General features: G+C 50.5%; 2 protein-coding genes across 3 annotated transcripts in view; both read right to left on the reverse strand.

Moving 5' to 3' along the window:
• Positions 1-39,166: 39,166 nt before the first annotated feature.
• Positions 39,167-50,985, reverse strand: LOC139366704 (pinopsin-like). Its single transcript, XM_071104392.1, has 5 exons — positions 50,619-50,985; positions 48,118-48,306; positions 47,198-47,337; positions 41,140-41,373; positions 39,167-39,535 (listed from the first exon to the last, which is right to left on the reverse strand). The coding sequence occupies exons 1-5, from the start codon at positions 50,983-50,985 to the stop codon at positions 39,167-39,169; spliced, it is 1,299 nt and encodes a 432-aa protein (XP_070960493.1).
• An 11,149-nt stretch (positions 50,986-62,134) lies between these two features.
• Positions 62,135-70,547, reverse strand: part of LOC139366955 (activated CDC42 kinase 1-like) — a 28,764-nt gene continuing 20,351 nt past the window's right edge. For both annotated transcript variants that reach the window (XM_071104752.1, XM_071104750.1), the window contains exons 15-19: positions 70,284-70,513; positions 70,003-70,203; positions 67,613-68,317; positions 64,574-64,669; positions 62,135-62,925 (exon numbers count right to left, since the gene is read on the reverse strand). In XM_071104752.1, coding sequence (XP_070960853.1) covers positions 62,800-62,925; positions 64,574-64,669; positions 67,613-68,317; positions 70,003-70,203; positions 70,284-70,513 — 1,358 coding nt within the window. In that variant the 3' untranslated portion in view covers positions 62,135-62,799. The remainder of the gene's footprint in view (positions 62,926-64,573; positions 64,670-67,612; positions 68,318-70,002; positions 70,204-70,283; positions 70,514-70,547) is intronic.

Consider the following 70,547-nt stretch of genomic DNA (forward strand, 5'->3'; position numbering starts at 1 on the left):
AGGGAGAGAGTATGAGGATGGGGAGGGAGAGAGTATGAGGATGGGGAGGGAGAGAGAGAGTGTGAGGATTGGGAGGGAGAGAGTGAGGATGGGGAGGGAGGGAGAGAGTATGAGGATGGGGAGAGAGAGAGTATGAGGATGGGGAGGGAGAGAGAGTGAGGATGGGGAGGGAGAAAGTGTGAGGATGGGGAGGGAGAGAGTATGAGGACGGGGAGGGAGAGAGTATGAGGATGGGGAGGGAGAGAGAGAGTGTGAGGATTGGGAGGGAGGGAGAGAGTATGAGGATGGGGAGGGAGAGAGAGAGTGTGAGGATTGGGAGGGAGGGAGAGAGTATGAGGATGGGGAGGGAGAGAGTGTGAGGATGGGGAGGGAGAGAGTGTGAGGATGGGGAGGGAGAGAGTGTGAGGATGGGGAGGGAGGGAGAGAGTGTGAGGATGGGGAGGGAGGGAGAGAGTGTGAGGATGGGGAGGGAGAGAGTATGAGGATGGGGAGGGAGAGAGTGTGAGGATGGGGAGGGAGGGAGAGAGTGAGGATGGGGAGGGAGGGAGAGAGTGTAAGGATGGGGAGGGAGAGAGTTTGAGGATTGGGAGGGAGAGAGTTTGAGGATTGGGAGGGAGAGAGTATGAGGATGGGGAGGGAGAGAGAGAGTATGAAGATGGGGAGGGAGAGAGTGTGAGGATGGGGAGGGAGGGAGAGAGTGAGGATGGGGAGGGAGGGAGAGTGTGAAGATGGGGAGGGAGAGAGAGTGAGGATGGGGAGGGAGGGAGAGAGTGAGGATGGGGAGGGAGTAAGTGTGAGGATGGGGAGGGAGAGAGTGTGAGGATGGGGAGGGAGGGAGGGAGTGAGGATGGGGAGGGAGAAAGTATGATGATGGGGAGGGAGAGAGTGTGAGGATGGGGAGGGAGGGAGAGAGTGAGGATGGGGAGGGAGGGAGAGAGTGTGAGGATGGGGAGGGAGGGAGAGAGTATAAGGATGGGGAGGGAGAGAGAGTGTGAGGATGGGGAGGGAGGGAGAGAGTGAGGATGGGGAGGGAGAGAGTGAGGATGGGGAGGGAGAGAGTATGAGGATGGGGAGGGAGGAGGAGAGTGTGAGGATGGGGAGGGAGAGAGTGAGGATGGGGAGGGAGGGAGGGAGTATGAAGATGTGGAGGGAGAGAGTATGAGGATGGGGAGGGAGGGAGAGAGGGAGGATGGGGAGGGAGAGAGTGAGGATGGGGAGGGAGAGAGTATGAGGATGGGGAGGGAGAGAGTGAGGATGGGGAGGGAGAGAGAGAGTATGAAGATGGGGAGGGAGAGAGTGTGAGGATGGGGAGGGAGGGAGAGAGCGAGGATGGGGAGGGAGGGAGAGAGTGTGAAGATGGGGAGGGAGGGAGAGAGCGAGGATGGGGAGGGAGGGAGAGAGTGTGAAGATGGGGAGGGAGAGAGTGTGAGGATGGGGAGGGAGAGAGTGTGAGGATGGGGAGGGAGGGAGGGAGTGAGAATGGGGAGGGAGGGAGAGAGTGTGAAGATGGGGAGGGAGAGAGTGTGAGGATGGGGAGGGAGGGAGAGAGTGTGAAGATGGGGAGGGAGAGAGTGTGAGGATGGGGAGGGAGGGAGAGAGTGAGGATGGGGATGGAGGGAGGGAGTGAGGATGGGGAGGGAGGGAGAGAGTGTGAAGATGGGGAGGGAGAGAGTGTGAGGATGGGGAGGGAGAGAGTGTGAGGATGGTGAGGGAGGGAGAGAGTGTGAAGATGGGGAGGGAGAGAGTGTGAGGATGGGGAGGGAGGGAGAGAGTATGAGGATGGGGAGGGAGAGAGTGTGAGGATGGGGAGGGAGAGAGTGTGAGGATTGGGAGGGAGGGAGAGAGTGAGGATGGGGAGGGAGAGAGTGTGAGGATTGGGAGGGAGGGAGAGAGTGAGGATGGGGAGGGAGAGAGTGAGGATGGGGAGGGAGAGAGTGAGGATGGGGAGGGAGAGAGAGAGTATGAGGATGGGGAGGGAGAGAGTGAGGATGGGGAGGGAGAGAGTGAGGATGGGGAGGGAGGGAGATAGTATGAGGATGGGGAGGGAGAGAGTATGAGGATGGGGAGGGAGAGTGTGTGAGGATGGGGAGGGAGAAAGTGTGAGGATGGGGAGGGAGAGAGTATGAGGATGGGGAGGGAGAGAGTATGAGGATGGGGAGGGAGAGAGAGAGTGTGAGGATTGGGAGGGAGAGAGTGAGGATGGGGAGGGAGGGAGAGAGTATGAGGATGGGGAGAGAGAGAGTATGAGGATGGGGAGGGAGAGAGTGTGAGGATGGGGAGGGAGAAAGTGTGAGGATGGGGAGGGAGAGAGTATGAGGACGGGGAGGGAGAGAGTATGAGGATGGGGAGGGAGAGAGAGAGTGTGAGGATTGGGAGGGAGGGAGAGAGTATGAGGATGGGGAGGGAGAGAGAGAGTGTGAGGATTGGGAGGGAGGGAGAGAGTATGAGGATGGGGAGGGAGAGAGTGTGAGGATGGGGAGGGAGAGAGTGTGAGGATGGGGAGGGAGAGAGTGTGAGGATGGGGAGGGAGGGAGAGAGTGTGAGGATGGGGAGGGAGGGAGAGAGTGTGAGGATGGGGAGGGAGGGAGAGAGTGTGAGGATGGGGAGGGAGAGAGTATGAGGATGGGGAGGGAGAGAGTGTGAGGATGGGGAGGGAGGGAGAGAGTGAGGATGGGGAGGGAGGGAGAGAGTGTAAGGATGGGGAGGGAGAGAGTTTGAGGATTGGGAGGGAGAGAGTTTGAGGATTGGGAGGGAGAGAGTATGAGGATGGGGAGGGAGAGAGAGAGTATGAAGATGGGGAGGGAGAGAGTGTGAGGATGGGGAGGGAGGGAGAGAGTGAGGATGGGGAGGGAGGGAGAGTGTGAAGATGGGGAGGGAGAGAGTGTGAGGATGGGGAGGGAGGGAGAGAGTGAGGATGGGGAGGGAGTAAGTGTGAGGATGGGGAGGGAGAGAGTGTGAGGATGGGGAGGGAGGGAGAGAGTGAGGATGGGGAGGGAGAGAGTGAGGATGGGGAGGGAGAGAGTATGAGGATGGGGAGGGAGGAGGAGAGTGTGAGGATGGGGAGGGAGAGAGTGAGGATGGGGAGGGAGAGAGTATGAGGATGGGGAGGGAGAGAGTGAGGATGGGGAGGGAGAGAGAGAGTATGAAGATGGGGAGGGAGAGAGTGTGAGGATGGGGAGGGAGGGAGAGAGTGAGGATGGGGAGGGAGGGAGAGAGTGTGAAGATGGGGAGGGAGAGAGTGTGAGGATGGGGAGGGAGGGAGAGAGTGAGGATGGGGAGGGAGAGAGTGTGAGGATGGGGAGGGAGGGAGAGAGTGAGGATGGGGAGGGAGGGAGAGAGTGTGAGGATGGGGAGGGAGGGAGAGAGTATGAGGATGGGGAGGGAGAGAGAGTGTGAGGATGGGGAGGGAGGGAGAGAGTGTGAGGATGGGGAGGGAGTGAGAGAGTGTGAAGATGGGGAGGGAGGGAGAGAGTGAGGATGGGGAGGGAGAGAGGGAGAGAGTGAGAGGATGGGGAGGGAGTGAGAGAGAGAGGATGGGGAGGGAGGGAGAGAGTGTGAAGATGGGGAGGGAGAGAGTGTGAGGATGGGGAGGGAGGGAGAGAGTGAGGATTGGGAGGGAGAGAGTGTGAGGATGGGGAGGGAGAGAGTGTGAGGATGGGGAGGGAGGGAGAGAGTGAGGATGGGGAGGGAGGGAGAGAGTGTGATGATGGGGAGGGAGAGAGTGTGAGGATGGGGAGGGAGGGAGAGAGTGTGAGAATGGGGAGGGAGAGAGTGTGAGGATGGGGAGGGAGAGAGTGTGAGGATGGGGAGGGAGGGAGAGAGTGTGAAGATGGGGAGGGAGAGAGTGTGAGGATGGGGAGGGAGGGAGAGAGTGAGGATGGGGAGGGAGGGAGGGAGTGAGGATGGGGAGGGAGGGAGAGAGTGTGAAGATGGGGAGGGAGAGAGAGAGCGAGGATGGGGAGGGAGGGAGAGAGTGTGAAGATGGGGAGGGAGGGAGAGAGCGAGGATGGGGAGGGAGGAAGAGAGTGTGAAGATGGGGAGGGAGAGAGTGTGAGGATGGGGAGGGAGAGAGTGTGAGGATGGGGAGGGAGGGAGGGAGTGAGGATGGGGAGGGAGGGAGAGAGTGTGAAGATGGGGAGGGAGAGAGTGTGAGGATGGGGAGGGAGGGAGAGAGTGTGAAGATGGGGAGGGAGAGAGTGTGAGGATGGGGAGGGAGGGAGAGAGTGAGGATGGGGATGGAGGGAGGGAGTGAGGATGGGGAGGGAGGGAGAGAGTGTGAAGATGGGGAGGGAGAGAGTGTGAGGATGGGGAGGGAGAGAGTGTGAGGATGGGGAGGGAGGGAGAGAGTATAAGGATGGGGAGGGAGAGAGAGTGTGAGGATGGGGAGGGAGGGAGAGAGTGAGGATGGGGAGGGAGAGAGTGAGGATGGGGAGGGAGAGAGTATGAGGATGGGGAGGGAGGAGGAGAGTGTGAGGATGGGGAGGGAGAGAATGAGGATGGGGAGGGAGGGAGGGAGTATGAAGATGTGGAGGGAGAGAGTATGAGGATGGGGAGGGAGGGAGAGAGTGAGGATGGGGAGGGAGAGAGTGAGGATGGGGAGGGAGAGAGTATGAGGATGGGGAGGGAGAGAGTGAGGATGGGGAGGGAGAGAGAGAGTATGAAGATGGGGAGGGAGAGAGTGTGAGGATGGGGAGGGAGGGAGAGAGTGAGGATGGGGAGGGAGGGAGAGAGTGTGAAGATGGGGAGGGAGAGAGTGTGAGGATGGGGAGGGAGGGAGAGAGTGAGGATGGGGAGGGAGAGAGTGTGAGGATGGGGAGGGAGGGAGAGAGTGAGGATGGGGAGGGAGGGAGAGAGTGTGAGGATGGGGAGGGAGAGAGTTTGAGGATGGGGAGGGAGAGAGTATGAGGATGGGGAGGGAGAGAGAGAGTGTGAGGATTGGGAGGGAGGGAGAGAGTATGAGGATGGGGAGGGAGAGAGTGTGAGGATGGGGAGGGAGAGAGTGTGAGGATGGGGAGGGAGAGAGTGTGAGGATGGGGAGGGAGAGAGTGTGAGGATGGGGAGGGAGGGAGAGAGTGTGAGGATGGGGAGGGAGAGAGTATGAGGATGGGGAGGGAGAGAGTGTGAGGATGGGGAGGGAGGGAGAGAGTGAGGATGGGGAGGGAGGGAGAGAGTGTAAGGATGGGGAGGGAGAGAGTTTGAAGATTGGGAGGGAGAGAGTATGAGGATGGGGAGGGAGAGAGAGAGTATGAAGATGGGGAGGGAGAGAGTGTGAGGATGGGGAGGGAGGGAGAGAGTGAGGATGGGGAGGGAGGGAGAGTGTGAAGATGGGGAGGGAGAGAGTGTGAGGATGGGGAGGGAGGGAGAGAGTGAGGATGGGGAGGGAGTAAGTGTGAGGATGGGGAGGGAGAGAGTGTGAGGATGGGGAGGGAGGGAGGGAGTGAGGATGGGGAGGGAGAAAGTATGATGATGGGGAGGGAGAGAGTGTGAGGATGGGGAGGGAGGGAGAGAGTGAGGATGGGGAGGGAGGGAGAGAGTGTGAGGATGGGGAGGGAGGGAGAGAGTATAAGGATGGGGAGGGAGAGAGAGTGTGAGGATGGGGAGGGAGGGAGAGAGTGAGGATGGGGAGGGAGAGAGTGAGGATGGGGAGGGAGAGAGTATGAGGATGGGGAGGGAGGAGGAGAGTGTGAGGATGGGGAGGGAGAGAATGAGGATGGGGAGGGAGGGAGGGAGTATGAAGATGTGGAGGGAGAGAGTATGAGGATGGGGAGGGAGGGAGAGAGTGAGGATGGGGAGGGAGAGAGTGAGGATGGGGAGGGAGAGAGTATGAGGATGGGGAGGGAGAGAGTGAGGATGGGGAGGGAGAGAGAGAGTATGAAGATGGGGAGGGAGAGAGTGTGAGGATGGGGAGGGAGGGAGAGAGTGAGGATGGGGAGGGAGGGAGAGAGTGTGAAGATGGGGAGGGAGAGAGTGTGAGGATGGGGAGGGAGGGAGAGAGTGAGGATGGGGAGGGAGAGAGTGTGAGGATGGGGAGGGAGGGAGAGAGTGAGGATGGGGAGGGAGGGAGAGAGTGTGAGGATGGGGAGGGAGGGAGAGAGTATGAGGATGGGGAGGGAGAGAGAGTGTGAGGATGGGGAGGGAGGGAGAGAGTGTGAGGATGGGGAGGGAGGGAGAGAGTGTGAAGATGGGGAGGGAGAGAGTGTGAGGATGGGGAGGGAGAGAGAGAGTGTGAGGATTGGGAGGGAGAGAGTGAGGATGGGGAGGGAGGGAGAGAGTATGAGGATGGGGAGGGAGAGAGTATGAGGATGGGGAGGGAGAGAGTGTGAGGATGGGGAGGGAGAAAGTGTGAGGATGGGGAGGGAGAGAGTTTGAGGATGGGGAGGGAGGGAGAGAGTATGAGGATGGGGAGGGAGAGAGTGTGAGGATGGGGAGGGAGAGAGTGTGAGGATGGGGAGGGAGAGAGTGTGAGGATGGGGAGGGAGGGAGAGAGTGTGAGGATGGGGAGGGAGAGAGTATGAGGATGGGGAGGGAGAGAGTGTGAGGATGGGGAGGGAGGGAGAGAGTGAGGATGGGGAGGGAGGGAGAGAGTGTAAGGATGGGGAGGGAGAGAGTTTGAAGATTGGGAGGGAGAGAGTATGAGGATGGGGAGGGAGGGAGAGAGTGAGGATGGGGAGGGAGAGAGTGAGGATGGGGAGGGAGAGAGTATGAGGATGGGGAGGGAGAGAGTATGAGGATGGGGAGGGAGGGAGAGAGGGAGGATGGGGAGGGAGAGAGTGAGGATGGGGAGGGAGAGAGTATGAGGATGGGGAGGTAGAGAGTATTAGGATGGGGAGGGAGAGAGAGAGTGTGAGGATTGGGAGGGAGAGAGTGAGGATGGGGAGGGAGGGAGAGAGTATGAGGATGGGGAGGGAGAGAGTATGAGGATGGGGAGGGAGAGAGTGTGAGGATGGGGAGGGAGACAGTGTGAGGATGGGGAGGGAGAGAGTTTGAGGATGGGGAGGGAGAGAGTATGAGGATGGGGAGGGAGAGAGAGAGTGTGAGGATTGGGAGGGAGGGAGAGAGTATGAGGATGGGGAGGGAGAGAGTGTGAGGATGGGGAGGGAGAGAGTGTGAGGATGGGGAGGGAGAGAGTGTGAGGATGGGGAGGGAGAGAGTGTGAGGATGGGGAGGGAGGGAGAGAGTGTGAGGATGGGGAGGGAGAGAGTATGAGGATGGGGAGGGAGAGAGTGTGAGGATGGGGAGGGAGGGAGAGAGTGAGGATGGGGAGGGAGGGAGAGAGTGTTAGGATGGGGAGGGAGAGAGTTTGAAGATTGGGAGGGAGAGAGTATGAGGATGGGGAGGGAGAGAGAGAGTATGAAGATGGGGAGGGAGAGAGTGTGAGGATGGGGAGGGAGGGAGAGAGTGAGGATGGGGAGGGAGGGAAAGTGTGAAGATGGGGAGGGAGAGAGTGTGAGGATGGGGAGGGAGGGAGAGAGTGAGGATGGGGAGGGAGGGAAAGTGTGAAGATGGGGAGGGAGAGAGTGTGAGGATGGGGAGGGAGGGAGGGAGTGAGGATGGGGAGGGAGAAAGTATGATGATGGGGAGGGAGAGAGTGTGAGGATGGGGAGGGAGGGAGAGAGTGAGGATGGGGAGGGAGGGAGAGAGTGTGAGGATGGGGAGGGAGGGAGAGAGTGTGAAGATGGGGAGGGAGAGAGTGTGAGGATGGGGAGGGAGGGAGAGAGTGTGAAGCTGGGGAGGGAGAGAGTGTGAGGATGGGGAGGGAGGGAGAGAGTGAGGATGGGGATGGAGGGAGGGAGTGAGGATGGGGAGGGAGGGAGAGAGTGTGAAGATGGGGAGGGAGAGAGTGTGAGGATGGGGAGGGAGAGAGTGTGAGGATGGGGAGGGAGGGAGAGAGTGTGAAGATGGGGAGGGAGGGAGAGAGCGAGGATGGGGAGGGAGGGAGAGAGTGTGAAGATGGGGAGGGAGAGAGTGTGAGGATGGGGAGGGAGAGAGTGTGAGGATGGGGAGGGAGGGAGGGAGTGAGGATGGGGAGGGAGGGAGAGAGTGTGAAGATGGGGAGGGAGAGAGTGTGAGGATGGGGAGGGAGGGAGAGAGTGTGAAGATGGGGAGGGAGAGAGTGTGAGGATGGGGAGGGAGGGAGAGAGTGAGGATGGGGATGGAGGGAGGGAGTGAGGATGGGGAGGGAGGGAGAGAGTGTGAAGATGGGGAGGGAGAGAGTGTGAGGATGGGGAGGGAGAGAGTGTGAGGATGGGGAGGGAGGGAGAGAGTGTGAAGATGGGGAGGGAGAGAGTGTGAGGATGGGGAGGGAGGGAGAGAGTATGAGGATGGGGAGGGAGAGAGTGTGAGGATGGGGAGGGAGAGAGTGTGAGGATTGGGAGGGAGGGAGAGAGTGAGGATGGGGAGGGAGAGAGTGTGAGGATTGGGAGGGAGGGAGAGAGTGAGGATGGGGAGGGAGAGAGTGAGGATGGGGAGGGAGAGAGTGAGGATGGGGAGGGAGAGAGAGAGTATGAGGATGGGGAGGGAGAGAGTGAGGATGGGGAGGGAGAGAGTGAGGATGGGGAGGGAGGGAGAGAGTATGAGGATGGGGAGGGAGAGAGTATGAGGATGGGGAGGGAGAGTGTGTGAGGATGGGGAGGGAGAAAGTGTGAGGATGGGGAGGGAGAGAGTATGAGGATGGGGAGGGAGAGAGTATGAGGATGGGGAGGGAGAGAGAGAGTGTGAGGATTGGGAGGGAGAGAGTGAGGATGGGGAGGGAGGGAGAGAGTATGAGGATGGGGAGAGAGAGAGTATGAGGATGGGGAGGGAGAGAGTGTGAGGATGGGGAGGGAGAAAGTGTGAGGATGGGGAGGGAGAGAGTATGAGGAAGGGGAGGGAGAGAGTATGAGGATGGGGAGGGAGAGAGAGAGTGTGAGGATTGGGAGGGAGGGAGAGAGTATGAGGATGGGGAGGGAGAGAGAGAGTGTGAGGATTGGGAGGGAGGGAGAGAGTATGAGGATGGGGAGGGAGAGAGTGTGAGGATGGGGAGGGAGAGAGTGTGAGGATGGGGAGGGAGAGAGTGTGAGGATGGTGAGGGAGGGAGAGAGTGTGAGGATGGGGAGGGAGGGAGAGAGTGTGAGGATGGGGAGGGAGAGAGTATGAGGATGGGGAGGGAGAGAGGGTGAGGATGGGGAGGGAGGGAGAGAGTGAGGATGGGGAGGGAGGGAGAGAGTGTAAGGATGGGGAGGGAGAGAGTTTGAGGATTGGGAGGGAGAGAGTTTGAGGATTGGGAGGGAGAGAGTATGAGGATGGGGAGGGAGAGAGAGAGTATGAAGATGGGGAGGGAGAGAGTGTGAGGATGGGGAGGGAGGGAGAGAGTGAGGATGGGGAGGGAGGGAGAGTGTGAAGATGGGGAGGGAGAGAGTGTGAGGATGGGGAGGGAGGGAGAGAGTGAGGATGGGGAGGGAGTAAGTGTGAGGATGGGGAGGGAGAGAGTGTGAGGATGGGGAGGGAGGGAGGGAGTGAGGATGGGGAGGGAGAAAGTATGATGATGGGGAGGGAGAGAGTGTGAGGATGGGAAGGGAGGGAGAGAGTGAGGATGGGGAGGGAGGGAGAGAGTGTGAGGATGGGGAGGGAGGGAGAGAGTATAAGGATGGGGAGGGAGAGAGAGTGTGAGGATGGGGAGGGAGGGAGAGAGTGAGGATGGGGAGGGAGAGAGTGAGGATGGGGAGGGAGAGAGTATGAGGATGGGGAGGGAGGAGGAGAGTGTGAGGATGGGGAGGGAGAGAGTGAGGATGGGGAGGGAGGGAGGGAGTATGAAGATGTGGAGGGAGAGAGTATGAGGATGGGGAGGGAGGGAGAGAGGGAGGATGGGGAGGGAGAGAGTGAGGATGGGGAGGGAGAGAGTATGAGGATGGGGAGGGAGAGAGTGAGGATGGGGAGGGAGAGAGAGAGTATGAAGATGGGGAGAGAGTGTGAGGATGGGGAGGGAGGGAGAGAGTGAGGATGGGGAGGGAGAGAGTGTGAGGATGGGGAGGGAGGGAGAGAGTGAGGATGGGGAGGGAGGGAGAGAGTGTGAGGATGGGGAGGGAGGGAGAGAGTATGAGGATGGGGAGGGAGAGAGAGTGTGAGGATGGGGAGGGAGGGAGAGAGTGTGAGGATGGGGAGGGAGGGAGAGAGTGAGGATGGGGATGGAGGGAGGGAGTGAGGATGGGGAGGGAGGGAGAGAGTGTGAAGATGGGGAGGGAGAGAGTGTGAGGATGGGGAGGGAGAGAGTGTGAGGATGGGGAGGGAGGGAGAGAGTGTGAAGATGGGGAGGGAGAGAGTGTGAGGATGGGGAGGGAGGGAGAGAGTATGAGGATGGGGAGGGAGAGAGTGTGAGGATGGGGAGGGAGAGAGTGTGAGGATTGGGAGGGAGGGAGAGAGTGAGGATGGGGAGGGAGAGAGTGTGAGGATTGGGAGGGAGGGAGAGAGTGAGGATGGGGAGGGAGAGAGTGAGGATGGGGAGGGAGAGAGTGAGGATGGGGAGGGAGAGAGAGAGTATGAGGATGGGGAGGGAGAGAGTGAGGATGGGGAGGGAGAGAGTATGAGGATGGGGAGGGAGAGAGTGTGAGGATTGGGAGGGAGGGAGAGAGTATGAGGATGGGGAGGGAGAGAGTGTGAGGATTGGGAGGGAGGGAGAGAGTGTGAGGATTGGGAGGGAGAGAGTGAGGATGGGGAGGGAGGGAGAGAGTATGAGGATGGGGAGGGAGAGAGTATGAGGATGGGGAGGGAGAGAGTGTGAGGATGGGGAGGGAGAAAGTGTGAGGATGGGGAGGGAGAGAGTATGAGGATGGGGAGGTAGAGAGTATGAGGATGGGGAGGGAGAGAGAGAGTGTGAGGATTGGGAGGGAGAGAGTGAGGATGGGGAGGGAGGGAGAGAGTATGAGGATGGGGAGGGAGAGAGTATGAGGATGGGGAGGGAGAGAGTGTGAGGATGGGGAGGGAGAAAGTGTGAGGATGGGGAGGGAGAGAGTTTGAGGATGGGGAGGGAGAGAGTATGAGGATGGGGAGGGAGAGAGAGAGTGTGAGGATTGGGAGGGAGGGAGAGAGTATGAGGATGGGGAGGGAGAGAGTGTGAGGATGGGGAGGGAGAGAGTGTGAGGATGGGGAGGGAGGGAGAGAGTGTGAGGATGGGGAGGGAGAGAGTGTGAGGATGGGGAGGGAGGGAGAGAGTGTGAGGATGGGGAGGGAGAGAGTATGAGGATGGGGAGGGAGAGAGTGTGAGGATGGGGGGGAGGGAGAGAGTGAGGATGGGGAGGGAGGGAGAGAGTGTAAGGATGGGGAGGGAGAGAGTTTGAAGATTGGGAGGGAGAGAGTATGAGGATGGGGAGGGAGAGAGAGAGTATGAAGATGGGGAGGGAGAGAGTGTGAGGATGGGGAGGGAGGGAGAGAGTGAGGATGGGGAGGGAGGGAGAGTGTGAAGATGGGGAGGGAGAGAGTGTGAGGATGGGGAGGGAGGGAGAGAGTGAGGATGGGGAGGGAGTAAGTGTGAGGATGGGGAGGGAGAGAGTGTGAGGATGGGGAGGGAGGGAGGGAGTGAGGATGGGGAGGGAGAAAGTATGATGATGGGGAGGGAGAGAGTGTGAGGATGGGGAGGGAGGGAGAGAGTGAGGATGGGGAGGGAGGGAGAGAGTGTGAGGATGGGGAGGGAGGGAGAGAGTATAAGGATGGGGAGGGAGAGAGAGTGTGAGGATGGGGAGGGAGGGAGAGAGTGAGGATGGGGAGGGAGAGAGTGAGGATGGGGAGGGAGAGAGTATGAGGATGGGGAGGGAGGAGGAGAGTGTGAGGATGGGGAGGGAGAGAATGAGGATGGGGAGGGAGGGAGGGAGTATGAAGATGTGGAGGGAGAGAGTATGAGGATGGGGAGGGAGGGAGAGAGTGAGGATGGGGAGGGAGAGAGTGAGGATGGGGAGGGAGAGAGTATGAGGATGGGGAGGGAGAGAGTGAGGATGGGGAGGGAGAGAGAGAGTATGAAGATGGGGAGGGAGAGAGTGTGAGGATGGGGAGGGAGGGAGAGAGTGAGGATGGGGAGGGAGGGAGAGAGTGTGAAGATGGGGAGGGAGAGAGTGTGAGGATGGGGAGGGAGGGAGAGAGTGAGGATGGGGAGGGAGAGAGTGTGAGGATGGGGAGGGAGGGAGAGAGTGAGGATGGGGAGGGAGGGAGAGAGTGTGAGGATGGGGAGGGAGGGAGAGAGTATGAGGATGGGGAGGGAGAGAGAGTGTGAGGATGGGGAGGGAGGGAGAGAGTGTGAGGATGGGGAGGGAGGGAGAGAGTGTGAAGATGGGGAGGGAGGGAGAGAGTATGAGGATGGGGAGGGAGAGAGTGTGAGGATGGGGAGGGAGAAAGTGTGAGGATGGGGAGGGAGAGAGTATGAGGATGGGGAGGTAGAGAGTATGAGGATGGGGAGGGAGAGAGAGAGTGTGAGGATTGGGAGGGAGAGAGTGAGGATGGGGAGGGAGGGAGAGAGTATGAGGATGGGGAGGGAGAGAGTATGAGGATGGGGAGGGAGAGAGTGTGAGGATGGGGAGTGAGAAAGTGTGAGGATGGGGAGGGAGAGAGTTTGAGGATGGGGAGGGAGAGAGTATGAGGATGGGGAGGGAGAGAGAGAGTGTGAGGATTGGGAGGGAGGGAGAGAGTATGAGGATGGGGAGGGAGAGAGTGTGAGGATGGGGAGGGAGAGAGTGTGAGGATGGGGAGGGAGAGAGTGTGAGGATGGGGAGGGAGGGAGAGAGTGTGAGGATGGGGAGGGAGAGAGTATGAGGATGGGGAGGGAGAGAGTGTGAGGATGGGGAGGGAGGGAGAGAGTGAGGATGGGGAGGGAGGGAGAGAGTGTAAGGATGGGGAGGGAGAGAGTTTGAAGATTGGGAGGGAGAGAGTATGAGGATGGGGAGGGAGAGAGAGAGTATGAAGATGGGGAGGGAGAGAGTGTGAGGATGGGGAGGGAGGGAGAGAGTGAGGATGGGGAGGGAGGGAGAGTGTGAAGATGGGGAGGGAGAGAGTGTGAGGATGGGGAGGGAGGGAGAGAGTGAGGATGGGGAGGGAGTAAGTGTGAGGATGGGGAGGGAGAGAGTGTGAGGATGGGGAGGGAGGGAGGGAGTGAGGATGGGGAGGGAGAAAGTATGATGATGGGGAGGGAGAGAGTGTGAGGATGGGGAGGGAGGGAGAGAGTGAGGATGGGGAGGGAGGGAGAGAGTGTGAGGATGGGGAGGGAGGGAGAGAGTATAAGGATGGGGAGGGAGAGAGAGTGTGAGGATGGGGAGGGAGGGAGAGAGTGAGGATGGGGAGGGAGAGAGTGAGGATGGGGAGGGAGAGAGTATGAGGATGGGGAGGGAGGAGGAGAGTGTGAGGATGGGGAGGGAGAGAATGAGGATGGGGAGGGAGGGAGGGAGTATGAAGATGTGGAGGGAGAGAGTATGAGGATGGGGAGGGAGGGAGAGAGTGAGGATGGGGAGGGAGAGAGTGAGGATGGGGAGGGAGAGAGTATGAGGATGGGGAGGGAGAGAGTGAGGATGGGGAGGGAGAGAGTATGAAGATGGGGAGGGAGAGAGTGTGAGGATGGGGAGGGAGGGAGAGAGTGAGGATGGGGAGGGAGGGAGAGAGTGAGGATGGGGAGGGAGAGAGTTTGAGGATGGGGAGGGAGAGAGAGAGTGTGAGGATTGGGAGGGAGAGAGTGAGGATGGGGAGGGAGGGAGAGAGTATGAGGATGGGGAGGGAGAGAGTATGAGGATGGGGAGGGAGAGAGTGTGAGGATGGGGAGGGAGAAAGTGTGAGGATGGGGAGGGAAAGAGTATGAGGATGGGGAGGGAGAGAGTATGAGGATGGGGAGGGAGAGAGAGAGTGTGAGGATTGGGAGGGAGGGAGAGAGTATGAGGATGGGGAGGGAGAGAGAGAGTGTGAGGATTGGGAGGGAGGGAGAGAGTATGAGGATGGGGAGGGAGAGAGTGTGAGGATGGGGAGGGAGAGAGTGTGAGGATGGGGAGGGAGAGAGTGTGAGGATGGGGAGGGAGAGAGTGTGAGGATGGGGAGGGAGGGAGAGAGTGTGAGGATGGGGAGGGAGAGAGTATGAGGATGGGGAGGGAGAGAGTGTGAGGATGGGGAGGGAGGGAGAGAGTGAGGATGGGGAGGGAGGGAGAGAGTGTAAGGATGGGGAGGGAGAGAGTTTGAGGATTGGGAGGGAGAGAGTATGAGGATGGGGAGGGAGAGAGAGAGTATTAAGATGGGGAGGGAGAGAGTGTGAGGATGGGGAGGGAGGGAGAGAGTGAGGATGGGGAGGGAGGGAGAGTGTGAAGATGGGGAGGGAGAGAGTGTGAGGATGGGGAGGGAGGGAGAGAGTGAGGATGGGGAGGGAGTAAGTGTGAGGATGGGGAGGGAGAGAGTGTGAGGATGGGGAGGGAGGGAGGGAGTTAGGATGGGGAGGGAGAAAGTATGATGATGGGGAGGGAGAGAGTGTGAGGATGGGGAGGGAGGGAGAGAGTGAGGATGGGGAGGGAGGGAGAGAGTGTGAGGATGGGGAGGGAGGGATAGAGTATAAGGATGGGGAGGGAGAGAGAGTGTGAGGATGGGGAGGGAGGGAGAGAGTGAGGATGGGGAGGGAGAGAGTGAGGATGGGGAGGGAGAGAGTATGAGGATGGGGAGGGAGGAGGAGAGTGTGAGGATGGGGAGGGAGAGAGTGAGGATGGGGAGGGAGGGAGGGAGTATGAAGATGTGGAGGGAGAGAGTATGAGGATGGGGAGGGAGGGAGAGAGTGAGGATGGGGAGGGAGAGAGTGAGGATGGGGAGGGAGAGAGTATGAGGATGGGGAGGGAGAGAGTGAGGATGGGGAGGGAGAGAGAGAGTATGAAGATGGGGAGGGAGAGAGTGTGAGGATGGGGAGGGAGGGAGAGAGTGTGAAGATGGGGAGGGAGAGAGTGTGAGGATGGGGAGGGAGGGAGAGAGTGAGGATGGGGAGGGAGAGAGTGTGAGGATGGGGAGGGTGGGAGAGAGTGAGGATGGGGAGGGAGGGAGAGAGTGTGAGGATGGGGAGGGAGGGAGAGAGTATGAGGATGGGGAGGAAGAGAGAGTGTGAGGATGGGGAGGGAGGGAGAGAGTTTGAAGATGGGGAGGGAGGGAGAGAGTGAGGATGGGGAGGGAGAGAGGGAGAGAGTGAGAGGATGGGGAGGGAGGGAGAGAGCGAGGATGGGGAGGGAGGGAGAGAGTGTGAAGATGGGGAGGGAGAGAGTGTGAGGATGGGGAGGGAGGGAGAGAGTGAGGATGGGGAGGGAGAGAGTGTGAGGATGGGGAGGGAGAGAGTGTGAGGATGGGGAGGGAGAGAGTGTGAGGATGGGGAGGGAGGGAGAGAGTGAGGATGGGGAGGGAGGGAGAGAGTGTGAGGATGGGGAGGGAGAGAGTGTGAGGATTGGGAGGGAGGGAGAGAGTGTGAGGATGGGGAGGGAGAGAGTGTGAGGATGGGGAGGGAGGGAGAGAGTGTGAGGATGGGGAGGGAGAGAGTGTGAGGATGGGGAGGGAGAGAGTGTGAGGATTGGGAGGGAGGGAGAGAGTGTGAGGATGGGGAGGGAGGGAGAGAGTGTGAGGATGGGGAGGGAGGGAGGGAGTGAGGATGGGGAGGGAGGGAGAGAGTGAGGATGGGGAGGGAGGGAGAGAGTGAAGATGGGGAGGGAGAGAGAGAGTATGAAGATGGGGAGGGAGGGAGAGAGTGAGGATGGGGAGGGAGAGAGTGAGGATGGGGAGGGAGAGAGTATGAGGATGGGGAGGGAGAGAGTATGAGGATGGGGAGGGAGGGAGAGAGGGAGGATGGGGAGGGAGAGAGTGAGGATGGGGAGGGAGAGAGTATGAGGATGGGGAGGTAGAGAGTATTAGGATGGGGAGGGAGAGAGAGAGTGTGAGGATTGGGAGGGAGAGAGTGAGGATGGGGAGGGAGGGAGAGAGTATGAGGATGGGGAGGGAGAGAGTATGAGGATGGGGAGGGAGAGAGTGTGAGGTTGGGGAGGGAGAAAGTGTGAGGATGGGGAGGGAGAGAGTTTGAGGATGGGGAGGGAGAGAGTATGAGGATGGGGAGGGAGAGAGAGAGTGTGAGGATTGGGAGGGAGGGAGAGAGTATGAGGATGGGGAGGGAGAGAGTGTGAGGATGGGGAGGGAGAGAGTGTGAGGATGGGGAGGGAGAGAGTGTGAGGATGGGGAGGGAGAGAGTGTGAGGATGGGGAGGGAGGGAGAGAGTGTGAGGATGGGGAGGGAGAGAGTATGAGGATGGGGAGGGAGAGAGTGTGAGGATGGGGAGGGAGGGAGAGAGTGAGGATGGGGAGGGAGGGAGAGAGTGTAAGGATGGGGAGGGAGAGTGTTTGAAGATTGGGAGGGAGAGAGTATGAGGATGGGGAGGGAGAGAGAGAGTATGAAGATGGGGAGGGAGAGAGTGTGAGGATGGGGAGGGAGGGAGAGAGTGAGGATGGGGAGGGAGGGAAAGTGTGAAGATGGGGAGGGAGAGAGTGTGAGGATGGGGAGGGAGGGAGAGAGTGAGGATGGGGAGGGAGTAAGTGTGAGGATGGGGAGGGAGAGAGTGTGAGGATGGGGAGGGAGGGAGGGAGTGAGGATGGGGAGGGAGAAAGTATGATGATGGGGAGGGAGAGAGTGTGAGGATGGGGAGGGAGGGAGAGAGTGAGGATGGGGAGGGAGGGAGAGAGTGTGAGGATGGGGAGGGAGGGAGAGAGTGTGAAGATGGGGAGGGAGAGAGTGTGAGGATGGGGAGGGAGGGAGAGAGTGTGAAGATGGGGAGGGAGAGAGTGTGAGGATGGGGAGGGAGGGAGAGAGTGAGGATGGGGATGGAGGGAGGGAGTGAGGATGGGGAGGGAGGGAGAGAGTGTGAAGATGGGGAGGGAGAGAGTGTGAGGATGGGGAGGGAGAGAGTGTGAGGATGGGGAGGGAGGGAGAGAGTGTGACGATGGGGAGGGAGGGAGAGAGCGAGGATGGGGAGGGAGGGAGAGAGTGTGAAGATGGGGAGGGAGAGAGTGTGAGGATGGGGAGGGAGAGAGTGTGAGGATGGGGAGGGAGGGAGGGAGTGAGGATGGGGAGGGAGGGAGAGAGTGTGAAGATGGGGAGGGAGAGAGTGTGAGGATGGGGAGGGAGGGAGAGAGTGTGAAGATGGGGAGGGAGAGAGTGTGAGGATGGGGAGGGAGGGAGAGAGTGAGGATGGGGATGGAGGGAGGGAGTGAGGATGGGGAGGGAGGGAGAGAGTGTGAAGATGGGGAGGGAGAGAGTGTGAGGATGGGGAGGGAGAGAGTGTGAGGATGGGGAGGGAGGGAGAGAGTGTGAAGATGGGGAGGGAGAGAGTGTGAGGATGGGGAGGGAGGGAGAGAGTATGAGGATGGGGAGGGAGAGAGTGTGAGGATGGGGAGGGAGAGAGTGTGAGGATTGGGAGGGAGGGAGAGAGTGAGGATGGGGAGGGAGAGAGTGTGAGGATTGGGAGGGAGGGAGAGAGTGAGGATGGGGAGGGAGAGAGTGAGGATGGGGAGGGAGAGAGTGAGGATGGGGAGGGAGAGAGAGAGTATGAGGATGGGGAGGGAGAGAGTGAGGATGGGGAGGGAGAGAGTGAGGATGGGGAGGGAGGGAGAGAGTATGAGGATGGGGAGGGAGAGAGTATGAGGATGGGGAGGGAGAGTGTGTGAGGATGGGGAGGGAGAAAGTGTGAGGATGGGGAGGGAGAGAGTATGAGGATGGGGAGGGAGAGAGTATGAGGATGGGGAGGGAGAGAGAGAGTGTGAGGATTGGGAGGGAGAGAGTGAGGATGGGGAGGGAGGGAGAGAGTATGAGGATGGGGAGAGAGAGAGTATGAGGATGGGGAGGGAGAGAGTGTGAGGATGGGGAGGGAGAAAGTGTGAGGATGGGGAGGGAGAGAGTATGAGGACGGGGAGGGAGAGAGTATGAGGATGGGGAGGGAGAGAGAGAGTGTGAGGATTGGGAGGGAGGGAGAGAGTATGAGGATGGGGAGGGAGAGAGAGAGTGTGAGGATTGGGAGGGAGGGAGAGAGTATGAGGATGGGGAGGGAGAGAGTGTGAGGATGGGGAGGGAGAGAGTGTGAGGATGGGGAGGGAGAGAGTGTGAGGATGGGGAGGGAGGGAGAGAGTGTGAGGATGGGGAGGGAGGGAGAGAGTGTGAGGATGGGGAGGGAGAGAGTATGAGGATGGGGAGGGAGAGAGTGTGAGGATGGGGAGGGAGGGAGAGAGTGAGGATGGGGAGGGAGGGAGAGAGTGTAAGGATGGGGAGGGAGAGAGTTTGAGGATTGGGAGGGAGAGAGTTTGAGGATTGGGAGGGAGAGAGTATGAGGATGGGGAGGGAGAGAGAGAGTATGAAGATGGGGAGGGAGAGAGTGTGAGGATGGGGAGGGAGGGAGAGAGTGAGGATGGGGAGGGAGGGAGAGTGTGAAGATGGGGAGGGAGAGAGTGTGAGGATGGGGAGGGAGGGAGAGAGTGAGGATGGGGAGGGAGTAAGTGTGAGGATGGGGAGGGAGAGAGTGTGAGGATGGGGAGGGAGGGAGGGAGTGAGGATGGGGAGGGAGAAAGTATGATGATGGGGAGGGAGAGAGTGTGAGGATGGGAAGGGAGGGAGAGAGTGAGGATGGGGAGGGAGGGAGAGAGTGTGAGGATGGGGAGGGAGGGAGAGAGTATAAGGATGGGGAGGGAGAGAGAGTGTGAGGATGGGGAGGGAGGGAGAGAGTGAGGATGGGGAGGGAGAGAGTGAGGATGGGGAGGGAGAGAGTATGAGGATGGGGAGGGAGGAGGAGAGTGTGAGGATGGGGAGGGAGAGAGTGAGGATGGGGAGGGAGGGAGGGAGTATGAAGATGTGGAGGGAGAGAGTATGAGGATGGGGAGGGAGGGAGAGAGGGAGGATGGGGAGGGAGAGAGTGAGGATGGGGAGGGAGAGAGTATGAGGATGGGGAGGGAGAGAGTGAGGATGGGGAGGGAGAGAGAGAGTATGAAGATGGGGAGAGAGTGTGAGGATGGGGAGGGAGGGAGAGAGTGAGGATGGGGAGGGAGAGAGTGTGAGGATGGGGAGGGAGGGAGAGAGTGAGGATGGGGAGGGAGGGAGAGAGTGTGAGGATGGGGAGGGAGGGAGAGAGTATGAGGATGGGGAGGGAGAGAGAGTGTGAGGATGGGGAGGGAGGGAGAGAGTGTGAGGATGGGGAGGGAGTGAGAGAGTGTGAAGATGGGGAGGGAGGGAGAGAGTGAGGATGGGGAGGGAGAGAGGGAGAGAGTGAGAGGATGGGGAGGGAGGGAGAGAGCGAGGATGGGGAGGGAGGGAGAGAGTGTGAAGATGGGGAGGGAGAGAGTGTGAGGATGGGGAGGGAGGGAGAGAGTGAGGATGGGGAGGGAGAGAGTGTGAGGATGGGGAGGGAGAGAGTGTGAGGATGGGGAGGGAGGGAGAGAGTGAGGATGGGGAGGGAGGGAGAGAGTGTGAAGATGGGGAGGGAGAGAGTGTGAGGATGGGGAGGGAGGGAGAGAGTGTGAGGATGGGGAGGGAGGGAGAGAGTGTGAGGATGGGGAGGGAGAGAGTGTGAGGATGGGGAGGGAGGGAGAGAGTGTGAAGATGGGGAGGGAGAGAGTGTGAGGATGGGGAGGGAGGGAGAGAGTGAGGATGGGGAGGGAGGGAGGGAGTGAGGATGGGGAGGGAGGGAGAGAGTGTGAAGATGGGGAGGGAGAGAGAGAGCGAGGATGGGGAGGGAGGGAGAGAGTGTGAAGATGGGGAGGGAGGGAGAGAGCGAGGATGGGGAGGGAGGAAGAGAGTGTGAAGATGGGGAGGGAGAGAGTGTGAGGATGGGGAGGGAGAGAGTGTGAGGATGGGGAGGGAGGGAGGGAGTGAGGATGGGGAGGGAGGGAGGGAGTGAGGATGGGGAGGGAGGGAGAGAGTGTGAAGATGGGGAGGGAGAGAGTGTGAGGATGGGGAGGGAGAGAGAGAGTGTGAAGATGGGGAGGGAGAGAGTGTGAGGATGGGGAGGGAGGGAGAGAGTGAGGATGGGGATGGAGGGAGGGAGTGAGGATGGGGAGGGAGGGAGAGAGTGTGAAGATGGGGAGGGAGAGAGTGTGAGGATGGGGAGGGAGAGAGTGTGAGGATGGGGAGGGAGGGAGAGAGTGTGAAGATGGGGAGGGAGAGAGTGTGAGGCTGGGGAGGGAGGGAGAGAGTATGAGGATGGGGAGGGAGAGAGTGTGAGGATGGGGAGGGAGAGAGTGTGAGGATTGGGAGGGAGGGAGAGAGTGAGGATGGGGAGGGAGAGAGTGTGAGGATTGGGAGGGAGGGAGAGAGTGAGGATGGGGAGGGAGAGAGTGAGGATGGGGAGGGAGAGAGTGAGGATGGGGAGGGAGAGAGAGAGTATGAGGATGGGGAGGGAGAGAGTGAGGATGGGGAGGGAGAGAGTATGGATGGGGAGGGAGAGAGTGTGAGGATTGGGAGGGAGGGAGAGAGTATGAGGATGGGGAGGGAGAGAGTGTGAGGATTGGGAGGGAGGGAGAGAGTGTGAGGATTGGGAGGGAGAGAGTGAGGATGGGGAGGGAGGGAGAGAGTATGAGGATGGGGAGGGAGAGAGTATGAGGATGGGGAGGGAGAGAGTGTGAGGATGGGGAGGGAGAAAGTGTGAGGATGGGGAGGGAGAGAGTATGAGGATGGGGAGGTAGAGAGTATGAGGATGGGGAGGGAGAGAGAGAGTGTGAGGATTGGGAGGGAGAGAGTGAGGATGGGGAGGGAGGGAGAGAGTATGAGGATGGGGAGGGAGAGAGTATGAGGATGGGGAGGGAGAGAGTGTGAGGATGGGGAGGGAGAAAGTGTGAGGATGGGGAGGGAGAGAGTTTGAGGATGGGGAGGGAGAGAGTATGAGGATGGGGAGGGAGAGAGAGAGTGTGAGGATTGGGAGGGAGGGAGAGAGTATGAGGATGGGGAGGGAGAGAGTGTGAGGATGGGGAGGGAGAGAGAGTGAGGATGGGGAGGGAGAGAGTGTGAGGATGGGGAGGGAGAGAGTGTGAGGATGGGGAGGGAGGGAGAGAGAGTGAGGATGGGGAGGGAGAGAGTATGAGGATGGGGAGGGAGAGAGTGTGAGGATGGGGGGGGAGGGAGAGAGTGAGGATGGGGAGGGAGGGAGAGAGTGTAAGGATGGGGAGGGAGAGAGTTTGAAGATTGGGAGGGAGAGAGTATGAGGATGGGGAGGGAGAGAGAGAGTATGAAGATGGGGAGGGAGAGAGTGTGAGGATGGGGAGGGAGGGAGAGAGTGAGGATGGGGAGGGAGGGAGAGTGTGAAGATGGGGAGGGAGAGAGTGTGAGGATGGGGAGGGAGGGAGAGAGTGAGGATGGGGAGGGAGTAAGTGTGAGGATGGGGAGGGAGAGAGTGTGAGGATGGGGAGGGAGGGAGGGAGTGAGGATGGGGAGGGAGAAAGTATGATGATGGGGAGGGAGAGAGTGTGAGGATGGGGAGGGAGGGAGAGAGTGAGGATGGGGAGGGAGGGAGAGAGTGTGAGGATGGGGAGGGAGGGAGAGAGTATAAGGATGGGGAGGGAGAGAGAGTGTGAGGATGGGGAGGGAGGGAGAGAGTGAGGATGGGGAGGGAGAGAGTGAGGATGGGGAGGGAGAGAGTATGAGGATGGGGAGGGAGGAGGAGAGTGTGAGGATGGGGAGGGAGAGAATGAGGATGGGGAGGGAGGGAGGGAGTATGAAGATGTGGAGGGAGAGAGTATGAGGATGGGGAGGGAGGGAGAGAGTGAGGATGGGGAGGGAGAGAGTGAGGATGGGGAGGGAGAGAGTATGAGGATGGGGAGGGAGAGAGTGAGGATGGGGAGGGAGAGAGAGAGTATGAAGATGGGGAGGGAGAGAGTGTGAGGATGGGGAGGGAGGGAGAGAGTGAGGATGGGGAGGGAGGGAGAGAGTGTGAAGATGGGGAGGGAGAGAGTGTGAGGATGGGGAGGGAGGGAGAGAGTGAGGATGGGGAGGGAGAGAGTGTGAGGATGGGGAGGGAGGGAGAGAGTGAGGATGGGGAGGGAGGGAGAGAGTGTGAGGATGGGGAGGGAGGGAGAGAGTATGAGGATGGGGAGGGAGAGAGAGTGTGAGGATGGGGAGGGAGGGAGAGAGTGTGAGGATGGGGAGGGAGGGAGAGAGTGTGAAGATGGGGAGGGAGGGAGAGAGTATGAGGATGGGGAGGGAGAGAGTGTGAGGATGGGGAGGGAGAAAGTGTGAGGATGGGGAGGGAGAGAGTATGAGGATGGGGAGGTAGAGAGTATGAGGATGGGGAGGGAGAGAGAGAGTGTGAGGATTGGGAGGGAGAGAGTGAGGATGGGGAGGGAGGGAGAGAGTATGAGGATGGGGAGGGAGAGAGTATGAGGATGGGGAGGGAGAGAGTGTGAGGATGGGGAGTGAGAAAGTGTGAGGATGGGGAGGGAGAGAGTTTGAGGATGGGGAGGGAGAGAGTATGAGGATGGGGAGGGAGAGAGAGAGTGTGAGGATTGGGAGGGAGGGAGAGAGTATGAGGATGGGGAGGGAGAGAGTGTGAGGATGGGGAGGGAGAGAGTGTGAGGATGGGGAGGGAGAGAGTGTGAGGATGGGGAGGGAGGGAGAGAGTGTGAGGATGGGGAGGGAGAGAGTATGAGGATGGGGAGGGAGAGAGTGTGAGGATGGGGAGGGAGGGAGAGAGTGAGGATGGGGAGGGAGGGAGAGAGTGTAAGGATGGGGAGGGAGAGAGTTTGAAGATTGGGAGGGAGAGAGTATGAGGATGGGGAGGGAGAGAGAGAGTATGAAGATGGGGAGGGAGAGAGTGTGAGGATGGGGAGGGAGGGAGAGAGTGAGGATGGGGAGGGAGGGAGAGTGTGAAGATGGGGAGGGAGAGAGTGTGAGGATGGGGAGGGAGGGAGAGAGTGAGGATGGGGAGGGAGTAAGTGTGAGGATGGGGAGGGAGAGAGTGTGAGGATGGGGAGGGAGGGAGGGAGTGAGGATGGGGAGGGAGAAAGGATGATGATGGGGAGGGAGAGAGTGTGAGGATGGGGAGGGAGGGAGAGAGTGAGGATGGGGAGGGAGGGAGAGAGTGTGAGGATGGGGAGGGAGGGAGAGAGTATAAGGATGGGGAGGGAGAGAGAGTGTGAGGATGGGGAGGGAGGGAGAGAGTGAGGATGGGGAGGGAGAGAGTGAGGATGGGGAGGGAGAGAGTATGAGGATGGGGAGGGAGGAGGAGAGTGTGAGGATGGGGAGGGAGAGAATGAGGATGGGGAGGGAGGGAGGGAGTATGAAGATGTGGAGGGAGAGAGTATGAGGATGGGGAGGGAGGGAGAGAGTGAGGATGGGGAGGGAGAGAGTGAGGATGGGGAGGGAGAGAGTATGAGGATGGGGAGGGAGAGAGTGAGGATGGGGAGGGAGAGAGTATGAAGATGGGGAGGGAGAGAGTGTGAGGATGGGGAGGGAGGGAGAGAGTGAGGATGGGGAGGGAGGGAGAGAGTGAGGATGGGGAGGGAGAGAGTTTGAGGATGGGGAGGGAGAGAGAGAGTGTGAGGATTGGGAGGGAGAGAGTGAGGATGGGGAGGGAGGGAGAGAGTATGAGGATGGGGAGGGAGAGAGTATGAGGATGGGGAGGGAGAGAGTGTGAGGATGGGGAGGGAGAAAGTGTGAGGATGGGGAGGGAGAGAGTATGAGGATGGGGAGGGAGAGAGTATGAGGATGGGGAGGGAGAGAGAGAGTGTGAGGATTGGGAGGGAGGGAGAGAGTATGAGGATGGGGAGGGAGAGAGAGAGTGTGAGGATTGGGAGGGAGGGAGAGAGTATGAGGATGGGGAGGGAGAGAGTGTGAGGATGGGGAGGGAGAGAGTGTGAGGATGGGGAGGGAGAGAGTGTGAGGATGGGGAGGGAGAGAGTGTGAGGATGGGGAGGGAGGGAGAGAGTGTGAGGATGGGGAGGGAGAGAGTATGAGGATGGGGAGGGAGAGAGTGTGAGGATGGGGAGGGAGGGAGAGAGTGAGGATGGGGAGGGAGGGAGAGAGTGTAAGGATGGGGAGGGAGAGAGTTTGAGGATTGGGAGGGAGAGAGTATGAGGATGGGGAGGGAGAGAGAGAGTATGAAGATGGGGAGGGAGAGAGTGTGAGGATGGGGAGGGAGGGAGAGAGTGAGGATGGGGAGGGAGGGAGAGTGTGAAGATGGGGAGGGAGAGAGTGTGAGGATGGGGAGGGAGGGAGAGAGTGAGGATGGGGAGGGAGTAAGTGTGAGGATGGGGAGGGAGAGAGTGTGAGGATGGGGAGGGAGGGAGGGAGTGAGGATGGGGAGGGAGAAAGTATGATGATGGGGAGGGAGAGAGTGTGAGGATGGGGAGGGAGGGAGAGAGTGAGGATGGGGAGGGAGGGAGAGAGTGTGAGGATGGGGAGGGAGGGATAGAGTATAAGGATGGGGAGGGAGAGAGAGTGTGAGGATGGGGAGGGAGGGAGAGAGTGAGGATGGGGAGGGAGAGAGTGAGGATGGGGAGGGAGAGAGTATGAGGATGGGGAGGGAGGAGGAGAGTGTGAGGATGGGGAGGGAGAGAGTGAGGATGGGGAGGGAGGGAGGGAGGGAGTATGAAGATGTGGAGGGAGAGAGTATGAGGATGGGGAGGGAGGGAGAGAGTGAGGATGGGGAGGGAGAGAGTGAGGATGGGGAGGGAGAGAGTATGAGGATGGGGAGGGAGAGAGTGAGGATGGGGAGGGAGAGAGAGAGTATGAAGATGGGGAGGGAGAGAGTGTGAGGATGGGGAGGGAGGGAGAGAGTGAGGATGGGGAGGGAGGGAGAGAGTGTGAAGATGGGGAGGGAGAGAGTGTGAGGATGGGGAGGGAGGGAGAGAGTGAGGATGGGGAGGGAGAGAGTGTGAGGATGGGGAGGGAGGGAGAGAGTGAGGATGGGGAGGGAGGGAGAGAGTGTGAGGATGGGGAGGGAGGGAGAGAGTATGAGGATGGGGAGGAAGAGAGAGTGTGAGGATGGGGAGGGAGGGAGAGAGTTTGAAGATGGGGAGGGAGGGAGAGAGTGAGGATGGGGAGGGAGAGAGGGAGAGAGTGAGAGGATGGGGAGGGAGGGAGAGAGCGAGGATGGGGAGGGAGGGAGAGAGTGTGAAGATGGGGAGGGAGAGAGTGTGAGGATGGGGAGGGAGGGAGAGAGTGAGGATGGGGAGGGAGAGAGTGTGAGGATGGGGAGGGAGAGAGTGTGAGGATGGGGAGGGAGAGAGTGTGAGGATGGGGAGGGAGGGAGAGAGTGAGGATGGGGAGGGAGGGAGAGAGTGTGAGGATGGGGAGGGAGAGAGTGTGAGGATTGGGAGGGAGGGAGAGAGTGTGAGGATGGGGAGGGAGAGAGTGTGAGGATGGGGAGGGAGGGAGAGAGTGTGAGGATGGGGAGGGAGAGAGTGTGAGGATGGGGAGGGAGAGAGTCTGAGGATTGGGAGGGAGGGAGAGAGTGTGAGGATGGGGAGGGAGGGAGAGAGTGTGAGGATGGGGAGGGAGGGAGGGAGTGAGGATGGGGAGGGAGGGAGAGAGTGAGGATGGGGAGGGAGGGAGAGAGTGAAGATGGGGAGGGAGAGAGAGAGTATGAAGATGGGGAGGGAGAGAGTGTGAGGATGGGAGGGAGGGAGAGAGTGAGGATGGGGAGGGAGGGAGAGAGTGTGAAGATGGGGAGGGAGAGAGTGTGAGGATGGGGAGGGAGGGAGAGTGTGATGATGGTGGAGGCAGAAAGTGTGAGGATGGGGAGGGAGAGAGTGTGAGGATGGGGAGGGAGGGAGAGTGTGAGGATGGGGAGGGAGGGAGAGAGTGTGAGGATGGGGAGGGAGGGAGGGAGTGAGGATGGGGAGGTAGAAAGTATGAGGATGGGGAGGGAGGGAGAGAGTGAGGATGGGGAGGGAGAGAGAGAGTATGAAGATGGGGAGGGAGAGAGTGTGAGGATGGGGAGGGAGGGAGAGAGTGAGGATGGGGAGGGAGGGAGAGAGTGTGAAGATGGGGAGGGAGAGAGTGTGAGGATGGGGAGGGAGGGAGAGAGTGAGGATGGGGAGGGAGAAAGTGTGAGGATGGGGAGGGAGAGAGTGTGAGGATGGGGAGGGAGAGAGAGTGTGAGGATGGGGAGGGAGGGAGAGAGTGTGAAGTTGGGGAGGGAGGGAGAGAGTGAGGATGGGGAGGGAGAGAGGGAGAGAGTGTGGATGGGGAGGGAGGGAGAGAGTGAGGATGGGGAGGGAGGGAGAGTGTGAGGATAGGGAGGGAGGGAGAGAGTTTGAAGATGGGGAGGGAGGGAGAGTGTGAGGATGGGGAGGGAGGGAGAGAGTTTGAAGATGGGGAGGGAGGGAGAGAGTGAGGATGGGGAGGGAGAGAGGGAGAGAGTGAGAGGATGGGGAGGGAGGGAGAGAGCGAGGATGGGGAGGGAGGGAGAGAGTGTGAAGATGGGGAGGGAGAGAGTGTGAGGATGGGGAGGGAGGGAGAGAGTGAGGATGGGGAGGGAGAGAGTGTGAGGATGGGGAGGGAGAGAGTGTGAGGATGGGGAGGGAGGGAGAGAGTTTGAAGATGGGGAGGGAGGGAGAGAGTGAGGATGGGGAGGGAGAGAGGGAGAGAGTGAGAGGATGGGGAGGGAGGGAGAGAGCGAGGATGGGGAGGGAGGGAGAGAGTGTGAAGATGGGGAGGGAGAGAGTGTGAGGATGGGGAGGGAGGGAGAGAGTGAGGATGGGGAGGGAGAGAGTGTGAGGATGGGGAGGGAGAGAGTGTGAGGATGGGGAGGGAGAGAGTGTGAGGATGGGGAGGGAGGGAGAGAGTGAGGATGGGGAGGGAGGGAGAGAGTGTGAGGATGGGGAGGGAGAGAGTGTGAGGATTGGGAGGGAGGGAGAGAGTGTGAGGATGGGGAGGGAGAGAGTGTGAGGATGGGGAGGGAGGGAGAGAGTGTGAGGATGGGGAGGGAGAGAGTGTGAGGATGGGGAGGGAGAGAGTGTGAGGATTGGGAGGGAGGGAGAGAGTGTGAGGATGGGGAGGGAGGGAGAGAGTGTGAGGATGGGGAGGGAGGGAGGGAGTGAGGATGGGGAGGGAGGGAGAGAGTGAGGATGGGGAGGGAGGGAGAGAGTGAAGATGGGGAGGGAGGGAGAGAGTGTGAAGATGGGGAGGGAGAGAGTGTGAGGATGGGGAGGGAGGGAGAGTGTGATGATGGTGGAGGCAGAAAGTGTGAGGATGGGGAGGGAGAGAGTGTGAGGATGGGGAGGGAGGGAGAGAGTGAGGATGGGGAGGGAGGGAGAGAGTGTGAAGATGGGGAGGGAGAGAGTGTGAGGATGGGGAGGGAGGGAGAGTGTGATGATGGTGGAGGCAGAAAGTGTGAGGATGGGGAGGGAGAGAGTGTGAGGATGGGGAGGGAGGGAGAGTGTGAGGATGGGGAGGGAGGGAGAGAGTGTGAGGATGGGGAGGGAGGGAGGGAGTGAGGATGGGGAGGTAGAAAGTATGAGGATGGGGAGGGAGGGAGAGAGTGAGGATGGGGAGGGAGAGAGAGAGTATGAAGATGGGGAGGGAGAGAGTGTGAGGATGGGGAGGGAGGGAGAGAGTGAGGATGGGGAGGGAGGGAGAGAGTGTGAAGATGGGGAGGGAGAGAGTGTGAGGATGGGGAGGGAGGGAGAGAGTGAGGATGGGGAGGGAGAAAGTGTGAGGATGGGGAGGGAGAGAGTGTGAGGATGGGGAGGGAGAGAGAGTGTGAGGATGGGGAGGGAGGGAGAGAGTGTGAAGTTGGGGAGGGAGGGAGAGAGTGAGGATGGGGAGGGAGAGAGGGAGAGAGTGAGGATGGGGAGGGAGGGAGAGAGTGAGGATGGGGAGGGAGGGAGAGTGTGAGGATAGGGAGGGAGGGAGAGAGTGAGGATGGGGAGGGAGGGAGAGTGTGAGGATGGGGAGGGAGGGAGAGTGAAGATGGGGAGGGAGAGTGTGAAGATGAGGAGGGAGGGAGAGAGTGTGAAGATGGGGAGGGAGAGAGAGAGTGTGAGGATGGGGAGGGAGAGAGAGTGTGAAGATGGGGAGGGAGGGAGAGTGTGAGGATGGGGAGGGAGAGAGAGTGTGAAGATGGGGAGGGAGAGTGTGAAGATGAGGAGGGAGGGAGAGAGTGTGAGGATGGGGAGGGAGAGAGAGTGTGAAGATGGGGAGGGAGGGAGAGTGTGATGATGGGGAGGGAGGGAGAGTGTGAGGATGGGGAGGGAGTGAGAATGTAAAAATGGGTAGGGAGAGTGTGAGGATGGGGAGGGAGAGATAGTGTGTGAGGATGGGGAGAGAGAGAGAGTGTGAGGATGGGGAGGGAGAGAGGGAGAGTGTGAGGATAGGGAGGGAGAGTGTGAGGATGGGGAGGGAGAGTGTAAGGATGGGGAGGGAGGGATAGTGTGAGGATGGGGAGGGAGGGATAGTGTGAGGATGGGGAGGGAGAGAGGGAGAGTGTGAGGATAGGGAGGGAGAGTGTGAGGATGGGGAGGGAGAGAGGGAGAGTGTGAGGATAGGGAGGGAGAGTGTGAGGATGGGGAGATAGGGAGAGAGGTGGAGGATAGGGAGAGAGGTGGAGAAAGGGACAGAGGTGGAGGATAGGGAGAGAGGTAGAGATAGGGAGAGAGGTGGAGATAGGGAGAGAGGTAGAGATAGGGAGAGAGGTGGAGATAGGGAGAGAGATGGGGATAGGGAGAGAGGTGGAGATAGGGACAGAGGTGGAGATGTGGAGATAGGGAGAGATGTGGAGATAGGGACAGAGGTGGAGATAGGGACAGAGGTAGAGATAGGGAGAGAGGTGGAGATAGGGAGAGAGGTGGAGGATAGGGAGAGAGGTGGAGGATAGGGAGAGAGGTGGAGATAGGGAGAGAGGTGGAGATAGGGACAGAGGTGGAGATAGGGAGAGAGGTGGAGGATAGGGAGAGAGGTGGAGAAAGGGACAGAGGTGGAGGATAGGGAGAGAGGTAGAGATAGGGAGAGAGGTGGAGGATAGGGAGAGAGGTGGAGGATAGGGAGAGAGGTGGAGATAGGGAGAGAGGTGGAGATAGGGACAGAGGTGGAGATAGGGAGAGAGGTGGAGGATAGGGAGAGAGGTGGAGATAGTGAGAGAGGTGGAGGTAGGGAGAGAGGAGGAGATAGGGACAGAGGTGGAGATAGGGAGAGAGGTGGAGATAGGGAGAGAGGTGGAGGATAGGGAGAGAGGTGGAAATAGGGAGAGAGGTGGAGGATAGGGAGAGAGGTGGAGATAGGGAGAGATGTGGAGATAGGGAGAGAGGTGGAGATAGGGAGAGAGGTGGATGATAGGGAGAGAGGTGGAGGATAGGGAGAGAGGTGGAGGATAGGGAGAGAGGTGGAGATAGGGAGAGAGGTGGAGATAGGGAGAGAGGTGGAGATAGGGAGAGAGGTGGAGGATAGGGAGAGAGGTGGAGATAGGGAGAGAGTTGGAGATAGGGAGAGAGGTGGAGGATAGGGAGAGAGGTGGAGATAAGGAGAGAGGTGGAGATAGGGAGAGAGGTGGAGATAGGGAGAGATGTGGAGATAGGGAGAGAGGTGGAGGATAGGGAGAGAGGTGGAGGATAGGGAGAGAGGTGGAGATAGGGAGAGAGGTGGAGATATGGAGAGAGGTGGAGGATAGGGAGAGAGGTGGAGGATAGGGAGAGAGGTGGAGGATAGGGAGAGAGGTGGAGGTATGGAGAGAGGTGGAGGATAGGGAGAGAGGTGGAGATAGGGAGAGAGGTGGAGATAGGGACAGAGGTGGAGGATAGGGACAGAGGTGGAGGATAGGGAGAGAGGTGGAGATAGGGAGAGAGGTGGAGATAGGGAGAGAGGTGGAGATAGGGAGAGATGTGGAGGATAGGGAGAGAGGTGGAGATAGGGAGAGAGGTGGAGATAGGGACAGAGGTGGAGGATAGGGAGAGAGGTGGAGATAGGGAGAGAGGTGGAGATAGGGAGAGAGGTGGAGATAGGGAGAGAGGTGGAGATAGGGACTGAATCAAGAAGCCAGTAAAAGTGATGTCATTATTGATGTCAGCGTAAATTACAACGTCTTCCTGTTCCGCTCCATGCACCTGTAGACAGAGGGATATTAGCTAATAATCAATTCATTACTTAGTGACTTGTGGTGATTTTGTCAGAGAAATATAAGATTGAATGCTAACACAAACAAACAATATTTAATAAGGGAGATACGAAATTCAGCAGCATCACTGAAGGGGACAGCAACCGACTCGGAAATGTGGAGTTCAAAAACACACATGATTGTGGACAGAGACCGTCTCAGGTGCAGCCAGTCCACCGGGTATCATCCCTGGAGAGAAATAGGAAGTAGCCTAGACGCCTGAAAGGGGAAGGTTCCACAAGTGCTCTGTTTGCAAGTCTAGTTCAGCCATACTGATTTTTTAAACAAACCAACCAACCAACCAACCAACCAACCAACCACACAGTACCTGTTCGTAGTAGAAGACCTTTGGAAAGTGAAGGGGTGGTTAGTCCCACAACGAAGGCTGAGCGATACAGGAAGGAACTCTTGCTCTTGGAGCCCTGGTCCCCATTTCTCACATGGGCACACCTAGGGGGAACAGGAGAAAGAGAGAGATGGGTAGAGAGATGGGTAGAGAGATGGGTGGAGAGATGGGTGGAGAGATGGGTAGAGAGATGGGTGGAGAGATGGGTGGAGAGATGGGTAGAGAGATGGGTGGAGAGATGGGTGGAGAGATGGGTGGAGATATGAGTGGAGAGATGGGTAGAGAGATGGGTGGAGAGATGGGTGGAGAGATGGGTGGAGATATGAGTGGAGAGATGTGGAGAGATGGGTGGAGATATGAGTGGAGAGATGGGTAGAGAGATGGGTGGAGAGATGGGTGGAGATGGGTGGAGAGATGGGTGGACATATGGGTGGAGAGATGGGTGGAGATATAGGTGGAGAGATGGGTGGAGAGATGGATGGAGAGATGGATGGAGAGATGGGTGGAGAGATCCCTCTTTCCAATCTCTCACTGATATCCCTCTCTCCCGTCTCTTCCTGCCGTCCCTCTCTCCTGTCTCTCTCTCCTGTCTCTCCCTGCAGTCCCTCTTTCCAATCTCTCACTGACATCCCTCTCTCCCGTCCCTCTCTCCTGTCTCTCCCTGCAGTCCCTCTTTCCAATCTCTCACTGACATCCCTCTCTCCCGTCCCTCTCTCCCGTCTCTCCCTGTTGTACCTCTCTCCTGTCTTTCCTTGTTGTCCCTCTCTCCCGTCTCTCCCTGTTGTCCCTCTCTCCCGTCTCTCCCTGTTGTCCCTCTCTCCCGTCTCTCCCTGTTGTCCCTCTCTCCCGTCTCTCCCTGTTGTCCCTCTCTCCCGTCTCTCCCTGCCGTCCCTCTTTCCAATCTCTCACTGACATCCCTCTCACTCGTCTCTCCCTGTTGTCCCTCTCTCCCGTCTCTCCCTGTTGTCCCTCTCACTTGTCTCTCCTTGTTGTCCCTCTCTCCCATCTCTCCCTGTTGTCCCTCTCTCCCGTCTCTCCCTGTTGTCCCTCTCACTTGTCTCTCCCTGCCGTCCCTCTCTCCCATCTCTCCCTGCCGTCCCTCTCTTCCTGCCGTCCCTCTCTCCCGTCTCTCCCTGCCGTCCCTCTCTCCCGTCTCTCCCTGTTGTCCCTCTCTCCCGTCTCTTCCTGCCGTCCCTCTCTCCTGTCTCTCCCTGCAGTCCCTCTTTCCAATCTCTCACTGACATCCCTCAGTGTCAGTGAGAGTGCATGTCTGTGTGTGTGCATGTCTGTGTGTGAGCATGTCTGTGTGTGTGCATGTCTGTGTGTGTGCATGTCTGTGTGCGTGCATGTCTGTGTGTGTGCATGTCTGTGTGTGAGCATGTCTGTGTGTGTGCATGTCTGTGTGTGTGCATGTCTGTGTATGTGCTAGTGTGATTTGCACTGCCTATTTATGTCTGACTGAGTGTGTCTCCGGCTGGTGACAAAGTCATACCCCCCAAATGACCTGCCAGAAATACCAACACACACACGCACACGCACACACACACACACACACACACACACACACACACACACACACACTATGCTATAGAAGCCTAGTACTATCCACATTAGCCCTCAAGAGAGAGAGGAAGAATGAGAGAGAGAGGGAAGAATGAAATAGAGAGGGAAGAATGAGATAGAGAGGAAGAATGAGAGAGAGAGGAAGAATGAGAGAGAGAGGAAGAATGAGATAGAGAGGAAGAATGAGATAGAGAGGAAGAATGAGAGAGAGAGGAAGAATGAGAGAGAGAGGGAAGAATGAGATAGAGAGGGAAGAATGAGATAGAGAGGAAGAATGAGAGAGAGAGGAAGAATGAGAGAGAGGAAGAATGAGAGAGAGAGGGAAGAATGAGAGAGAGAGGAAGAATGAGATAGAGAGGAAGAATGAGAGAGAGAGAGGGGGAGATATATATACAGTACCAGTCTAAAGTTTGGGCACACCTACTCATTCAAACGTTTTTCTTTAATTTTATTATTTTCTATATATAGAATAATAGTGAAGACATCAAAACTATAAAACAAATTCTTCAAAGTAGCCACCCTTTGCCTTAATGACAGCTTTGCACACGCTTGGCATTCTCTCAACCAGCTTCACCTGGAATGCATTTCAATTAACAGGTGTGCCTTTTTAAAAGTTAAGTTGTGAGATTTCTTTCCTTCTTAATGCGTTTGAGCCAATCAGTTGTGTTGCGGCAGGGTAGGGTTGGTATACAGAAGATAGCCCTATTTGGTAAAAGTCCATATTATGGGAATAACAGTTCAAATAAGCAAAGAGAAATGACAGTCCATCATTACTTAAAGATCAGTCAATGTGGGACATTTCAAGACCTTTGAAAGTTTTCAAGTGCAGTTGCAAAAAACATAAAGCACTATGATGAAACTGTCTCTCATGAGGACCGCCACAGGAAGACCCAGAGTTATCTCTGCTGCAGATGATAAGTTCATTAGAGTTACCAGCCTCAGACTTTGCAGCCCAAATAAATGCTTCACAGAGTTCAAGTAACAGACACATCTCAACATCAACTGTTCAGAGGAGACTGCGTGAATCATGGCCAAATTGCTGCAAAGAAACCACTACTAAAGGACCAATAATAAGAGACTTGCTTGGTTCAAGAAACACGAATAATGGACATTAGACCGGTGGAAATTTGTCCTTTGGTCTGATGAGTTCAAATTTGAGATTTTTGGTTCCACAGACGCAGAGGAGGTGAACGGATGATCTCCGCATGTGTGGTCCCACCGTGAAGCATGGAAGAGGAGGTGTGAGGGTGCTTTTCTGGTGACACTGTCAGTTGTTTATTTAGAATTCAAGGTACACTTAACCAGCATGGCTACCACAGCATTCTGCAGTGATACACCATCCCATCTGGTTTGTGATTAGTGGGACTATCATTTCCAGGCTGTGTAAGGGCTATTTGACCAAGAAGGAGAGTGATGGAGTACTGCATCAGATGACCTGGCCTCCACAATCACCTGACCTCAACCCAATTGAGATGGTTTGAGATGAGTTGAACCGCAGAGTGAAGGAAAAGCAGCCAACAAGTGCTCAGCATATGTGGGAACTCCTTCAAGACTGTTAGAAAAGCATTCCAGGTGAAGCTGGTTGAGAGATTGCCAAGAGTGTGCAAAGCTGTCATCAAAGAAAACTTTGGCTACTTTGAAGAATCTCAAATATGAAATATATTTGGATTTGTATAATCCTTTTCTGGTTGCTACATGATTCCATATGTGTTATTTTATAGTTTTGATGTCTTCACTATTATTATACAATGCAGAAAATAGTAAAAATACAGAAAAACCCTTGAATGAGTAGGTGTCCAAACTTTTGACTGTTACTGAATATATATAGAGAGAGAGCGTGCGAGAGAGAGACAGAGAGAGACACACAGAGAGAGAGCGAGACAGGTTGGCACTGCTGAAAGAGTCCATTCTCACTGGGTGTGACAGTGGGGCACCTGCAGTGTGACATCCGTGTGTGTGTGTGTAAAGGACAATGTTTCTCTGAGAATATTCAGGCTCACGCTGCAGATTATAAACAAAGGTTAAAAGAGATCAGGAAAGAAAACCTGTCTTTCTCCCTCTCTGCCTCACTATCTTTTCTTCTCTCTTTCTCTCTCTCTTGTTTCATATTCTATCTCTCTCTGAAAAAAAAACCATATCCCTACTGGTGATGTTGTCGTTTAACCTCCACTACACCACCGATCCCTATATTAAATATTAGGTAGCTAATAATAATTTGATTTTCCTCCTCTTCCCCCTTCCACCAACTGCTGTTCAATTATAAACCTCTCCTCTCCTCTCCTCTCCTCTCCTCTCCTCTCCTCTCCTCTCCTCTCCTCTCCTCTCCTCTCCTCTCCCCTTTTCCTCTCCTCTCCTTTCTTTTCCTCTTCTCTTCTCTCCTCTCCTCTCCTCTCCTCTCCTCTCCTCTCCTCTCCTCTCCTATCCTATCCTCTCCTCTCTACACACATTTCAGAACTTTGTTATTTCTTTTTACAGAAATTTAGATCAAACTGGTTTTCATATTCTAGTGAATGGCTACACGATTAGAGAGGAATTAGGCCTGAGGTGTGGGTGCGTGCGTGTGTGTTTGTTTGTGTGTATGTGTGTTCATGTGTATGTGAGTGACCACCTGCTGCTCCATGATAAATCTCCTCTCCTCTCCTCTCCTCTCCTCTCCTCTCCTCTCCTCCCTCCTCTCTTCCTTCCTTATTCCCCTCTCCTCCACCCTCTCTCCTCCACTCCTCCCTTATTCCAATATTTAGATTTAGAACAGATTTTCATGTTCTAGTGAGTGGCTACATGACTATTAAAAATTAGGCCTGAGGTGTGTGTTTGTGTGTGTGTGTTTGCGTATGTGTGCTCATGTGTGTGTATGTGTGTGTTTGCGTGTGCGTATGTGTGCTCATGTATGTGTTTGTGTGTGTTTACGTGTGCGTATGTTTGCTCATGTGTGTGTTTGTGTGTGTTTGCGTGTGCGTATGTGTGTTCATGTGTGTGTGAGAGAGTGAGCAGCTGCCTTAGTAGCAACAGATGGTTCAGCTACCTATTCCTGGGGCGGTGTGTGTGTGTGTGTTGACCCTCACCCACTAACATCTCTCAGAGAAAAAGATGAAAGAGCCGAGGTGAGGAGACATGGAGGGAGAAGAGAGTGATTAAAGCAATGTCACACAACTCCATACACATGCTGTGGCCTGTGTGTTTAATCTCTAATTGACACCTAAAACAACTGAGCTCAGCAGCACCGGCTGTTGGCCCACACAGAGACAGAGAGAGAGAGGGGGGGGGGTGGGGGGGGGGGGGTAGGGGGTAGGGGGCAGTGGACACAGCTCTGCATGCGTTCTCTTTCATTTCCGACTGTTGATGTTCAAATACATGTTTATAGAGTGTGCTGTTAATTGAACCATTACTCTTGTATGACTCATATCTGGTGTGCATCATCCACTATAGTGTATCTACATTTATTATCATCGCCATGGTGACACTAATAGCCTGTGCTCTTAACTGTCTGACCCATGCTCTAAGTTGTTAAAGTGAAGACCAATCAATGGTTTGTATACTATAATTAAGTCATTTATTCAAGTCGGATGTAGTGGACCGTAAACCCAACTAAACAGGGATGTAGTGGACCGTAGACCCAACTAAACAGGGATGTAGTGGACCGTAGACCCAACTAAACAGGGATGTAGTGGACCGTAAACCCAAATAAACAGGGATGTAGTGGACCGTAAACCCAACTAAACAGGGATGTAGTGGACCGTAAACCCAACTAAACAGGGATATAGTGGACCGTAAACCCAACTAAACAGTGATGTAGTGGACTGTAAACCCAACTAAACAGGGATGTAGTGGACCGTAAACCCAACTAAACAGGGATGTAGTGGACCGTAAACCCAACTAAACAGGGATGTAGTGGACCGTAAACCCAACTAAACAGTGATGTAGTGGACCGTAAACCCAACTAAACAGGGATGTAGTGGACCGTAAACCCAACTAAACAGGGATATAGTGGACCGTAAACCCAACTAAACAGTGATGTAGTGGACTGTAAACCCAACTAAACAGAGATGTAGTGGACCGTAAACCCAACTAAACAGGGATGTAGTGGACCGTAAATCCAACTAAACAGTGATGTAGTGGACCGTAGACCCAACTAAACAGTGATGTAGTGGACCGTAAACCCAACTAAACAGGGATGTAGTGGACCGTAAATCCAACTAAACAGTGATGTAGTGGACCGTAGACCCAACTAAACAGTGATGTAGTGGACCGTAAACCCAACTAAACAGGGATGTAGTGGACCGTAAACCCAACTAAACAGGGATATAGTGGACCGTAAACCCAACTAAACAGTGATGTAGTGGACTGTAAACCCAACTAAGCATTAACGTTACTGTGAGTCCGTCATCTCGAACGCCGTTCACCTCCACACTCCTGAGTTGTTAATAGAAGTCTGTGGGTTCGGCTACTGAAACTTGACAGAATTATGACATCACACTCACTTCCAAATTCAAACCAGCTTTATTGGCATGTAAAAAGTGGGATAAAACGTTGCTGAGTCAATACACAGTCAGCAGTAACAACAAATATTAACAGTCAAAGATACCAGACGACAAACACATATCTACTGTATTATCTACTATATTATCTACTATAGTATCTACTGTATTATCTACTATCTTATCTATTATAGTATGTACTATAGTAGCTACTTTATTATCTACTATATTATCTACTATAGTATCTACTATATTATCTACTTTATTATCTACTATATTATGTACTATATTATCTACTATAGTATCTACTATATTATCTCCTATATTATCTCCTATAGTATCTACTATCTTATCTATTATAGTATGCACTATAGTAGCTACTTTATTATCTACTATATTATCTACTATATTATCTACTATAGTATATACTATATTATCTACTTTATTATCTACTATATTATCTACTATAGTATCTACTATCTTATCTATTATACAGTATTATGTACTATAGTAGGTACTTTATTATCTACTATATTATCTACTGTAGTATCTACTATATTATCTACTTTATTATCTACTATATTATGTACTATATTATCTACTATAGTATCTACTACATTATCTACTATATTATGTACTATATTATCTACTATAGTATCTACTACATTATCTCCTTTATGCCCCGATGGGGCATTTCATGTATTCTCTTCCCTAAACTGTAACTCAGTTAATAATGCATGGTTTAATCTGACAGCTGTGAATTCAAATAAGAGAGGAAGCAGAAAGAAAGAGTGGAGAGGAATATATTTGAAAGAGATGAGGGGTGATAGGGAGCGAGAACATGTCCTTGTCTCTCCTCTCCTCTCCTTTTCTATTCGCCTCTCTTCTATTCTCCTTTGTCTCGTCTCTTCTCTTCTCCCCGCTTCTCTTCCCTTCTCCTCTCCCCGCTTCTCTTCCCTTCTCCTCTCCCCGCTTCTCTTCCCTTCTCCAATCCTCTGTAAGAGGCTGTACAGACAGACTTATCTTCTTCTCTCTGGGATATATATATACAGTATATATAAACATTAATAATTGCACAAAATGTTACTTCAAATGATCTTATTATGAAATGCTTAACACACTGTATCAAATCCCCTTGTGTATCAAATCTTCAATCAGTGCTTCTGTACGAAGCATGGAAACAGGGTCAGAGAACCCATCAATAATCCTAATATCAACTAAATGCACAGAATATCCTGCTCTTTAGGCAACAAAACATCATCAAATAATATGTTCTCTGCCAAAAAACAGTCTCTCTGAAATGTTCCTGCATAGCTAAAACATACTATTAATTAATGTAGCTAATAGTGAATAAAAGAACAAGCTTGCCCTATTTTTGTAGCTTGGTGTAATTTGTTGTTGTGACATAGCTAATGTGTTTTTTAATTAAATCCTCTCAGGTGCTGGTGTGCTGATTCCCCATCTCTGACTGTAAGGTCTACCCCTAGCATGCTAATCATTCATTCAAACCCAAAGCAAATTGTTATTTTTGTCATTGCTAGCATGCTATTTCTCCATTCAAATCTAATACAAACAGACTCACGCTTGTTTCATTGCTGGCATACTAATTCTCCATTCAAGCCCAATACAAACAGGCTAATGCGCTAATGCTTGTCTTGTTGCTAGCATGCTTACTCTCGAAACCAAATGCTAACATGCTAATCCTTCACTTCAGGTTTAATCTCGGAAATCTCAGACAAAGGTCAGCAACAGCACTGGGATTAATGACGGATTCTCTTGGTAAACCTCAAGAAAATTAAAAAAAGGAAAACTATCCGGGGACGGTCCTCTTCAGACAGACAACTCTCCCAACAAATCACGAGGCAGACATGCCAGAACGTCCCGATTCGAAAAACAAAGTTTGCAGGCAAAACATTTGCAGTGGTTTTAGTGAAGGTAGTTGATGCAAACTAGCCCCTTGCAAAATGCCCTCATTAAAAAAACTCCCTGAACTCCATCTTGCTAGCTACCATTTTGTGTCTGGGGGATGTTTACGGTATGGCAACAAGCGGATAAGGCAGTGACTGTGGCCATCCAGGACCTCTATACCAGGCGGTGTCAAAACTGCATTGTTGGTTAAGGGCTTGTAAGTAAGCATTTTACTGTAAGGTTTACACCTGTTGTATTCAGTGCATGTGACAAATACAATTTGATTTGATTAGATTTGTAAGAAAGCCGAATGGCCCTTTCCTCTATGTCAAACTGATGTTGTATACAAACAGGCATGTTAAGCTTGAACATTGGTACATTGTGGGAGGCAACCCGTCTGTCTAGAGAGACTACTTCAGGTTGAAGTTGCTCATCGCCACAGATCTAGGATCAGCTTACCCTGGAACAATGTTCCTGACCTGAGCCATCAGAGAAATAATTTTGTGCTCAAAATAAACATTTTCACCATCATTGATCTAATCAACAATTAATTTACAAATAATTCCACTGGTTACTGTGTATATACATGCCAGTGTGTGTGTGTGTGTGTGTGTGTGTGTGTGTGTGTGACTCCTGGGGACTTTATCCTCACCTCTAACAGATCTGATCATTCACATTGATAAGAACAAAACCACCTCCTGCACAGCTTCAAATGACTACTACTCAGAACCCTCCATCTTACCATGACATATCTCCTTCTTACTCTTAACGTACATCATGTCTTGGGAACACAAAGCCTTTCTCTCTTTATCCATTGTAGTGAGCTACGAGGGTCAGTCTTGGTTTGGGAGTGGCAGTGGGCGTGGTTTGGACCGGGGGAGGGATTTGGAGAGGGGGCGTGGTTTGGACCGGGGGAGTGATTTGGAGAGGGGGCGTGGTTTGGACCGGGGGAGGGATTTTGGGAGGTGACGGTGGCAGGTTATCCGCTACCACTAAGGAACTGTTGGCAGAGTCAGTCGGAGTGGGAGGGCCTACTGACGCCAAAACAACCGGCACGCCGTGTCCGTTTCCATTGCGAACGGTCCCGAGAGTTTTGGTCGCCGGTGACGACGCCTTCAAACTGGAGCTTCGGTCAGGAGTAGAACATCTTAGCAAAGCCTTGAAACACCTGTAGAACTACACACACACACACACACACACACACACACACACACACACACACACACACACACACACACACACACCGCATCAATGCAGTCAGCTGTGTTTCAGCCACTAAACAGTCTTCACATCTTTATCTGCAATTATTCAGCCTTTATCAAATCAAATCAAATGTATTTATATAGCCCTTCTTACATCAGCTGATATCTCAAAGTGCTGTACAGAAACCCAGCCTAAAACCCCAAACAGCAAGCAATGCAGGTGTAGAAGCACGCTGGCTAGAAACACTTCCTAGAAAGTCCAAAACATTGGAAGAAACCTAGAGAGGAATCAGGCTATGAGGGGTGGCCAGTCCTATTCTGTGTGTCCTGTGTGTGTTGTTGTCTGGTCAGATTATTCTAGATCTCAAAGGGCCATCAGTCAAATGTAATATGATTGGGTCCCATAAGTCTGTCATATGCCTGCTCATATCATCACTGCCACACTCTCTGTCTATATTAGTTTTCATTGGAGATTTCATTGTGCAACACTATACTGAGAAAGAGAGAGAGAGAGAGAGAGAGAGAGAGAGAGAGAGAGACATGGAGTGAGAGGGTGAGAGAGAGAGAGAGAGAGGAGGAAACATGAGGGGGTGAGAGAGAAATATGAGAGGGTGAGAGAGAGAGAGAGAGAGAGAGAGAGAGAGAGAGAGACAGAGAGAGAGGGAGAGAGAGAGAGAGATGGAGAGAGGGAGAGATGGAGAGATGGAGAGAGAGGAAGAGATGGAGAGAGAGGTAGAGATGGAGAGAGGGTGAGAGAGGGTGAGAGAGGGAGAGGGAGAGAGAGAGAGAGAGAGAAAGACATGGAAAGATGGAGAGAGGGGGAGAGAGAAACACACACACACCAACATCGCATGAACACAGAAATGCACACTAGTAATCACACATTGATTGCTGCATTGAGAACTGATCCGAGGGTCAAATCAAAGAGTCAGAGCACATCACAGAGTGCGTTTGGATCGGTGCAAATGATTATATTATGCTAATGTTAAGTATCAAGGGACGGGAGAATTTTCAAATCAAATCCAATCTAGCATTATTGTATCATCCAAGTACACACCCACAGCTTTCTCGCTCTCGCTCTCACCCCCCCCCCCCCCCCCCACACACACACACACGGCCACACAAAGACACATACACAGTACATAAACTAACACGCACAACATACAAGCAGGGTAATAACACCTGAATGAACATAGTGTACTTAGCATACTTTCCAGTTCCACACATATACTTGTAGTCTACTACATTTTACCCAGGACAAATCCGACCTCAACACTGAGACAACATTATGTGGTGGTTGTGTTGGGATGTAGTATCTGCTGATCTGCATCTCTACATTGATGTGAATGGGTGCGTGCGATAGGGCACGTTGTCTTTGGTCGCGGGGATGCTTTCAAAACGCAGGCACAGGTTGCAGGTTATTTTACAGACAACACACACGCTCTCTGTGGCAGTCCGCGCAGCCTTTTAAGTCTTCAGCTCCTCTCAACTAACTGTCACCATGGATACGGCTGGGAGGAACTGAAGACTGACAACGCCACACAGGAGTTCAGGGTGTGTGTGTGTGTGTGTGTGTACCTGTCTGTTCATATAGATGTATATAACAGGGTTGATGACTGTAGATGTCTTGGCCAGCAGAGAGGGGACTATGGTGACCTCAGGGGTCAAAAGGTTGCGAGGGCCAAAGGTCGACAGCAGGGCCGCTACACCGTACGGCAGCCAACACAACAGGTAACACGTTACCATGGTTACCACCATCACCAGCACACGTTGCTCACGACGACGGGTTACCGCCGTGCTCACATTGCTCACCTGGAGGGAAGACACACACACACACACACACACACACACACACACACACATAGACTTTAACTAGCTTGTTAACACATTCTCATTTTAGATAGAAACACAAGCTAGTTAAAGTCTATACATTAATGAGCCTCAGAAGTCTCCCTAACAACCTCAATCCCCAGGAATCCTCAACTTTCTTCATCCTGTACTCTTCTTAAGGAAGATTGTGCGTGCATTCAAGAAAGTCAGTTTTGGGGTTGATGATCGACGACAATGAATGATCTTTAGTTACTCTGTGACATCTGTAGCTGTATTATATAGCACTGCTGCTATTCTGCAGTTGAAATAGATTTCAGATACTCCATGTGTATGTTGTTTATATTGAGTGACAGTTTCAAATTGATTGCACAAGTATTCATGCAGAAGATAGTATCATTTAGAGATGGTTATTGTATAGAGATTTGGGATCATCAACTAGATTAAGCCATGGGCCAATTATTTATTAAGCAGATGCTCAGGGGGCCGAAACACTACAAATAATTGGCATATTGCATATTGACCGCAATAAGTCCAAACAGATACACTATTTTTTTTTTCACCCCCTTTTCCGTGGTATCCAATTACAGATGCACAATTGAGAGCATCCTGTCGGGCTGTATCACTGCCTGGTACGGCAACTCCAATGCCCGTAACCACAGGGCTCTCCAGAGGGTGGTGCGGACTGCCCAACGCATCACTGGGGGCACACTGCCTGACCTCCAGGACACCTACAGCACCCGATGTCACCGGAAGGACAAAAAGATCATCAAGGACATCAACCACCCTTGCCACGGCCTTTTCACCCTGCTATCATCCAGAAGGCGAGGTCAGTACAGGTGCATCAAAGCTGTGTCCGAGAGACTGAAAAACGGCTTCTATCTCAAGGCCATCAGACTGTTAAATAGCAATCACTAGTCGACTTCCACCCAGTTACTCAACATGATGTGCCTGCAGCACTCCAGGACCAGGGTTCCATGCCCTAGAGACATAACTAAATATTGTATGTGCATTTCCATATATCAATGACACTAACAAAAGGGTTGAATTGTTCAGCAACGTGCAGTAAATGCTAACACAGCTTTGGTGATGAAAGGTACATAATGCATTTATTGTCATCTCTCTATCAGGCTTGCTGTGACATGGGCCTGGATGGTGCCACATCTTCAAGCTGCCAGACTGAGGACTGTGGCCTTCAGTTGTACTGAACCCAAGGGTCTTACCTGGAAACAGGATGCACCTGAGCTCTATTCTGAGTCTTATAGCAAAGGGTCTAGAGTTCCTTGAGATGTTTCTACAACTTGATTGGAGTCCACTTGTGGTAAATTCAATTGATTGGACATGATTTAGAAAGGTACACACCTGTCTATATAAGGTCGCACAGTTGACAGTGCATGTCAGAGCAAAAACCAAGCCATGAGGTCGAAGGAATTGTTTGTAGAGCATCCGAGACAGGATTGTGTTGAGGCACAGATCTGGGGAAGGGTACCAAAAAATGTCTGCAGCATTGAAAGTCCCCAAGAACACAATGGCCTCCATCATTCTTAAACGGAAGAAGCTTAGAACCACCAAGACTCTTCTTAGAGCTGGCCGCCCGGTCAAACTGAGCAATCGGGGGAGAAGGTCCTTGGTCAGGAAGGTGACCAAGAACCCAATGGTCACTCTGACAGAGCTCTAGAGTTCATCTGTGGAGATGGGAAAACCTTCCAGAAGGATAACCATCTCTGCAGTACAGAAACCTGGCACCATCCCTATGGTGAAGCATGGTGGTGGCAACATCATGCTGTGGGGATGTTTTCAGTGGCAGGGACTGGGAGACTAGCCAGGATCGATGGAAAGATGAACAGAACAAAGTACAGAGAGATCCTTGATGAAAATCTGCTCCAGAGTGCTCAGGACGTCAGACTGGTCGAAGGTTCACCTTCCAACAGGACAACGACCCTAAGCACACCGCCAAGACAACGCAGGAGTGGCTTCTGGACAAGTCCTGAATGGAGGACTGAATGTCCTCTCTGAATGTCCTTGAGTGGCCCAGCCAGAGCCCAGATTTGAACCCGATCGAACATCTCTGGAGAGACCTGAAAATAGCTGTGCAGCTATGTGAAACATGGCCTTTGAACACGTTCTGTCATACTGAATGCAGCCCAGGCAAATGTAATCGATCATCACGCCATGGCATTGATCAACCAGTGGTGTGTTAGATACCACCCACATACGTTTGCTTGATCACCCCTTTATACTGGAGGAAAAATACATAAATAAAGAAATAATATAAATGAATAAAATTAAAGAAAGTGGGATAATTTTTTAAAATGTGTATTTATCTATTTTTGTGTGCAATCATTCATCCATGTATTTATTTATCTAATTACGTGTGCATGTGACATTTATTCATTTAATTCTAATTATGGCAGCTTTGGTCCTCCATATCAGAACCACAAGTTCCATTCCTAATGTAAAAGAAGATGATGTCTGTGTGATTACTACATGTGGTGGTGATGAAGATAATAAAAGTCCTGGACTGAGAAGCATCTGTACTGTCTGTAGTGATTCAGAACCTGAAATATCATCATTAAGTCCACAGTGGGTGATGGTATCCATGCTAAACGCTCAGACGGCTAGATGGGTTTTTTTTCAACTAAACTGTCACATCTTGTCACGTTCTGACCTTTATTTCTGTTTTGTATTTATGTAGTAGGGTCAGGGCGTGAGTTGGGTGGGCAGTCTATGTTTGTTTTTCTATGTTTTGGGGCAGTTCTATGTTTTCGGCCTAGTATGGTTCTCAATCAGAGGCAGGTGTCATTAGTTGTCTCTGATTGAGAATCATACTTAGGTAGCCTGGGTTGCACTGTTTGTTTGTGGGTGATTGTCTATGTTAGTGGCTTGTGTCAGCACAGGTCTCATTTTGTAGCTTCACGGTCGAATTTGGTTTATTGTTTTTGTTACTCGTTTGTATAGTGTTCAGTCTTTCTTTATTAAAGATTCACCATGGACACTTACCACGCCGCGTATTGGTCCTCAGATCCATCTCGCCTCTCCTCTTCAGACGAAGAGGAGGACGACCGTGACAGAATCACCCACCAACCAAGGACCAAGCGGCGTGGTAGAAAACAGCGACGACAGCAGCAGCAGCAGCAACAACAACAGCGGCCGGTATCACAGGACTCCTGGACATGGGAGGAGATACTGAACGGAGAGGGACCCTGGGCACAGGCTGGGGAATATCGCCGCCCCAAAGCAGAGCTGGAGGCAGCGAAAGCTGAGCGGCGGCGATATGAGGAGGCAGCACGGCAGTGCGACAGGTACGAGAGACAGCCCCAAATTTTTTTTGGGGGGGGGCACACGAGGGGTGGAGCTAAGCCAGGTAGCAGACCTGCGCTCACCCCTCGTGCTTATTATAAGCAGCGCGATACTGGGCAGGCACCGTGTTATGCGGTTAAGCGCACGGTGTCGCCAGTACGTGTCCATAGCCCGGTGCGCTATAGGACAGCCCCCCGAGAGTGTCATGCGAGTGCGGGCATCGAGCCAGGGCGTATGGTGCCTGCTCAGCAGGTCTGGTCGCCGGTACGCAGTTTTGGTCCAGGGTATCCTGCGCCGGCTCTGCGTGCTGTGTCTCCGGGGCGCTGGGAGGGTGCAGTGCGTCCTCTGCCTGCGCTCCGCTCGTGCCGGGCGAATGTGGGAATGGAGCCGAAGGGAGAGGTGCGTGTAGTAAGCACTAGATCTCCCGTGCTTACCCACAGCCCGGTTCAACCTGTGCCTGCACTCTGGACGGTCCGGGCTAGAGTGGTTATCCAGCCTGGGGAGGTGGTGCCAAGGTTGCGCACCAGAGCTCCAGTGCTCCCCCACAGTCCGGTCCTTCAGGTGCCTCCTCCTAACCCCAAGCCTCCTGAAGGGCTCCCCAGCCTGGTGGTACCTGTGGCAGCCCCACGCACCAGGCTGTCTCTCTGTCTCCTCCCTGCAGGTGGTCCCGCCTGTCCGGCGCCGCTGCCGGAGTCTCCCGCCTGTCCGGCGCCGCTGCCGGAGTCTCCCGCCTGTCCGGCGCCGCTGCCGGAGTCTCCCGCCTGTCCGGCGCCGCTGCCGGAGTCTCCCGCCTGTCCGGCGCCGCTGCCGGAGTCTCCCGCCTGTCCGGCGCCGCTGCCGGAGTCTCCCGCCTGTCCGGCGCCGCTGCCGGAGTCTCCCGCCTGTCCGGCGCCGCTGCCGGAGTCTCCCGCCTGTCCGGCGCCGCTGCCGGAGTCTCCCGCCTGTCCGGCGCCGCTGCCGGAGTCTCCCGCCTGTCCGGCGCCGCTGCCGGAGTCTCCCGCCTGTCCGGCGCCGCTGCCGGAGCCTCCCGCCTGTCCGGCGCCTCTGCCGGAGCCTCCCGCCTGTCCGGCGCCTCTGCCGGAGCCTCCCGCCTGTCCGGCGCCTCTGCCGGAGCCTCCCGCCTGTCCGGCGCCTCTGCCGGAGCCTCCCGCCTGTCCGGCGCCTCTGCCGGAGCCTCCCGCCTGTCCGGCGCCTCTGCCGGAGCCTCCCGCCTGTCCGGCGCCTCTGCCGGAGCCTCCCGCCTGTCCGGCGCCTCTGCCGGAGCCTCCCGCCTGTCCGGCGCCTCTGCCGGAGCCTCCCGCCTGTCCGGCGCCTCTGCCGGAGCCTCCCGCCTGTCCGGCGCCTCTGCCGGAGCCTCCCGCCTGTCCGGCGCCTCCCGCCTGTCCGGCGCCTCTGCCGGAGCCTCCCGCCTGTCCGGCGCCTCTGCCGGAGCCTCCCGCCTGTCCGGCGCCTCTGCCGGAGCCTCCCGCCTGTCCGGCGCCGCTGCCGGAGCCCCTCTGCCCAGAGCAGCTGTCTCTCTGTCCCGAGCAGCTGTCTCTCTGTCCCGAGCAGCTGTCTCTCTGTCCCGAGCAGCTGTCTCTCTGTCCCGAGCAGCTGTCCCTCTGTCCCGAGCAGCTGTCCCTCTGTCCCGAGCAGCTGTCCCTCTGTCCAGTGGGGTCATTGAGAGGGGTGGTCATGCTGAGAAAGCCACGGAGGCGGACAATAAGGCGGACTAAGACAATGATGAGGTGGGGTCCGCGTCCCGCGCCAGAGCCGCCACCGCGGACAGACGCCCACCCAGACCCTCCCCTATAGGTCAAGGTTTTGCGGCCGGAGTCCGCACCTTTGGGGGGGGGGTACTGTCACGTTCTGACCTTTATTTCTGTTTTGTATTTATGTAGTAGGGTCAGGGCGTGAGTTGGGTGGGCAGTCTATGTTTGTTTTTCTATGTTTTGGGGCAGTTCTATGTTTTCGGCCTAGTATGGTTCTCAATCAGAGGCAGGTGTCATTAGTTGTCTCTGATTGAGAATCATACTTAGGTAGCCTGGGTTGCACTGTTTGTTTGTGGGTGATTGTCTATGTTAGTGGCTTGTGTCAGCACAGGTCTCATTTTGTAGCTTCACGGTCGAATTTGGTTTATTGTTTTTGTTACTCGTTTGTATAGTGTTCAGTCTTTCTTTATTAAAGATTCACCATGGACACTTACCACGCCGCGTATTGGTCCTCAGATCCATCTCGCCTCTCCTCTTCAGACGAAGAGGAGGACGACCGTGACACATCTCTTAACTCTCTAAGCTCTAAACTCGTTTTATAAGCATGGGGAAATAACATTGTTGGTGAAAAGATAAGGAGAGAAGTGTGTATCAAAATAGTAGTGGGGTGAGGATTTGACATGTACATGGAGAGTATATGTTCAGCAGGTGGTGGTGCCACAGTTACATAAACCCCAGGCACTTAGCTCTAAACTCAACTCTCTAAACTGTAAACTGAGTGAAGTGTTAGAATAGGTCAGAGGTCGGGGGTTAGTTACCTGTTTGATAGCGCTGAGCAGCTTGCCGTAGCTGTACATTATGACAGAGAAAGGCAGTAACAGACAGAAGGTGAACAGACAGACGATGTAGGAGATGTTGTTGGGTGTCTGGGTCCTCCAGTCCACTGAACAGGTGGTTCCTAGAACACAGTACAACAATACACACTGTCAATATGAATACTGTTACTATGAATATGGTTGCTGTTACTATGAATACTGTTACTATGAATACTGTTACTATAAATAGTGTTACTATGAATGCTGTTACTGTTACTATGAGTACTGTTACTATGAATACTGTTTCTGTTACTATGAATATTGTTACTGTTACTATGAATACTGTTAATATTACTATGAATACTGTTAATGTTACTATGAATACTCTTACTATGACTACTGTTACTATGAATACTGTTACTGTTACTATGAATACTGTTTATGTTACTATGAATACTGTTTGTGTTACTATGGATACTGTTACTATGAATACTGTTTCTGTTACTATGCATACTGTTACTATGAATACTATTACTGTTACTATGAATACTGTTGCTATGAATACTGTTACTGTTGCTATGAATACTGTTACTATGAATACTTTAACTATAAATACTTTTACTATGAACAATGTTACTGCTACTATGAATACTGTTACTATGAAGACTGTAACTATAAATACTGTTACTGTTACTATGAATACGTTTACTATGAATACTGTTACTAGGTAATAAATACTGTAGTTCCATATGCCAACAGATTTTCTTTGAATGGAAGACTTCTTATTGCACCTTCACTCTCTCTCACACACACACACACACACACACACACACACACACACACACACACACACACACACACACACACACACACACACACACACACACACACACACACACACACACACACACACTCGCACACACCTGGTCCCTCAGGGCCATAGCTGCTCCAGCCCAGCAGCGGGGGCAGTGTCCAGGCCAGGGCGTATACCCAGGAGAAACACACTCCGGCCACCGCTGTACCGAAGTCAGTACCATCCGCCTGCATCCGACACAGCATGGTACAGCAACGCTCATAGGACAGCACTGCCAGGGAGATCAGAGACACGATACCTGGAACACACGCACAAGAGTCTGGAGAATAAGAGGGAGATTTAAACCCCAACATTAATTATTTGTATGTTTAATCACTTTAGGCTACTATTGAAGTTCATTGAGAAAATCTTACTCAAGATCCCGACAAAAGTTGTGATGCAGCTCTGCTGAACATTAAAACATTAGACCTGGCAGTGGCGATTTTAGCATGTAAATCTTGGTGGGGCAACAACAACAAAAAATGTGTAGATGCATGCCAGAAAAGCCACAACACAACAATACATTAACTGCCCACAAGCTGTTAGGGCCTACATAAAGCTGTCCCAACAGCAGAGTCCCAACAGCAGTCCCAACACCTTACCACTGCTACACCTGGCTATCAGCGGAGCTTTGTTTGGCAGCGAAACAGTTCATTCAGCCTCATTTACTGCCTTTAAAAAAAACATGGCTGACTTGCTTAAACAAATGTGGTTTCTACTGGAATTTGAGATGTACAAACTACGGCATAAGGGGATGACAACTGGATAAGAAGCCATCCATTATTTTGATTAAGACATTAATGAACGAGCTAGGACGTAATCAATATAACTACTTGTTCAGCACCTTTGAAATGTGCAGCGACAGAATTCAGAACATGGGCCGTTCTTACAGTATTCTCCCTGTACACCAAGTCAGAACCGTAGAATAAATAAAGGGGGAATATAAGCAGACATGGAAAGCTCTTACAATATTCAATGATTACATTTCTCTAAAACAGGCTATGGGCTACATGTGCACCACCAAGTCAGAACAGTAGGCAAAATTAAGAGGGGGAAAGGGACCAAATTATTAGGGTGAGGAACATTGGCTACTAACAACTTACTATTTATTTGTATTTAACCAGGCAAGTCAGTTAAGAACAAATTGTTATTTACAATGATGGTCTACACCGGCTAAACCGGGACAATGCTAGGCCAATTGTGTGCCGTCCTATGGGACTCCCAATCACAGCTGGTTGTGAAACAACCTGGATTCGAACCAGGGTGTCTGTAGTGACGCCTCAAGCACTAAGATGCAATGTCTCAGACCGCTGCGCCACTCGGGGGCCCACAACATAACATACACTTAGTATTAATTTCTTAGCTACAGTGTACATATCTCCCCGGCATATTACATTATTTTGCAGCAGTATACAAGACATTTCTGGACTCACCTTGTTGTGGTGTGCTCACTTGAACAGGAAGGTGGTGTGACGGTCTTTCGTGGACAAATTGTGTCATCAAACTTTGTTATAAAAGTCTGGCATTCTCTGGATTTATAGTGTATTCAAAACAACTGGGAACTCGTAAAAAAACAAGGTCGAATCATGATGACATCAGTGATCTTCAGGTCAAGCTCTAAAGAAAGGCCTAGTTCCCAACTTCCGATTCTGCGTTGGATGACCTTTCAAAAAAAAATTCAGAGTTCCCAGTTGTCTTGAACTTACTGAAGTCAGATTTTCAAGTCCTGTGTTTCCAATTATTTTGAGCGCTGCAGAAGTCATATTGGATTGACAGCATGGCCAATGTTGAATGTTTATCATTTTAAGCTTGGAAAAGAGACCCTTAAACCCAGACTCGGGACCACTCCACTGAATAGCAGGCTAGTGATTGCTTTGCAACGCTTGCAGTTAGCCACTGATTCCTTACAAACCACTCATTGTTGAATTTGCGATTTCCATCTTGTTTTTTAATGTTTATGTCCAATGGCCGATGAGCACAGATACATTTTATCTACAATTTCTCTTCATTATTTCTCTTCATATGACAAGGATTAAAAAGGATTTGCCAGTAGATTGTCGACTTGATTCATGATGATGACTGCTAGCTTACAAAGTAAGATTTTTAAAGTATGATGTTGACATGATCAGTCCAATCAAAGCTACTGTAGATATAACGTGGTTTGACGTTATTTTCAACTGTGGCCAATGACCTTGAGCTTTCTTGGATGGGCACTTCTAATGTAACTCTATGGCAGCACCCATGAGGCTTGAATTTGCGAGCTCTACCCTTACATTTGGCAGTGACTGTCCCCAAGAGTGACAGAACAGTGAGCCAATCACAGCGCAACTAGAGAACATTACCAACCCCTACAAACCCGTATTTCCCACAAATTTGTATGCGGCTTTATTAACTCCATTGAATTACATTGTTTGCAAACTGATATCAAACACATTTAGTGAATACTTTCAGCTGAGCTGCGTTTGTTGGCAAAAGGAAATTATTTCAATTGGTTAAGGTTAGGGTTTGGGGTTGTGGTAGGCTAAGTTTAGTCGATAAATATGACACACACACCCACACTAGGCTACTCACCCAAACAGGAGTTGATGAAGCCATACCAGACGCATCCCGCCCTACCGATCAGCCACCTGCCCTGCGTAGCAGCAGCGAAGCTGAACGGTGTCCCGAGCACGCAGACCAGCAGGTCCGAAACACACACACTCAACAGCAGGACGTTGATGGGCGAGCGCAGCGTATGGTACCGGCAGAATAACGTTAACACCAGGAGGTTGTTGAGGAAACCGAATGTACCTATGAACCCCAGACACACTGCCACCACGAGATGTCCCATAGGACTCAGAGAACCTGAGCCTCCTCCCTGCGTGACAACCGTCTTACCGTCACTGACTCCCCATGGGCAGCTCACGCCGCAGCTCAGACTAACGTTAGACACTATCATACCGGCCCGTTAGTTACTCTACAGGTGACCGGTGGAGTTTGGAGGAAAGATAATCCATTTGGTTTGGTCTCTCTGTCTCTGTCAGCCCATCACGAGAGGAGCACAAACAGCCGCGTGAAACATTGTAGTGTTTACTCACATCCAACTCTGCTCATGGGCTGGAGAGAAAAAGGACACCACTAAAAAAGTGAAAGTTCGTTCACTGTTAGCTGAAAAACAACATCCCTTCATCAGGTGAAGCAACTCCGAATTCCACTAGGTAGAAACGGCAGTCCTCTCCTGCGCCCCGCTCACCGACTGGCTGCGTAAAGTTCAGTTAACTCTCAGTGAAGGATGTGTGTGTGTTTCCCTCCCCGTGGTCCACCGTGTGTACTCGGAGGTCATCTTGCTCTGCCCGCCACCGGGAGTCTTCTCGCGCTTTTAAAGGTGTGACGTTACATATCCTGATGCAAGAGAGTGTAAGGGAAAGGATTGGTTGGAAAAGGGGGCACATGGCAGCATAAGTGGTCATTTCATAATAATAAAAATAATAATGATGTTTCATTGTCACATTCACCGAATAGGTGCAGCATAATATGTTATTTTACAGGGTCAGCCACATTAGTTGAGTAGTATGGCGCCCCTGGAGCAAATTAGGGTTGTGTCTTGCTTAAGGGCACATCGACGGCTCAGGTATTCGAACCAGCGACCTTAGTTACTGGCCCAACGCTAATAAGAGAGAAAATGATATTCATAAAACTGGTGTTTGTTGTTGATATATCCTTTCAACAAAACAGGAAACTGGAAATGCTTCTCTCCAGACCTGCCATATTCATTCTCCTCTCTAATGAATTGGGGTTCCCACCAACCTGTTGTTCTTCAAAGCAAACATACTGTACCTACATAGACGACAGATACTTGGCCGATGTGATGTAAGCCTACACATTTCAGCACATTGGACAGCACCCTTCAGGCAGGACGTTTGATGGATGTATCAAAGCCAGATTTTTGATTCGCTGAAACAGTGATTTCTGATCCGACTTCCTCTAGTTATTATTATAAGGGAAAAAATGTTGAACAAATTCGGGGGCAATAGAAAAGCAGTAGCTAGAGAGATTATTCTGATTGGGTTAGGTCAGCCAATGTAATTCACTGTCAGAGCACTGGGAAATCAATGCTATTGGGCTGGACACACAGAAAAGCACACACACACATTTATCAGGGCAGAGTGAGTTGTTATTTTGAAGACTTGTGTTAGTTCCCAAAGCTAATACTCTTTAGCTCATGCATACGGACGCTCACACACACACACACACACACACCCACACACACACACACACACACACACACACACACACACACACACACACACACGTCTTCCAGACTGTTGTCTACCCGGAACTCAGGGTCAGAGATAAAGAAGAAAGATGAAATAAAAGAGAAAGAGAGGGAGGAGACAAAGTGACAGAGAAGGAGAAATATAAAAATATCACCAGCTGTTATGTTTGTGTCTCTCTGCTAACATTGTCCTTTAGCTGTCCTGCTAATACAGCACTGTGGAAATACATGGAGGGAGAGAGGGAGGAGAGAGAGAGGGGAGGGAGGGAGAGGGGAAGGGAGAGAGAGAGGGAGGATAGAGAGAGGGGAGGGAGAGAGAGGGAGGATAGAGAGAGGGGAGGGAGGGAGAGGGGAAGGGAGAGAGAGAGAGGGAGGATAGAGAGAGGGGAGGGAGAGAGAGGGAGGATAGAGAGAGGGGAGGGAGAGAGAGAGGGAGGATAGAGAGAGGGGAGGGAGAGAGAGGGAGGATAGAGAGAGGGGAGGGAGAGAGAGGGAGGATAGAGAGAGGGGAGGGAGGGAGAGGGAGGATAGAGAGAGAGAGAGACAGGCTGGTGAAGGACCTGCATTTACTGTTAAGAGTATCTCTCTCTCTCTATCCTCCCTCTCTCTCTCAATTTCATTTCAATTTAAGGGGCTTTATTGGCATGGGAAACATATGTTAACATTGCCAAAGCAAGTGAAGTAGATAATAAACAAAAGTGAAATAAACAATAAAATGAACAGTAAACATTACACTCACAAAAGTTCCAAAATGAGAAAGACATATCAGGCATGAGAGGATCTGCAGAGAAGAATGGGAGAAACTCCCCAAATACAGGTGTGCCAAGATTCTAGTGTCATACCCAAGAAGACTGGAGGCTGGTGCTTCAACAAGGTGCTTCAACAAAGTACTGAGTAAAGGGTCTGAATACTTATGTAAATGTGATAATGAAATAAAAACGTAACAAAAGAAAAAGTCAAGGGGTCTGAATATTTTCTGAATGCACTGTATGTGTCTCTAATATGGTCCTACATTTGGCAGGAGGTTAGGAAGTGCAGCTCAGTTTCCACCTCATTTTGTGGGCAGTGTGCACATAGCCTGTCTTCTCCTAAGAGCCAGGTCTGGCTACCTTTCTCAATAGCAAGGCTAGATATAGTCAACGATTTCCTTAATTTTGGGTCAATCACTCACAGTGGTCAGGTATTCTGCCACAGTGTACTCTCTGTTGAGGGGCAAGTACCATTCTAGTTTGCTCTGTTTTTTGCTTAATTCTTTCCAATGTGTCAAGTAATTATCTTCTTGTTCTCTCTCCCCCTCTCTCCTACCCTTGTCAAGGGACTGGTTGAGCTGTGAGTGAGTGAGGGCCTGAATTCAGAGACACATCAGTATCCATTTACACACACCATTACACACATCTATCACAATCACAATCACAAACACTGACACACGTACACACACGCACACACACACACACAAACACACAAATACACACTTAGAGCTGAAACATCAGAGGACTGTCCCTACTGACAAGGCAAGGGACAAGTACAAAAAGGTGAGAAATGGAGAGATGAGAGGGATAATTTGGTGGGGAACGTAACAAAATGGGGGCTCGTCTGGGATCTTGTTTCCCATGAGTATAGTAGTCTCCATAAGTCACCTACTCTGAAGCTCTGCTGTGCCCAGATTTGGAGTGTTCAAAATCCACTTCTGTGGTAGAGTTTCTGCCACATAAAAAACATGGCGCACACCCAGAGAAAATGATTTGATGTAGAGGTGCTGACTAGCGGCGAAAAAACTATAAGCTATACAAAATAAAGACAGTCACACACCCTATATATAAACTCTCAATCATTTATTGGGTAAATCACCAATGTTTCCGCATCACTGCCTTCTTCAGGGTGACTGACATCCACCCTGAGGGGTCATCAGATTGGTGGAAGCATTTTGAAGGTTGCAAAACACACAAGCTAACAGAAAAAACATGGACTTTAAGTTGGAAGCATTTGTGGAAAACCCCTACATGGGACATGTTATATAAATGTACGAAGGCAAATCATATATGATATCAAAGTTGCACATGTTGATTTGAAAGCAGTAATATAAAATATTGTAAAATATTTAGTTTACACTGCTTTGGTGGAGGAGGAAATCCTCCCGGAGAGGAAGGATGTTGAAAAGTTCCCATGGGTGGTTGAGAACATCCCATTGACGTGCAACTGCGATTGGTAGAACTAAAGGCAAAATAGTAACGACAGAAATTAGAGCTTGAGCACAAGGAAAGTAAGAGATAGATCTGGAAGCACTCCGATTCTAGTCAGGCCATCCTGCACACAGAGTTTTATCTTGGTCGGAACAGATGACTTGTACAGCCTTTCAATAGAGAGAAGGTGGATGTTGTACTCTGAACGGATTGCCACATCCCTAAAATGGCCATGATACATTTGTGCTCCAGTGGTCTTAACACCTTCAGTTGGCGCTCCCTACTTGATTTCTAGAAAAACAATCCTTTATTTGATCTTCCCTGTTTTGCTTCCCGTCTTTAAGTTTAGTGGGCGTCAGGGTGGGTGTCTTTTAGGACCCAGTTGCTCCGGATGGGCGTCTTTTAGGACCCAGTTGCTCAGGGTGGGTGTCTTTTAGGACCCAGTTGCTCCGGATGGGCGTCTTTTAGGACCCAGTTGCTCAGGGTGGGTGTCTTTTAGGACCCAGTTGCTCAGGGTGGGTGTCTTTTAGGACCCAGTTGTTGTTGGTCAACTTTCAGTGGACTCCCCATAAGTGTCTTTCAGAACCCCACCTAAAACCCCCACCTGTTTTGTTTTGGTTGTTGTCAGTGATGCTTTGTTAGTTCCTCCTGTTTGAGCAACAATTTTTAGTTTTCTTGCTGGGAAACGTAACAAATAAAATCTGTTTATTGGTCGCGTAAACAGTTTAGCAGATAATATAGCAGGTGCAGCGAAATACTTATGTTACTAGCTCCTAACAATAGAGTCAAATGTCAAACAAGTACACAAACTATCAAGGTATTATTATTATTATTTTTTTACAAGAAATCCAATTAACAACCCAAATAGTAACATTAATCCAAATGCAATATAGACGTATATACACAGGATGAGTTTACACACACAGCAGTATATATACTAAGAATGATAGTGGGGCAAAAAAGTATTTAGTCAGCCACCAGTTGTGCAAGTTCTCCCACTTAAAAAGATGAGAGAGGCCTGTAATTTTCATCATATGTACACTTCAACTATGACAGACAAAATGAGGGAAAAAAATCCAGAAAATCACATTGTCGGATTTTTGATACATTTATTTGCAAATTATGGTGGAAAATAAGTATTTGGTCAATAACAAAAGTTTATCTCAATACTTTGTTATATACCCTTTGTTGGCAATGACAGAGGTCAAACGTTTTCTGTAAGTCTTCACAAGGTTTTCACACACTGTTGCTGGTATTTTGGCCCATTCCTCCATGCAGATCTCCTCTAGAGCAGTGATGTTTTGGGGCTGTTGCTGGGCAACACGGACTTTCAAGTCCCTCCAAAGATTTTCTATGGGGTTGAGATCTGGAGACTGGCTAGGCCACTCCAGGACCATGAAATGCTTCTTACGAAGCCACTCCTTCGTTGCCCGGGCGGTGTGTTTGGGATCATTGTCATGCTGAAAGACCCAGCCACGTTTCATCTTCAATGCCCTTGCTGATGGAAGGAGGTTTTCACTCAAAATCTCACGATACATGGCCCCATTCATTCTTTCCTTTACACGGATCAGTCGTCCTGGTCCCTTTGCAGAAAAACAGTCCCAAAGCATGATGTTTCCACTCCCATGCTTCACAGTAGGTATGGTGTTCTTTGGATGCAACTCAGCATTCTTTGTCCTCCAAACACGACGAGTTGAGTTTTTACCAAAAAGTTATATTTTGGTTTCATCTGACCATATGATATTCTCCCAATCTTCTTCTGGATCATCCAAATGCTCTCTAGCAAACTTCAGACGGGCCTGGACATGTACTGGCTTAAGCAGGATTTGAGTCCCTGGTGGCGTAGTGTGTTACTGATGGTAGGCTTTGTTACTTTGGTCCCAGCTCTCTGCAGGTCATTCACTAGGTCTCCCCGTGTGGTTCTGGGATTTTTGCTCACCGTTGTTGTGATCATTTTGACCCCACGGGGTGAGATCTTGCGTGGAGCCCCAGATCGAGGGAGATTATCAGTGGTCTTGTATGTCTTCCATTTCCTAATAATTGCTCCCACAGTTGATTTCTTCAAACCAAGCTGCTTACCTATTGCAGATTCAGTCTTCCCAGCCTGGTGCAGGTCTACAATTTTGTTTCTGGTGTCCTTTGACAGCTCTTTGGTCTTGGCCATAGTGGAGTTCGGAGTGTGACTGTTTGAGGTTGTGGACAGGTGTCTTTTATACTTGCTTGTTTGTAGGTGACCAAATACTTATTTTCCACCATAATTTGCAATTAAATTCAATTAAATTCATTAAAAATATAATAATTTTGCACGCCCAATTTTTCAGTTTTTGATTTGTTAAAAAAGTTTGAAATAGCCAATAAATGTCGTTCCACTTCATGATTGTGTCCCACTTGTTGTTGATTCTTCACAAAAAAATACAGTTTTATATCTTTATGTTTGAAGCCTGAAATGTGGCAAAAGGTCGCAAAGTTCAAGGGGGCCGAATACTTTCGCAAGGCACTGTATATACTAAGAATGATATGTTCAGCAGTATATATACTAAGAATGATATGTTCAGCAGTATATATACTAAGAATGATATGTTCAGCAGTATATATACTAGGAATGATATGTACAGCAGTATATATATACTAAAAATGATATGTACAGCAGTATATATATACTAAGAATGAGATGTACAGCAGTATATATACTAAGAATGATATGTACAGTAGTATATATATACTAAGAATGATATGTACAGCAGTATATATATACTAAGAATGAGATGTACAGCAGTATATATACTAAGAATGATATGTACAGCAGTATATATATACTAAGAATGAGATGTACAGCAGTATATATACTAAGAATGATATGTTCAGCAGTATATATACTAAGAATGATATGTACAGCAGTATATATACTAAGAATGATATGTTCAGCAGTATATATACTAAGAATGATATGTACAGCAGTATATATACTAAGAATTATATGTTCAGCAGTATATATACTAAGAATGATATGTACAGCAGTATATATACTAAGAATGATATGTACAGCAGTATATATACTAAGAATGATATGTTCAGCAGTATATATACTAAGAATGATATGTTCAGTAGTATATATACTAAGAATGATATGTTCAGCAGTATATATACTAAGAATGATATGTTCAGCAGTATATATACTAAGAATGATATGTTCAGCAGTATATATACTAAGAATGATATGTTCAGCAGTATATATACTAAGAATGATATGTACAGCAGTATATATATACTAAGAATGATATGTACAGCAGTATATATACTAAGAATGATATGTACAGCAGTATATATATACTAAGAATGAGATGTTCAGCAGTATATATACTAAGAATGATATGTACAGCAGTATATATACTGAGAATGATATGTTCAGCAGTATATATACTAAGAATGATATGTTCAGCAGTATATATACTGAGAATGATATGTTCAGCAGTATATATACTAAGAATGATATGTACAGCAGTATATATACTAAGAATGATATGTTCAGCAGTATATATACTAAGAATGATATGTTCAGCAGTATATATACTAAGAATGATATGTCCAGCAGTATATATACTAAGAATGATATGTTCAGCAGTATATATACTAAGAATGATATGTTCAGCAGTATATATACTAAGAATGATATGTTCAGCAGTATATATACTAGGAATGATATGTACAGCAGTATATATATACTAAAAATGATATGTACAGCAGTATATATATACTAAGAATGAGATGTACAGCAGTATATATACTAAGAATGATATGTACAGTAGTATATATATACTAAGAATGATATGTACAGCAGTATATATATACTAAGAATGAGATGTACAGCAGTATATATACTAAGAATGATATGTACAGCAGTATATATATACTAAGAATGAGATGTACAGCAGTATATATACTAAGAATGATATGTTCAGCAGTATATATACTAAGAATGATATGTACAGCAGTATATACTAAGAATTATATGTTCAGCAGTATATATACTAAGAATGATATGTACAGCAGTATATATACTAAGAATGATATGTACAGCAGTATATATACTAAGAATGATATGTTCAGCAGTATATATACTAAGAATGATATGTTCAGTAGTATATATACTAAGAATGATATGTTCAGCAGTATATATACTAAGAATGATATGTTCAGCAGTATATATACTAAGAATGATATGTTCAGCAGTATATATACTAAGAATGATATGTTCAGCAGTATATATACTAAGAATGATATGTACAGCAGTATATATATACTAAGAATGATATGTACAGCAGTATATATACTAAGAATGATATGTACAGCAGTATATATATACTAAGAATGGGATGTTCAGCAGTATATATACTAAGAATGATATGTACAGCAGTATATATACTGAGAATGATATGTTCAGCAGTATATATACTAAGAATGATATGTTCAGCAGTATATATACTGAGAATGATATGTTCAGCAGTATATATACTAAGAATGATATGTACAGCAGTATATATACTAAGAATGATATGTTCAGCAGTATATATACTAAGAATGATATGTTCAGCAGTATATATACTAAGAATGATATGTCCAGCAGTATATATACTAAGAATGATATGTTCAGCAGTATATATACTAAGAATGATATGTTCAGCAGTATATATACTAAGAATGATATGTTCAGCAGTATATATACTAGGAATGATATGTACAGCAGTATATATATACTAAAAATGATATGTACAGCAGTATATATATACTAAGAATGAGATGTACAGCAGTATATATACTAAGAATGATATGTACAGTAGTATATATATACTAAGAATGATATGTACAGCAGTATATATATACTAAGAATGAGATGTACAGCAGTATATATACTAAGAATGATATGTACAGCAGTATATATATACTAAGAATGAGATGTACAGCAGTATATATACTAAGAATGATATGTTCAGCAGTATATATACTAAGAATGATATGTACAGCAGTATATATACTAAGAATGATATGTTCAGCAGTATATATACTAAGAATGATATGTACAGCAGTATATATACTAAGAATTATATGTTCAGCAGTATATATACTAAGAATGATATGTACAGCAGTATATATACTAAGAATGATATGTACAGCAGTATATATACTAAGAATGATATGTTCAGCAGTATATATACTAAGAATGATATGTTCAGTAGTATATATACTAAGAATGATATGTTCAGCAGTATATATACTAAGAATGATATGTTCAGCAGTATATATACTAAGAATGATATGTTCAGCAGTATATATACTAAGAATGATATGTTCAGCAGTATATATACTAAGAATGATATGTACAGCAGTATATATATACTAAGAATGATATGTACAGCAGTATATATACTAAGAATGATATGTGCAGCAGTATATATACTAAGAATGATATGTTCAGCAGTATATATACTAAGAATGATATGTTCAGCAGTATATATACTAAGAATGATATGTTCAGCAGTGTATATACTAAGAATGATATGTACAGCAGTATATATATACTAAGAATGATATGTACAGCAGTATATATATACTAAGAATGATATGTACAGCAGTATATATATACTAAGAATGATATGTTCAGCAGTGTATATACTAAGAATGATATGTACAGCAGTATATATATACTAAGAATGATATGTTCAGCAGTGTATATACTAAGAATGAGATGTACAGCAGTATATATATACTAAGAATGATATGTACAGCAGTATATATATACTAAGAATGAGATGTACAGCAGTATATATACTAAGAATGATACGTACAGCAGTATATATACTAAGAATGATACGTACAGCAGTATATATACTATGAATGATATGTACAGCAGTATATATACTAAGAATGATACTTAGAGCAGTGTATATACTAAGAATGATACTTACAGCAGTAGATATACTAAGAACGATTACTACTTCACCATTTCTATCTTACCTGCTACTCATCGCTCATTTTGTGTGTGTGGGTGGTGTGTGTGTGGTGTCTGTATGCGGGTGGTGTATGTGATGGTTTCAAGAACTGTAGAGGTAAACCCAGCCCCATTATGCCTTCCTCCCTCTCTCCCCCTTCTTCCCTCCTCCACTCCTCACTTCTAGTCCTCCTCTTCCTCCCTCTTCCCTCCTCCACTCCTCACTTCTAGTCCTCCTCTTCCTCCCTCTCCCCCTTCTTCCCTCCTCCACTCCTCACTTCTAGTCCTCCTCTTCCTCCCTCTCCTCCTTCTTCCCTCCTCCACTCCTCACTTCTAGTCCTCCTCTTCCTCCCTCTTCCACTCCTCACTTCTAGTCCTCCTCTTCCTCCCTCTCCCCCTTCTTCCCTCCTCCCTGACATCTCCTCTTCCTCTCTTCTGTCACAGCTTCCCTTCCCCCCCTCTTCTCTAACCTCTCTCCTTCCCTTCCTCAGGGAAGACATTTTTCCCCTCCACTTGATCCCATCGATTTCTGTCCAGTTCAAGGATGTCACTTTCTCCTTTTTCTCTTTCCTTCTTTCTCTCTCTTACCCTTTTCTTTGTTCTCTCTATCTCTCTCATCATCCCCCTTTCTCTATTATCTTGTTGATTGTTTGTTATTCTGTGTGTTGTCCTGTAGGAAACAAGCAGGAAACCAGAATATAATACAGAGTTGATCCAAAAATCAGTTTATTACAAAATATCAGACATGTTGTATTACAGATCTTCTGTCCTCCAGTCAATATTACTACCATCAGTTTATAGCACTACCAGCTAGAGCCAGCACACACACACACACACACACACACACACACACACACACACACACACACACACACACACACACACACACACACACACACACACACACACACACACACACACACACACACACACACACACCTTGCAGTATCTGTACCTCCCTGTGGATAGGTCTGTAATATGGTGTATGATTGCGTGTAATTATAATCACTATTCACACACACACTCTTTCACATGCACACACTCACACACACTCTTTCACATGCACACACTCACACACACGAGCATGCGTGTGCGTGCACCCACACCCACACACACACACACACACACACACACACACAGCATCTTCATGATTATCATTATTCTTATCATCTTCTGTCTGTCACACACCATTAAACACTATACTGTTTACAGGACTTATCAACACATATATACTTGTATTCCATGTAATATTAACATCACAATAGTACATTATCTACAACACAACATCATCATGCTTTCCAATGACACGTTATATCCGTGCAGGACACTACATGTGGACTCAGTGTTGAAGTCATGAAAAGTGCTACAGGTACAGCAGAATGTGGTTTATATCCCTGATCCCAGCAGATCACCACCAGTACAATCAACAGCATTTACAGCAGGTATTTACACACACACACACACACACACACACACACACACACACACACACACGCACACGCACACGCACACACACACACTAACTCTGAGCGCTGAAGTCATTTCAGCAACATAAATAATCCCTAGACATCCAAACAATAAATATTCAGACTTCATATTTGACCCTGTGAGCGACTGTATAATACTAACAATGATATTAATCAAATATATATATATATATATATATATATATATATATAACTAAATAATATAACTATATAATAACGTAACTACTGAGCATGCAGTTGTGTGCTTGTCCAGTGTTTCCCTTCGTAGGACTCAGCCATCTATTAAGTATATTTCTATGGCCCGCCCAGTTCTCTAGTACACAGGTGGGCTGGTCTGTAGGTTTAGATCGGTGGTTAATGGTCTGTAATTATAGGAAAACGTCTGTAGTTTCCTGTCTGTAGGTTTAGGTCTGTAATTATAGGGAAATGACTGTAGTTTCCGGTCTGTAGGTTTAGGTCTGTGGTTAAAGGTCTGTAATTATTGGGAGATGTCTGTAGTTTCCGGTCTGTATGTTTGGGTCTGTGGTTAAAAGTCTGTAATTATAGGAAAATGTCTGTCGTTTCTTGTCTGTAGGTTTAGGTCTGTAGGGTTAAATGTCTGTAATTACAGGGACATGTCTGTAGTTTCCAGGTTGTAGGTTCGAGGTCTGTAATTATAAGGAAATGCCTGTAGTTTCCTGTCTGTAGGTTTAGGTCTGTAGGGTAAATGTCTGTAATTACAGGGAAATGTCTGTAGTTTCCGGTATGTAGGTTTAAATGTATGTATTTACAGGGAAATGTATGCAGTTTCTGGTCTGTAGGTTTAGATCTGTGGGGTTATAGGTCAGTAGTCCTGGAGTCTGTCTCAGCCTACTTTCCCATAAGAGTCCAGAAGCAGGATGCTTGCCTGTTCTAGGTTCCACTGGCAACGCTCTAGAACCTCCTGGCACTCTGATCTAGAACGCAAACCCAGGCGAAACAACTGTTCAACCTATAACAGAGAGAGAGAGAGAGATGTTAGAGAGAGAGAGATGTTAGAGAGAAAGATGTTAGAGAGAAAGATGTTAGAGAGAGAGATGTTAGAGAGAAAGATGTTAGAGAGAGAGATATGTTAGAGAGAAAGATGTTAGAGAGAGAGATATGTTAGAGAGAAAGATGTTAGAGAAAGAGATGTTACAGAGAGAAAGATGTTAGAGAGAGAGATCTTAGAGAGAGATCTTAGAGAGAGATCTTAGAGAGAGATCTTAGAGAGAGAGAGAGATCTTAGAGAGAGAGATCTAAGAGAGAGAGAGAGAGATCTAAGAGAGAGAGAGATCTTAGAGAGAGAGATGTTAGAGAGAGATCTAAGAGAGAGAGAGATCTTAGAGAGAGATCTAAGACAGAGATCTTAGAGAGAGATCTTAGAGAGAGAGAGAGATCTTAGAGAGAGAGAGAGATCTTAGAGAGAGAGAGATCTAAGAGAGAGAGAGAGAGAGAGAGATCTAAGAGAGAGATCTAAGAGAGATCTTAGAGAGAGATCTTAGAGAGAGAGAGAGATGTTAGAGAGATCTAAGAGAGAGAGAGAGAGATCTTAGAGAGAGATCTAAGAGAGAGAGATGTTAGAGAGAGAGAGATCTTAGAGAGAGATCTTAGAGAGAGATCTTAGAGAGAGAGAGAGAGAGAGAGATCTAAGAGAGAGAGAGAGAGATGTTAGAGAGAGATCTAAGAGAGAGAGAGAGATCTTAGAAAGAGATCTAAGAGAGAGAGAGATCTTAGAGAGAGATCTAAGACAGAGATCTTAGAGAGAGATCTTAGAGAGAGAGAGAGATGTTAGCGAGAGATCTAAGAGAGAGAGAGAGATCTTAGAGAGAGATCTAAGAGAGAGAGAGAGATCTTAGAGAGAGAGAGATCTTAGAGAGAGAGAGATCTTAGAGAGAGAGAGAGAGAGATCTAAGAGAGAGAGAGATCTAAGAGAGAGATCTAAGAGAGATCTTAGAGAGAGAGAGAGATGTTAGAGAGATCTAAGAGAGAGAGAGATGTTAGAGAGAGAGAGAGATCTAAGAGAGAGAGATGTTAGAGAGAGATCTAAGAGAGAGAGAGATGTTAGAGAGAGAGAGATCTAAGAGAGAGAGAGATGTTAGAGAGAGAGAGATCTAAGAGAGAGAGAGATGTTAGAGAGAGATCTAAGAGAGAGAGAGATCTAAGAGAGAGAGATCTTAGAGCGAGAGAGAGAGATGTTAGAGAGAGATCTAAGAGAGAGATCTTAGAGAGAGAGAGATCTTAGAGAGAGATCTAAGAGAGAGAGAGAGAGATGTTAGAGATAGATCTTAGAGAGAGATGTTAGAGAGAGATCTTAGAGAGAGATCTTAGAGAGAGAGAGAGAGAGATGTTAGAGAGAGATCTAAGAGAGAGAGAGATCTTAGAGAGAGATCTAAGAGAGAGATCTTAGAGAGAGAGAGAGAGAGATCTTAGAGAGAGATCTTAGAGAGAGATATAAGAGAGAGAGAGATCTTAGAGAGAGAGACAGATCTTAGAGAGAGATCTAAGAGAGAGAGAGATGTTAGAGCAAGAGAGAGAGATGTTAGAGAGAGATCTAAGAGAGAGATCTTAGAGCGAGAGAGAGAGAGTGTGTGTGTGTGTGTGTGTCTGTATGTGTGTACCTTTAGTTGGCATATTGCCTGAGGGATGTTCCAGCTGTGAGTCTCCAGAGCCACTTCACACTCCTCTGCTGTCACACCATGCACTGCCCCCTGCACCTACACACACACACACACACACACACACACACACACACACACACACACACACACACACACACACACACACACACACACACACACACACACACACACACACACACACACACACACACACACACACACACACACACACACAGTTGTAGGATCTCATTAGGTTCCGAAGTCTTGCGACTTCAAAAAGCATTTAAATGTATTTCTGACAGGATAAACAGCTGGGAGCTGTAGTTATAAACACAAAGAGCACTTGAATGCAGCCACATTCTACACTGCTTGTTCTGAACATCTCTAACCTGAATGAGGCTGTTCTCCCGTTGCCTGCTGGGAGCTGTAGTTATAAACACAAAGAGCACTTGAATGCAGCCACATTCTACACTGCTTGTTCTGAACATCTCTAACCTGAATGAGGCTGTTCTCCCGTTGCCTGCTGGGAGCTGTAGTTATAAACACAAAGAGCACTTGAATGCAGCCACATTCTACACTGCTTGTTCTGAACATCTCTAACCTGAATGAGGCTGTTCTCCCGTTGCCTGCTGGGAGCTGTAGTTATAAACACAAAGAGCACTTGAATGCAGCCACATTCTACACTGCTTGTTCTGAACATCTCTAACCTGAATGAGGCTGTTCTCCCGTTGCCTGCTGGGAGCTGTAGTTATAAACACAAAGAGCACTTGAATGCAGCCACATTCTACACTGCTTGTTCTGAACATCTCTAACCTGAATGAGGCTGTTCTCCCGTTGCCTGCTGGGAGCTGTAGTTATAAACACAAAGAGCACTTGAATGCAGCCACATTCTACACTGCTTGTTCTGAACATCTCTAACCTGAATGAGGCTGTTCTCCCGTTGCCTGCTGGGAGCTGTAGTTATAAACACAAAGAGCACTTGAATGCAGCCACATTCTACACTGCTTGTTCTGAACATCTCTAACCTGAATGAGGCTGTTCTCCCGTTGCCTGCTGGGAGCTGTAGTTATAAACACAAAGAGCACTTGAATGCAGCCACATTCTACACTGCTTGTTCTGAACATCTCTAACCTGAATGAGGCTGTTCTCCCGTTGCCTGCTGGGAGCTGTAGTTATAAACACAAAGAGCACTTGAATGCAGCCACATTCTACACTGCTTGTTCTGAACATCTCTAACCTGAATGAGGCTGTTCTCCCGTTGCCTGCTGGGAGCTGTAGTTATAAACACAAAGAGCACTTGAATGCAGCCACATTCTACACTGCTTGTTCTGAACATCTCTAACCTGAATGAGGCTGTTCTCCCGTTGCCTGCTGGGAGCTGTAGTTATAAACACAAAGAGCACTTGAATGCAGCCACATTCTACACTGCTTGTTCTGAACATCTCTAACCTGAATGAGGCTGTTCTCCCGTTGCCTGCTGGGAGCTGTAGTTATAAACACAAAGAGCACTTGAATGCAGCCACATTCTACACTGCTTGTTCTGAACATCTCTAACCTGAATGAGGCTGTTCTCCCGTTGCCTGCTGGGAGCTGTAGTTATAAACACAAAGAGCACTTGAATGCAGCCACATTCTACACTGCTTGTTCTGAACATCTCTAACCTGAATGAGGCTGTTCTCCCGTTGCCTGCTGGGAGCTGTAGTTATAAACACAAAGAGCACTTGAATGCAGCCACATTCTACACTGCTTGTTCTGAACATCTCTAACCTGAATGAGGCTGTTCTCCCGTTGCCTGCTGGGAGCTGTAGTTATAAACACAAAGAGCACTTGAATGCAGCCACATTCTACACTGCTTGTTCTGAACATCTCTAACCTGAATGAGGCTGTTCTCCCGTTGCCTGCTGGGAGCTGTAGTTATAAACACAAAGAGCACTTGAATGCAGCCACATTCTACACTGCTTGTTCTGAACATCTCTAACCTGAATGAGGCTGTTCTCCCGTTGCCTGCTGGGAGCTGTAGTTATAAACACAAAGAGCACTTGAATGCAGCCACATTCTACACTGCTTGTTCTGAACATCTCTAACCTGAATGAGGCTGTTCTCCCGTTGCCTGCTGGGAGCTGTAGTTATAAACACAAAGAGCACTTGAATGCAGCCACATTCTACACTGCTTGTTCTGAACATCTCTAACCTGAATGAGGCTGTTCTCCCGTTGCCTGCTGGGAGCTGTAGTTATAAACACAAAGAGCACTTGAATGCAGCCACATTCTACACTGCTTGTTCTGAACATCTCTAACCTGAATGAGGCTGTTCTCCCGTTGCCTGCTGGGAGCTGTAGTTATAAACACAAAGAGCACTTGAATGCAGCCACATTCTACACTGCTTGTTCTGAACATCTCTAACCTGAATGAGGCTGTTCTCCCGTTGCCTGCTGGGAGCTGTAGTTATAAACACAAAGAGCACTTGAATGCAGCCACATTCTACACTGCTTGTTCTGAACATCTCTAACCTGAATGAGGCTGTTCTCCCGTTGCCTGCTGGGAGCTGTAGTTATAAACACAAAGAGCACTTGAATGCAGCCACATTCTACACTGCTTGTTCTGAACATCTCTAACCTGAATGAGGCTGTTCTCCCGTTGCCTGCTGGGAGCTGTAGTTATAAACACAAAGAGCACTTGAATGCAGCCACATTCTACACTGCTTGTTCTGAACATCTCTAACCTGAATGAGGCTGTTCTCCCGTTGCCTGCTGGGAGCTGTAGTTATAAACACAAAGAGCACTTGAATGCAGCCACATTCTACACTGCTTGTTCTGAACATCTCTAACCTGAATGAGGCTGTTCTCCCGTTGCCTGCTGGGAGCTGTAGTTATAAACACAAAGAGCACTTGAATGCAGCCACATTCTACACTGCTTGTTCTGAACATCTCTAACCTGAATGAGGCTGTTCTCCCGTTGCCTGCTGGGAGCTGTAGTTATAAACACAAAGAGCACTTGAATGCAGCCACATTCTACACTGCTTGTTCTGAACATCTCTAACCTGAATGAGGCTGTTCTCCCGTTGCCTGCTGGGAGCTGTAGTTAAAGGTTGAGTCCTGTGGTTGTTGTTGTTGAAAGAGGTGTTAGGCCTTGCCCCACCCCCACCTGGTTGCTGTTTCATCATGGGTCGGACAGTGGCCATTTTGGCAGCTCCATATCTCTCCAGGTAGGCGGGGCGTTCAGAACTCTGAGAGCTGTCAATAAGGGGATCCAATGAAGCGCTGGGAGGAGGGGCAGCAGTGAGCCTGGAGGAATAGATGGAGGAGGGAGGAGAGGAAGAGGGGGAGGAGACTAGAGAGCCGAGAGGACCAACAACACCATACAGCCCTGTCCTCTGACGAGGGGAGACGGAGAGGGGAGGGGGTGGGAGACAAAGGGGGGAGGAGGAGAGAGGGGAGACAGAGAGGGGAGGAACTAAAGGAAGGGGGGAGGCGGAGCGTGAGGAGGGTTGAGAGAAGGCGTGGTCTCTGGGAGGGATCTGAGGGGGCGTGTCATCCCTCTCACCTAGGGAAATGCATTTGGAGGAGCGGAGGGGTGGGATGGGGGAGCGTGGAGGTAGCATGGGTCTGTCCTCATAGGAAGAAGAGGAGGAGGGGGGAGGAAGGTAGATCTGTCTGTGAGGGGCCGGGGGGGCCAGGGAGAGGGGGAGGGGGGAGGAGGGGAGGGAACGGCCGGCTGTCATGGGAACACGCAGTTTCACCATCACCTGCAGGTCAGCAGGAAGAGAAAAAAATCTACAGTTGAAGTCGGAAGTTTACATACACTTATGTTGAACTCTTTAAAACTCGTTTTTCAACCACTCCACAAATGTCTTGTTAACAAACTATAGTTTAGGCAAGTCGGTTAGGACATCTACTTTGAGCATGACACAAGTCATTTTTCCAACAATTGTTTACAGACAGTTTATTTCACATATATTTCACAGTATCACAATTCCAGTGGGTCAGAACTTTACATACACTAAGTTGACTGTGCCTTTAAACAGCTTGGAAAATTCCAGAAAAGGATGTCATGGCTTTAGAAGCTTCTGATAGGCTAATTGACATAATTTGAGTCAATTAGAGGTGTACCTGTGGATGTATTTCAAGGCCTACCTTCAAACTCAGTGCCTCTTTGCTTGACATCATGGGAAAATCAAAAGAAATCAACCAAGACCTCAGAAAAAAAATTATAGACCTCCACAAGTCTGGTTCATCCTTGGGAGCAATTTCTAAATGCCTGAAGGTACCAAGTTCATCTGTACAAACAATAGTACACATTATAAACACCATGGGACCATGCAGCCGTCATACCGCTCAGGAAGGAGACTTGTTCTGTCTCCAAGAGATGGATGTACTTTGGTGTGAAAAGTGCAAATCAATCCCAGAATAACAGCAAAGGACCTTGTGAAGATGCTGGAGGAAACAGATACACAAGTATCCATATCCACAGTAAAACGAGTCCTATATCGACACAACCTGAAAGACCGCTCAGCAAGGAGGAAGCCACTGCTCAAAAACCGCCATAAAAAAGCCAGACTACAGTTTGCAACTGCACATGGGGACAAAGATCGTACTTTTTGGAGAAATGTCCTCTGGTCTGATGAAACAAAAATAGAACTGTTTGGCCATAATGACCATCGTTATGTTTGGAGGAAAAAGGGGGAGTCTTGCAAGCCGCAAGCAGCATCATGTTGTGGGGGTGTTGTGGGGGTGCATTGCTGCAGGAGGGACTGGTGCACTTCACAAAATAGATGGCATCATGAGGTAGGAAAATTATGTGGATATATTGAAGCAACATCTCAAGACATCAGTCAGCAAGTTAAAGCTTTGTCGCAAATGGGTCTTCCAAATGGACAATGACCCCAAGCATAAGTTGTGGCAAAATGACTTAAGGACAAAAAAGTCAAGGTATAGGAGTGGCCATCACAAAGCCCTGACCTCAATCCTATAGAAGATTTGTGGACAGAACTGAAAAAGCGTGAACAAGGAGGCCTACAAACCTGACTCAGTTACACCAGCTCTGTCAGGAGGAATGGGACAAAATTCACCCAACTTATTGTGGGAAGCTTGTGGAAGGCTACCCGAAACGCTTGACCCAAGTTAAACAATTTAAAGGCAATGCTACCAAATACTAATTGAGTGTATGTAAACTTCTGACCCACTGGGAATGTGATGAAAGAAATAAAAGCTTAAATAAATAATTCTCTACTATAATTCTGACTTTTCACATTCTTAAAATAAAGTGGTGAGCCTAACTGACCAGACAGGGAACTTTTACTAGGATTAAATGTCAAGAATTGTGAAAAACTGAGTTTAAATGTATTTGTCTAAGGTGTATGTAAACTTCCGACTTCAACTGTACGTTAAAACTCCAAACTCAAATTAGAAACCTGTGGTGTGTGTGCCGTACCTCTCTCTGCAGCTCCTGGAACAGATCAGCTGACTGTGTTAAGCCCCTCCCCTCTGCATCGGCGCTGGGCGGAGCTAAAATCCCCTCAGCCAATCCAGTGATAGATCGAACCTCCATGTCTGCCAATTGGCCCTCAGCTTCTGTGGCAACCTCGTCATAGGCAGGAAGAGGGAGGGGCCAGTCTAGGATGGAAGGAAGGTCCTGGAGAGAGAAAGAGAAGAGAAGACTGTTATTTTGCCCACGCAGTGTGTGTGTGTGTGTGTGTGTGTGTGTGTACGTACCTTGAGTGTGTCCTGGTCAGGTAGGCATGTCTCAGTGAGAGGGGAGGACGTGGCTGAGCTAAAGCTGTCATCGGTGAAGTCGATGAGCGAGACCTCGCTTTTGGCCGAACTTACACCTGGCCCCTCCCACGGGCGGAGTTTAAGGCCCATAGCCACACCCAGTTTTTTCAGCCCCAACGAAGCACCTTCATATTCATCATCATCATCTAACACAGAGTCATAGAACGGCTCTACACACACACACACACACACACACACACACAC

The sequence above is a fragment of the Oncorhynchus clarkii genome, chromosome 15, assembly GCF_045791955.1.
Source record: "Oncorhynchus clarkii lewisi isolate Uvic-CL-2024 chromosome 15, UVic_Ocla_1.0, whole genome shotgun sequence".
In the NCBI taxonomy this organism is placed as follows: domain Eukaryota; kingdom Metazoa; phylum Chordata; class Actinopteri; order Salmoniformes; family Salmonidae; genus Oncorhynchus; species Oncorhynchus clarkii.

Bases quoted from the DNA above. Each gene is read 5' to 3' on its own strand.
- LOC139366704 (XM_071104392.1), bottom strand. From the start codon at position 50,985: ATGATAGTGTCTAACGTTAGTCTGAGCTGCGGCGTGAGCTGCCCATGG. The intron at 47,338-48,117 runs GTGTGTGCGAGT...ACTGTGTTCTAG, and splicing joins CTATGGCCCTGAGGGACCAG to GAACCACCTGTTCAGTGGAC. The intron at 39,536-41,139 runs GTACACACACAC...GTGTGTGTGTAG, and splicing joins ACATCTATATGAACAGACAG to TTCTACAGGTGTTTCAAGGC.